The sequence below is a fragment of the Rhinolophus hipposideros genome (genome assembly GCF_964194185.1).
Source record: "Rhinolophus hipposideros genome assembly, chromosome: 20".
NCBI classification, from domain to species: Eukaryota; Metazoa; Chordata; class Mammalia; order Chiroptera; family Rhinolophidae; genus Rhinolophus; species Rhinolophus hipposideros.
This window is the reverse complement of record NC_138066.1, coordinates 27019318-27091217: the sequence shown is the minus strand read 5'-3', so window position 1 is coordinate 27091217 and position 71900 is coordinate 27019318. Positions and strand designations below refer to the sequence as shown.

General features: G+C 41.9%; 3 protein-coding genes and 1 long non-coding RNA gene across 4 annotated transcripts in view; 2 read left to right on the top strand and 2 right to left on the bottom strand.

Annotated features, from left to right (window-relative positions):
• DGKE (diacylglycerol kinase epsilon) overlaps nucleotides 1-17993 on the top strand; it is a 24560-nt gene extending 6567 nt beyond the window's left edge. Inside the window, exons 3-12 of the mRNA XM_081027657.1 lie at nucleotides 1730-1889; nucleotides 3524-3643; nucleotides 6122-6265; nucleotides 6540-6697; nucleotides 7075-7126; nucleotides 8235-8348; nucleotides 9391-9462; nucleotides 11887-12014; nucleotides 12257-12368; nucleotides 12740-17993. Of these exons, the coding sequence (XP_080883783.1) occupies nucleotides 1730-1889; nucleotides 3524-3643; nucleotides 6122-6265; nucleotides 6540-6697; nucleotides 7075-7126; nucleotides 8235-8348; nucleotides 9391-9462; nucleotides 11887-12014; nucleotides 12257-12368; nucleotides 12740-12919 (1240 nt within the window). The 3' untranslated portion in view covers nucleotides 12920-17993. The remainder of the gene's footprint in view (nucleotides 1-1729; nucleotides 1890-3523; nucleotides 3644-6121; nucleotides 6266-6539; nucleotides 6698-7074; nucleotides 7127-8234; nucleotides 8349-9390; nucleotides 9463-11886; nucleotides 12015-12256; nucleotides 12369-12739) is intronic.
• A 15102-nt stretch (nucleotides 17994-33095) lies between these two features.
• On the bottom strand, nucleotides 33096-56856 carry TRIM25 (tripartite motif containing 25). Its single transcript, XM_081027656.1, has 9 exons — nucleotides 56016-56856; nucleotides 51990-52085; nucleotides 48554-48787; nucleotides 46410-46581; nucleotides 43852-43917; nucleotides 41439-41465; nucleotides 41007-41090; nucleotides 40827-40925; nucleotides 33096-39830 (listed from the first exon to the last, which is right to left on the bottom strand). Exons 1-9 carry the CDS (start codon nucleotides 56607-56609, stop codon nucleotides 39298-39300), a joined length of 1905 nt encoding a protein of 634 aa, XP_080883782.1. The 5' UTR covers nucleotides 56610-56856; the 3' UTR covers nucleotides 33096-39297.
• Nucleotides 56857-59865: 3009 nt separating this feature from the next.
• LOC308488609 (large ribosomal subunit protein uL6-like) lies at nucleotides 59866-60494 on the top strand. Its single transcript, XM_081028511.1, has one exon. It carries the CDS (start codon nucleotides 59884-59886, stop codon nucleotides 60457-60459), a length of 576 nt encoding a protein of 191 aa, XP_080884637.1. The 5' UTR covers nucleotides 59866-59883; the 3' UTR covers nucleotides 60460-60494.
• Nucleotides 60495-65084: 4590 nt separating this feature from the next.
• On the bottom strand, nucleotides 65085-71700 carry LOC308488193. The gene is made up of 3 exons (XR_013991877.1): nucleotides 69673-71700; nucleotides 67839-68055; nucleotides 65085-66459 (listed from the first exon to the last, which is right to left on the bottom strand). It is a non-coding gene; the product is annotated as an uncharacterized lncRNA (long non-coding RNA).
• Between the last annotated feature and the right edge of the window lie 200 nt (nucleotides 71701-71900).

The window sequence follows — 71900 nt, the reverse complement described above, 5'->3', positions numbered from 1 at the left end:
GTGTGTGTGTGTGTGTGTGTGTGTGTGTGTATATATATATATATATATATATATATATATATATAATCCCTAACCTGAAAACTAAACATTTAGGTACTAGAAAACTGAGAATAAGTATATCAAAAAGTTAAGAGTAACTATACTTGGATGAGTTTTATGTCTGTCCGTATTTCCTAAATTCTCAAGCATAAGCAGATATTATCTAATTTAAACTACAATTTTAAAAGTTGTATATACAAGCAGTTCACGAATATATTCTGATTTTTAGAAACTCAAACAACTTATAAAAGAATGTAGAGTAAAAAGTGAATGTTCTCATCCCTCAGTCCCACTTCTCTTCCCAAAGAAAACCACTGTGAAATAATTCGGTGGGTATCCTGTCAGATTATTTTCAATAATAACATACTATTTTAAACATACTATTTTAAAATAATAACATACTATTTTAAAGAGCAGTGGGCGGAGGTACCAAACTTGAGCCACACAGGTAATCTACTACAGTTTGAAAACAAGTCTCAACAAAGGTTATGTGCAAGTTATTTTGCAGTTTTCTCTTTAACGGATCGTGCAGATAACTCCTTTCAGCAGTAAACAGCAGTAATTACTTGACAAATCTGAACATCCACCCAGAAAAAAACAACCTTAAAATAGAAGGCCAAGAGAGTCGATCTTGGAAAGAGTCCTTGTCCTCGTTTTTTAATTATTCATTTAATTATGACCATTATTTTGTGCCGGCCTGCTTTTGTCCGAACAGAGCTGCCTTATCTGTGAGAGGATGAAACACTAGCAGATTAGTAATAGGAACCAGGACCTTTACCAGCATAGTCCCTGCTGACTTCAAATGTAGAGGCAGATCGGAATGTACCTGTCTTCTGTCTGTATTTCACATGCAAGCCTATAGATTAGTTTTGTATTAACTGCCGATAAGAAATGGACTAGCTTACTATATTTACTAGTGTTCACAGATGGTTATATAGTGAAGATATTTTCAAACTGGATCCTGAGGAACGTTTCGAGGACGCAGGCCAGTGGAGCATTTAAGCAGTAAGGACTTTAGGCCTCACAGACCTAATTCAGCCAAAGCACAAATAAATAATACACAGAACTACTGTTCTAGATCAGCTCTTGTTTATGTGGATTATATCCATTGAGATTCACCACGTTATAAATTATTATTAAACTGAGAAGTTGTTTAAGTGTTTTTTAAGAGATTGGTAATGGTAACATAAATAATGTATTTTTATCAAAATAAAACAAATGAAAAGTTCATGAGAACAGTGACATTGTTTTACATTTTTGGTGTATTCCTTTGGCTTAGAAGTCAACTGGATTCTCCTGTCTGCTTCTGCATTCAGTTTATTGATGCAGCATATGTCATACAGCTTCTAGAAAACTCCGCTGTGCACTTTTGAGAGAATGAGGGTGAAATAGCATCTGACTGTTGTTACTAATATTAAAATGACCTTAACCTCACAGAAGCCCTGAAAGGATCTTGGGGACCCTGCACTACGCTTTAAGAACCACTGTTAAACCGCCCAGTATGTTCAAACTTCATTGCTCTGTTTTCTCCTACGCAAATACAGTTATAAATCTTTTATTTGCCAGATTTTATGTTCAATAGTGAGGAAATTACTGTTTTAATTTTTTTTTTGAGAAAAATTATAGGTCTCTAGATCAGTAAGATTATGGTTTTAAACTAATTATTGTCTTTGCTTCTTCCCTCCTTCAGATGCATTTGGTGTCAGACAACAGTACATGATGAGTGCATGAAAAATAGCATAAAGAATGAAAAGTGTGACTTTGGAGAATTCAAAAACCTCATCATTCCACCGAGTTATTTAACCTCTATCCATCAGATGCGTAAAGACAAAAGAACAGATTATGCAGTGGTAATCAGAGTTTATTTTTTCCTTATGTAATTGATTTCCAGAAAGTAGTTTAAGTCCATGTGTGACCCAGTTATGACTGTGTGTGTGTGAGCAGAATCATGGTAAACCATAAAACCCTACCCAGTTCCTAGAGATGTGCCACAAATTTTGGCTCTTAAATTCTTTCATGTCTAAAGGGAAATTGGAAGTGTTATATTAGTGGTTTCTAAATCACTGCCTGCATCTGAATCACTTGGGGAGCTTTTTGAAAATATAGATTCCTAAATCCATCCCCATCACCATGTGTGATTTAGTAGGTCTAGGGAAGGTCCCAGGAATCCATATTTTTTTAAGGTCCTCAGATGATTCTGATGAAGAGCCAGGTATGGCATTCATGATTATTGTCAGTGAAAAGAAAACATAGATTGTTCTGAAAGAACAACAAAAAAAACCAAATTGTTCTAAAAGAATTTTTCCATTTGGAGCTCTACATAGGGTGCCTACAGATAAGTTTACATTGCACATTAAATGCTGCCACAAATAATGTTGAACATTAAAGCTGTTAACACTTTACAGTATGTTTGTGTGAAAATCAATGTAAATATATCTCTCAGTCTTTATGTAGCTCTTAGGAATCACTATAAAAATTTGCATTAATTTCCTATTTGAGTATGCCAAAATAGTTGAACTATTTTATTTTAAAATCAAACTGTGTCTTTTCCAAGTTAGGATTTTATATCTTAAATGTCATCTTTGTCAATATTCCTGCAAAAGAAAGGCATTTTAAAATTTAAAAACATGTTTAATGTTGTTGTGATATATATTTTTAAATATACAACCCCTTATGAGTCTGAATTCAATCTGCAATCAAAAGGGATGAGAACCACTATGAAAAACCACAGAACACCTTCATTAGTGTCTATATCCACAAGTGAAGTGTAGAAGACAGACATTGTTAGGTTAGAAAAACAATTTCATTTGACTTTGGACTTTATACAAATCTGGATTCTTGAACCTATTTCTGAGGACTCCATTTAAAATTTAAAAAACAAAAAAGTTACAAACTAAAATACATTAGAATATATCCAGAAAAGGACAGTTAAGATAAAAGAGCAGAGAAATTCAATGTCCATTCTATGAAGGGTTGAAAGAACTTAAAATGCATTGCCTAGGAGACAAGACTAACGAAAGGCATAATGCTTCAGGTGTTTGAGCGTAACAGTTACAGGGAAGAACAAATGAAATTACTTCTATTTGCTTCAGGATGCAAAATTAGAACAATGAATAAAACTTATTGAAAGACATATTTTTAACTCAATTTAGTTGAATACTTTCTAATAATTTGATTTAGCAATGAAATGGGGCTGCCTGTTAGTGATTTCCTTCTTACATAAGTATCCATGCGTATACTAGAGGACTTAGCTAGAATAATATAAAAGAGGATTATATTATACATTAAGTGGAAGTTAAATTAGTTCATCTCTAAGGTCCCTTTTCATTCTTAGAATTCTTTGATTTTTATATTGTATTGAATGTTCTAGGATAGTTATTTTTCTCTCAGTAAATTACAGCACTGTTGTTATCAAGAAGTGAAAACTTTATTGCTCACCAGTTTTGAGATTCTTAACCATTTTCACTCATTTTAATTTTTTTAGCTAGCCTCTAAGCTTGGAAAGCAGTGGACTCCATTGATAATCCTGGCCAACTCTCGTAGTGGAACTAACATGGGAGAAGGGCTGTTGGGAGAATTCAGGATCCTTCTAAATCCAGTCCAGGTAACTAAAGAGAAAACCTTCCTTTCCATATTAATCTTTTCATTTTTAGCTTCTCATTTTTCCTAATTTGTAATAGTTGTTAATGCTTTAGACCAGCAATCAATGATTATAAAAAAGAATAATAATTATAAAAGTATCAAGCCATTTGAATATGTGGAGAAAGAGGTAAAGATTTAAAATGGTGCAGCCACATTAGAAAACAGTTTGACAATTTCCTAAAATGTTAAACATATATTTACCATACCACCTAACAATCCCATATTTAGGAATCTACCCAAGGGAAATGAAAAATATGTTCTATAAAGACTTTTATGCAAATGTTCATAGCAGCATTATTCATAATAGCCAAAAAGTGGAAACAACGGGACTGTCCATCAAAACAAAATGTTACGTACCCATACAATGAAATGTTATTCAGTGGTAAAAAGGAACTAACTACTGATAGATACATCGTAAAATGAATGAACCTCAAAAACATGCTAAGTGAAAGAAGCCAGATGCAGGAGGTCCCTATTGTATGATTCAGTTAATGTGCTGTGCCCACAAAGGGCAAATCTGTAGAAACAGTACATTCATGGTTGCCTGGAAATTGGAAGTCACGCACATGGACACTGAGGGATCTCAGTGGAGAGATGAAAGTTCTAAACTGGATTATGGTGGGGGTTGCACAACTCAGGAAACTTACTAAAAATCACTTAAATGTTTACTTGAAGTGGGTGGATTTCATTATATGTAAATTATATCTCAATTAAAAAATAAGAATAAAAGGTTCACAACATTAAGACTGAGGTTACATGCTAGCAGCTTCTACTTCAAAGAACTAAAGAACCTATTGTACAATGATCAGAAATGCAATAATTTTTTTCCTTCCAATTTGTATTTTTCCCTTTCAACATTATACACCTTAAGGAAATTATAAAAATAATAAAAAAGGAAAGAAAATCACCTGCATTTTCCCCACTTAAACACCTCAGTTGTGTTCACTTTTTTGTGTTCTTTCCATGAATTATCTACACATTTCCATGTTAACGTTACTGTAACAATAATCTAGGTACAAATTTGCATTCTGTTTACTTAAAAGTATAAATAGTTTTCCATGTTGTAAAAAAGTCCTCATAATTATATATGTAATAATTAATTATTCAAATAGATATAACATGTTTATCCAGTCTCCTGCTGTTGGAAGTTGAGTTTGTCTATGGTTATGCAATTATAAATAACACCACATTGAATACCTTTATTCATGGTACTTCTGTCTTTTGGAATATTTTCCTAGATCATTTACAGAATTATAAATATCAAGGATCCTTGCATATTTTGTCATTTTATTCATATTGCAAAATTGTTTTCCAGAAATGTGTACTGACTTAACACTAATACTGGATTTTTTAAATCCAGTATAAAGTATGAAGTACTAGTTAAAGGTGAACCTAGTACATTCTGGTTTCATGTGAACAGGAAGGAAGGAGTGTTGTATAATAGACTATAGGATTGAATCTGTATGTCAGCACTTAATTAGCAGGGGAATCTTAGGCACGCTGTTGAACTTTCCTGTGTCTTGATTTCCTGGTGAATAGAATGAGGCCTACTCGTGCTTTGTAGGGACAGTATTGGGATGAGCCACAATGACTATTAAGAGTCTGGCATAATTCCACTTCAGGTATTTATATGAAGAAATCCAAAACATTTAATTTGAAAAGACATGCACCCCTATGTTCATGGCAGCGCTATTTACAATAGCCAAGATATGGAAGCAACCTATGTGTCCATCGATAGAAAAATACATAAAGAAGAGGTGGTACATATACAATGGACTATACTCAGCCATTAAAAGAAAAACAATACAATGAAATCTTGCCATTTGCAGCAACATGGATGGACCTAGCGGGTATTATGCTAAGTGAAATAAGTCAGACTGAGACAGACAAATACTATATTATTTAACTTACATGTGGACTCTGGAACACAAAAGAAAGGAACAAACGAAACAGAAACAAATTCATAGATCAAGAGAATAAACTGATGGTTTCCAGATGGGAGTGTGGTTAGGGGAATGGATGAAAAGGTGAAAGGGATTAAGAAATACAAATTGCCTGTAATGAAAACAGTCATGGGGATATAATGTACAGGATAGGGAATCCAGTCAATATTGTAATAACTCTATAGAGTCAGATGGGTACTAGACTAGTCGGGGATCACTTGATAAGTTATATAAATGTCTAATCACTATGTTATACATCTGAAACTAATATTGTACATCAACTATAATTGGAAAATAAATTAATTTGTTTTTAAAGTTTTAAAAGATGCAAAAGAAAAAAGGAATCTGGCCCAGAGCCTGGCATATTGTTAAAGATGGATGCATTGTAGCCAGTCTTGTTACTTAACCACATCTGTATTCATCTAGAGGGAAATCTTCCTCACAAATGGAGGACAGTGCTGGATGAAAATAAGTGTTTTCTTTTCTTTCATGTCTAGGTTTTTGACGTAACTAAAACTCCCCCTCTCAAAGCCCTACAACTCTGTACTCTGCTTCCTCCCCACTCAGCTCGAGTACTTGTTTGTGGAGGGGATGGGACTGTGGGCTGGGTCCTGGATGCAGTCGATGGAATGAAGATTAAGGTACCTACCTTTACGACATGCTTGCCTTTCACAGAAGCACTTCCAAGATGACTGTACAGTATATGTTTTGGTTATATGTTTATTATGCAGATGAATCTGAGAAGGCATTACCAATTTTGAATATTATCATTAAGCAGTTAGCATTAGCAAAACAACATACAGTTGTTATATTTGTATCTGTTATTGCTTTGGTCTTTAAGTTTTATTGACCAAATGTTATTGACCTACAAACAGTCTGAAGAGAAAAATCTAAGCTATGTCTTGCATATTCTAGGGACAAGAAAAATACATTCCACAAGTTGCGGTCTTGCCTCTGGGAACAGGCAACGATCTATCCAATACGTTGGGTTGGGGTACAGGTTATGCAGGAGAAATCCCAGTCACACAGGTCTTAAGAAATGTGATGGAAGCAGATGGAATTAAACTGGACAGGTAAGTCACACTTCCCCAAAAAAGTAGACTTCTTGAGCTTTGAGAGTATTGTTTGGTTTGTAAATAAACTCTTGTGAAAATTAAATGGAATTTAAAAGTAAAAGACTACATTAGTTGTACTTACATGTAGTTGCTAGTGTTTTATTTTGTTGTTGTATATTTTGTTGTTATGTAAGGACTGAAGTCATAAGTTAGCCAATTAACTTATCTCAAATTTTGCATACTCACATACTCACTTAGATGTGCTTAGTTTTTCAAATGTTATTTTAATAGAAGGACCTCACTCCCACGCATCCAGAGTTGATTGATAATAATTTTAATTAACTGTCAATTAAGTTGGAAATAATCACAAGTTTTTTTTAACTTCCGTTTTTTAGATGGAAAGTTCAAGTAACAAATAAAGGATACTACAACTTGAGAAAACCCAAGGTATGTTTTTAGGGCTTCGGTTGCAGGTAGTGTCAGCGAACACGATGGAGTGCCTCCACTGTATAAGACGTGGCACTGTGGTGGGACCCAGGCCTGGTGCTTGTCTCTGATCAGACACAGGCCTGATCCTCTCACCTGCACAGCTCCTGAGTGGGATTGTAAAGAGTGCTGTGGGAGAGAGCCCGGGCAAGGGTGCTTGGTTCGGCCCTGGTAGACCAGGCTGAAAAGACTTCAGGGGAGGTCACATGTGACTTGGTCCTTAAGAGGTAGATAAATTTAGATCAACAGACAAAGGAACAAGACTTTCCCAGCAGAGGAAATAAAGACCAGACAGTACAGTTCTTGGTTAGCAAATAGCAAATAATACAAAGAGAGCAGATCTGTATGTTTAAAAAGATGCTCTGGAGATAGTGTGAAAAGAGCTTAGAAACCTGCACAAGAACAAAACAAGGGGGATCTTAGGATGAGGACAACTCAAAGACATTTTAGAGGTGGACTTGATCAAGAGTTGACAGCTGATTGGTATTAGAGGAAGAGAAAAAATAACCCATTACCACCAGAGTTCTAGTTTTTATGGCTGGATGTATGGAAAGGACATTAACTAAGATAAGAAAAATAGAGAGACTTTCAGGTTTGAGATGGAAGAAAATGAGTTAGATTTTGGGCCTGTCAACCTTGAGGCTGTGGAGCCTTGAACAAGAAGTTGGAGATTCAGGCGTATTGCTCAGGAACAAGACAGAGCTGAAGCTGTAGACTGAGGAATCCAGGCCAGGTTGGGTAGGACCAGTAGCCTGGATTGAGACTGATAGAAGCAAATGTAACGGGACCACAGGAGTGGAAAGCCTGGGTGCCAAGTAGAGCCATCCTAGATGATAAGATCTGAGGTGTAGCATATTAAACAGAAATGGAAGGGAAATTTATGTCTATACTGATCAGCCTTTGAACTGAAGTTTTATTACTAGATAGCATAAAATAGCTCTATGTGAAGGGTAAATGCAGGAAGTATTAAATTTTCACAAAGAACATAAAAACTAAGATTGACATACTTAATATCTGACAGGCTTGGGCTGAAGCATAATCTGGTGCTTCTTATTACCCTTTTCCATAGGAATTCACAATGAACAACTATTTTTCTATTGGACCTGATGCTCTAATGGCTCTCAATTTTCATGCTCATCGTGAAAAGTCACCATCTCTGTTTTCTAGCAGAATTCTTAATAAGGTGTGTTGGATAAAATAACATTTCCTGCTTATCACCGAAGGTACAGTAAAAATCAATGGTTCAATTCTATCTAGCACTTTCTCAAGTAGATTCAGATACAACTAACTTATGAGAACACTGACCTCTGCTTTGTGTAAGACTGTCAAATTAGATCCTTAAATGTATTTTATTAAAGTATTTTATCATTATAGCACACTTTTTTAAATTTAAAGTTGAAATGTTTTACAGCATATTTTGCTTAGAGGGCAACTAAGTGGAATATATGATAGCTTATCTTACTTAAATGGCAACTAAAATTGGAAAAAAATTTTAGGCAGGATAAATTTTTGGTGAAGTTGTTATAGGAAAAATAGATTCCATTGGCTTGAAAATACTCCAAAAGGTAAGAGAAGGAACAGTTTGTTTACCATGGCTTTTAACGGGGATCTTTGCTCTGGTTTCTAGTACAGTGGATTCCTTTGGTGGAAGTTTTGTCTTGGAATTTTTTTTAATGACTGTTGGTGATTGAGCAATAGGATGGGAAAAATAAATGCAAAAACAGTTTTGCTCCTGGTTCTATTTTACAAATATTTTGAATTTCCAAATAGTATCCTTTTATGGACATAGATCCTAAGGCAGTAAGTATCGCTGTTTATACAAGTGGTAATTAACATTCTCAGTGCTTCCATCAACCTTTGAATATTCAAAAGTGACTATAAAATGTTGGCTAGATTTATCTCTATTGCTTTCATTAAGTAATCTCAAGTGCTAGAAAAAGGTGGACTTTTTCTAATTTTAATACAGTATTTCTTTATAAAAATGTAGCTTTTTTGATAACGGGGAGAAAACACCATCTAGGAACAAACCATCCCTATCCGATATTCCCCTAAAAAATGGCTAATTGAACTCAAAAGTAATTGGGCCCCTTCTTCCCATCAGTATCTAATCCACTCTTAAGGTAACATGACTTAGCACTCATGTCTGGGAGCTTTGGTACAGTGTCTTTTTCTTGCAGGGTTTGTTAGATTGTTTTCATATGATAATTTCTGTTCATTTCTCATAGGCGGTTTACTTATTCTATGGAACCAAAGATTGTTTAGTGCAAGAATGTAAAGATTTGAATAAAAAAGTTGAGGTAAGCTTTTAAAGTTTAGGTGGTCTCTGTATTATGAACATTTTGAAATAAAAGTGCTGAATTATCTATTAACATATTTTGCTAACATATATGGAGTATTTATTGTGTGCCAGGCACTTTACTAAGTGCTGTATACACATTATCCCACTAAATTCTCACCACAGCCCTATAAGCAAGTACTGTTACAGTCCCACTTTGAAGAGAAGTGGGTTTGAAATTAAGAAGAGAAATGCAAAAGAGAAAACGGTTTGAAATTAAGTAAATTGCCCACATACACATGTAATCAGGATTTGAACGCAGGTTTATGTAATTCTAGAGTCTGTTTAACTCTTATGCTAAACAGCTTCCGTTAATATGCGATGACTAATGTGAGGTTATCTAACACAGTGCCTGACTCATCATGGACTCTCAGAGGGAAGTTTAAACCCAAAGTTTAATTCATATTATGGCGGTGATATATCTCTCTTACATACTAAAGCAAAATAAAAATGTATGAGCAGTAAAAATGGGATATTTAATTATTGTTTATTGCTACAGTATACCCTAAAATCATGATATGGCAAAGTCTTGTATATATTCCTCACTTGCTTCCAAGAAGAGTCTGTAATGGTTAATAGCAATGACAAAGACAATCATACGGGGAAACCTAGAACTAGTAAAATAAGTAAAAGGGGAAGAGCTAAACAATCAACAGCTTGGGAACAGAGTGACAAGAATGAGCAGGGAGTGACGAGCCTGATTATACATAAGCCAAGGAAAGCTGCTGCAGTTAGGCAAACACTTAGCTCACAGCCTTTGCAGCCATAGCACAGGGAAAATGGCAAGGTTTTCCATTTTAAAAGTTTCCTTCTGATTCATCATATTTCCTTTGTCTTAGCCTTTGACAACATTAGTAGAGTGAAGCATAGAAGGTAGCACTTTATTTTCTGTCTGATATTTTATTTGTAGAAAAAATACGTGTGAAGCCACCTACAAATGCCAGGCACTGTCCTAGGTACTGACGATACAGTGATCAAATCCCTTGCTCTGACTAAGTTGTAGTCTAAAGAGAAGAAACTATCACATTGCAATACAGTTTGAAAAGTGATGTGTTAAGGAAGGCAGGAAGGCATGCTGTCTTACACGAATAAATAAGAGTAATACATAACCTAGGGGTTGGAGAAACACTAGGGACAGCAACTGTAATAAGGAAGTCTTTCTGGAGGAAGTGACAGGCTGGAATATAAGCATTAAGAATTAGCGAAGTGCAGAAGGAAGTGAAAATTGTTCTTAGCCAAGAGCAGTATGTGCAAAGGCCCAGAGGCAAGAGAAAACATGGCATATTCAAGTGAGTTAAGGCTGCAGCATAGCTTGCAGGAGGGAAAGTGGCGAGAGCTGAGGCTGGAGAGAGGAATAGAGGCCAGATGGCAGAGGGGTTCAGGGGTTCCGAGTGGCCTGTTCAGGAACTTGGGTTTCATCCTGAGCACCGAGTCACGCCATTGAAGGGTTGTGATTGGGGGATGACAAATTTGCCTTTTATGAGTGTTGATTCAACTGCTCTGTGAGAGAGGCCTAAGAGGAGAGTAAAGCTAGAGGCAGACCAGTGAGGAACATCTTCGGGAAGAGTGACGCCATGCTGGACTAGGGTGCCATCAGGAAGGATGGAGACGGGTAGACACTTGAAAGTAACATCAGCTGTTTTTAGTGATTAATTGGCCATGGAGTCTAAAGGTGAAGAAATCAAAGAGAACTCCTGGGGTTCTGGCTTAGGCACCTGGGGGGTTGGGTTACTCCTCTTCCCTGGGAAGCAGATTGGTAGGGAGGAGTGCAGAGAAGATGCTGAACTCAGTTTTATACGGAGGAGTTTTAGGGGCCACCGTCAGTTGGACGTGTTTTGTGGGCAGTTGAATACACAGATCTGGCCCAGTTCAGTGTCATGGAACAGCAACATATAGCTGTCAGCACAGAGATGGCAATTAACAATATAGAAGAAATAGCTAAGATTTTCCTCCAGAGTCTAATGCCATCAGCGTGAGGCAGGAAACGGAGCTCTCCGTCATGACTGAGGAGGAATATCCAGATGAGTAGTCTGGTGCCCAGAAAGCAGAAGAAGAGAGTATTTCAGAAAAAGAGATAAGGGGTCAGCAGTGTCTGGTGCTGCTGAAACAGCAAGGCAGGTAAGGCCTGAAGAAAATAATGGAATTTAACAAAAAAGACATCACTGTTGACCTTGGTAAGAAAAAAATAATAATAGTTATAGTTGATTTATAATCAACATTGGACCAGTGGGAAAGCCAGATTACCTTGAGCACAGGGCAGGAAGTAGTCTTCTCTTATATGTGCACCTCTCATATCTCAAGTATATGAACATGGATGTCCATTCTAAGTGGATATGCCTGGAAATCATGTACCCTGTAATAATTAACTACTTGGATTTCTTTAAAGCTAGAACTGGATGGTGAGCGAGTAGAACTGCCGAATTTGGAAGGTATTATAGTTCTGAACATCGGTTACTGGGGCGGCGGCTGCAGGCTCTGGGAAGGGATGGGAGACGAGACTTACCCTCTAGCCAGGTATGTACGTTTGCAATCTGGTTGGTTGTTCGTCTATGTCACTGTTTTCATTAAAGCAGTCTGTTGTTGTTTATAGACTCAACTGCTAAAAATTGTTCCCTCAAATTTTCTTTTTTATATATCTCATTAATGTAAACGTTTAATAAACTGATGGTCCACCCACCTTAAAAACTAATTGTCCTGACATGGCTGATTTTATGTTATTTTATCATATAATCCATGTTTCCTTTTTCCAATTTTAGGCATGACGATGGTTTACTGGAAGTCGTTGGAGTATATGGGTCTTTCCACTGTGCTCAGATTCAAGTGAAACTGGCAAATCCTTATCGCATAGGACAAGCACATACAGTGCGGGTAGGTGAAGTATTACTTAACAGGCTAATTTGTCCCAGTCCATTTCTAAGCCATTGATATGTACAAGAAAGCAGACATCCTATAGCTTTCCTTAAACAGTGGTTTACAACCCACGCTGTTGATCGCCCTCCACCAGGAGCTGGAGTGGGATGGGGAGAAACAGGAAATAAGGCCCTCCATCCAGTTGAAGAAATAAAGCCTTCAGTGGAAAAGACTCCTAGAAACAATCAGTGAATAAAGATATATTCAGATTAATTTGCTAAGAAATGTCCCTAAGAAGGGTTAAAGGACTATGGATGGTGTAATTAAAAAAGACCTTTCAGAACTTTTTGGGGACTGACTTTTTTCTCATTATTGTTCCCGGACGCCAGCTGATTTTGAAGAGCTCCAGAATGCCAATGCAAGTGGACGGGGAGCCATGGGCCCAAGGGCCCTGTACTGTCACCATAACTCACAAGACACGTGCGCTGATGCTGTATTTCTCTGGAGAACAAACAGATGATGACATCTCTAGTACTTCAGATCAAGAGGACGTAAAAGAAACTGAGTAGCTGGACGAGGAAATGAAACTATAGAATCCTTACAAACAAGCAGATACACAGTCATCCAAAAGTAGAAATTCTCTTGTCAACCATTTAGTCTTAATTTCACCCGTAGTATAATGAGTATACATTTCTGTAAATAGCATCCCAAAAACAGCCAGACTTCCAGGTATTTACAAATGCCTGTTCTTTTCAACAAAACACTTTGATCACATAATACTCATTTTTTAAAAGTCACAGAAGGTTGCGTGAAGGTGAAGTGTTTTTTCATGGCTTTACGTTTGAGAGTGAGGTTTGCTCTGAAGGGTACACTCTCACCCCTTATTCGTTTGAGGGACGAAAACATCATTTCCATCTTACTTTTTATCGTGGTGCCACCATAACGGTTTAAAAATTAACTTACGTTTTTGAAAAGGGATGGTGGGTTTCAGATGCAGGACGCCCGCCTGCAGCATGCCTTTTTAGATGCCTACATACAGCCCCGCACCATGTGGGTCCACATGTGTTTATTTCCAGGAAACCCTGCATGGAGAAATGTAAAAGAAAGACAGTACTTAAAATCTGTATTATGATTTTTATTTTGGGAGCATTTCCAGACCCCCAAATGTTGTTTGGTTACCCCTGGAAATTACCATGTTGAATTGAAATTCAGTATCTTCTTTCTAACCCAATATAGCCCAAAGAGAACCACATAGGTGAATTGGTAAAAATTTTCAGAGAGCACTCTGGATTGAAAGTCATGGGTTCCGAGATGGACGGCACACCAATCTCTTTTGACTAAAAGACAATGTCACCCATTCAAAAAAAATGTACTAAAGAAAATTTACTAGTCATATTAATTGCTCAAAAACAGTTAAATAATGCTTGATAAGTTTTAAAACTTCAGTGATCTTATAGTAGTTTTAAATACGGTAGTTTTTTATAGCCAAAGTACTTAACAGAATTTCCCCTGGGGAAGTTCCGAATCCTCTGCTAAAATGTTTATATCATATTTATTTTAAAATGAGAGAGATATATTTTTTTTACTTATTTATTTTCTTCATTGTGGTAACATGTTTAGTGTTTACAATACATGGCTTTATTTAATAAGTTAAACTGATCACATAAATTCTAGTCACAATCAGAAAGGTAGCCTATTAACTAAGTAATTAAAACACGTAATTTAATTCTCCTGACAGATATTCTCATTCTTCAGAAATATTCCTTAATTTTTTTTTAATTTTTTTTTTTTAAGAAAAGGTCAGGGGTTTGAAAGCACTGTCAAACTGCTTTTGGATAACTGACAGTTTTGTTTCATTGTTTTATTTGACTCTCAACTGCCAAACACTGAAGGACTAGACTCATGGTTACCCATTAGAGGGTGCTCTTCTCTTGTGAACCAACTTACTCCTTCAGGTCCTGTAGTTAGACTCATTGGGCCTCCCATCTGTTGTTTTTCTAACAAATAGCCTGTTTGTGTGCTTGGTGGTTTTCATGACATTAATCTCTGAAAGATTAGAATGTATCCCCCAAAACACCATTAGCTCTCCTGAAGGATATATTATAAATCTGTCATCCATGAATTGCTGTAAACTTAAATTTCAGTCACCCTCAGGCCCAGGAACAACTTAGTGCTGTATACTGTAGTCTGTACATTATATAAGATACTTTTTATTTTGCTTCAATTAACCTCTTCCAGATTTCAATGGGAGATGCTAAATTCTAGTACTGAAAGATTTTGTGAGCAGGTCTGTTTCACCTTATTCATACACCTTTCCTGGTAGGTAACCTATTGTGGTGAGAGAGTTTTGTAGATTTTCTTTTATGGGCTGATCATGTTTTTAGTAGAACAAGTTTTATTCTTTAATTCATGGTCAAAATTGGTTGATATTACATTTTACAAAAATGCTGTTAAGTTCACTTTGCTTTAGACTATATTATTTATAATTCATAGTGCTAATTATAAAATCAGAATATATAGTTAATTTGGGATATCAGAATTAACATAAAACAATTGTAGTTTTTTAGTTGTTAAAACTACTCTAACCATAATGTTACATTGGATTTAGAACAGGTTTATATACAACACCGTCATTTATTTAAACAAATTGGTTTTTCAGTTTTCATAATCAATGGTTTTTTTCCCCACTGACCCTTCATGAAGTTTTTCTTTTGCCTTACTCACTCATTCAGACTTAATTTTTATTTAGGAAAGTTACTTCGGAATACTATATTATAAAACATTATCTTATTTCAGCAAAATTCACTTTTTTAGGCACATTTATTTAGCATTTCAAATAAATATATAGGCATGTGTCTTGTTTTAAATAATTACAATTTACAAGACTCGTGTTTGCAAGTTATATATTAAGGTACCGATTGTTTACATTACCAGGGATTCTACACTTTACAGAAGATAATTTGCCGTAAGATTTCCCTGTTCCATTTGAAATGGTCTTGATTTTTTTAAATCATAGCTTCTATATTCTCAGGAAGAAATATATGAAGTAAAGCATATCTCCATGTCTGTTTCAATTTCTCTCATCTTTTACTGTCCTCATACATTCCTAACTCCTGGTAAACTTAGTGGCTTAAACACTGAATACCTGGCAGCTCTTATGGATTCCCTCATAGAAGTAGACGGTGATAATTTTCAGTACTTTGTTACGTTTAATAGAAATCAAACTGACTTGTGTTTTAAAATATAGGTTGTCTAATGGGAAGATTACATAATCTTAAGTGTGTTTTAGGTTTTTCTGCAACAATTAGCTGTGAACCCTTAATTATAAGCTAATGTTTATAAAAATTTTATAGTCAAAATTATTTTATTTTTCAAGGTGTGTCAAAAACATGTAGTATTTGCTTTTTGAAATACGTTTGCCTACTTAGAGTTGTAAGTATACTGTGACTCCGAAATTGTAAAGTGCTTTTTTGTGCTATAAAAAGGAATACTACCAACATGTCAAAAAAAGATAGTGTGCATTTGTAATATAAAGTTATATTTAACATTTGTTAATTTTAAATTTGCACCAACTAAAAAACTTTAAAGGTTATAATTTATAGATTCCTGTGGATCCGAATACATAATTTGTACTTGTACAGCTGAAAAGGTTATACTTTCCTTAGAATGGATAATAGTTTTATGTTGTTTTTCCTTGAAATGATAATATTGAAGCAAGACCCAGCACTTTATATATTAGGATTTTTTTTTAATTCTACCTAACTTAGAACAATGAAATGTAGGTAGATTTATTTTTAAAAAGGAAAAATCTAGACATTTAAAAAAGAAAAAATAGTGTTGTTACTCTACCCCATTCTGAATGAAGGTGTGTTTTCAGCCACAAGACAGAAAAGGCTATTTTGGTTTTGCTTTTTAAAAGTATGTCCCTGCCTTCTTCAAATTTTCCCTTTAAGGCCTAGCTCCTGTTTCTCCAAGTATGAGCTGCAGGCCATCTGCACCCTCCAAGCCACCTGGGAGTTGGGTAGCAGTGTGGATATGCCTTTGTGAATCAGTGTCTCTGGATATGGGACACAGGCATCTCTGGTTTTATTAACAAGCACCTCAGGTACTTCTGGTGTACACTGAAATGTTCAAGCTACTGGTCTCTGCCTTGTGTTCCCCGGGGGCTTTTGCCAGATGGCTGCCACGCAGGAAAACTGAATTAACTGGATGTTCTTAAAATTTTTTTTTCTTCACTACACTAACTGCCCTCTTCTCCCCAAATCTTTCTTTTAAAATTAGAAACTCGGTGAAAAACTTGCTCATATCCTATCCAAGCTGACATACGTATACTAAACTCTAGTACCTAAAAATTGTGCCGCAGATTCTGACGGGGAGCCATAGGTTTTGGACTGCGATCCATGCAGCGCAGAGAAGCAGTGCTACAGGAGCCCGCGTGGACGCCACAGAGGCTCCTCTTTCTCACGTCAGGCAGTGCCGCCCCAGGCGGGGGTGCTGCTCAAGACGAGGTTTCAGTCGATAAAATATTTCCTCCTCTCAAAAAAAGATTCCACTGTGGTGTGTTTCTTTTTTAAGAGTTTGGAGGCCACTACTCTAATGACTCTGACACCTGGTTAATTTTCTACTGATTTTTACATATTCAGAAACCCCCTTTTTTTGGTGAAAAGAATATTTTGGAAGTCTCAGTTAGTTACTGCTTGGAATATGGCCACTTGGCTATTTCACACATTTTAAAGGCATTTTGTTGAATAGTAAAGCACTGGCTTAGCCTGCTTCTCATATTTCTAATTTTAGTAGAGAAGTGGTCTGTGTATTTAATTTTAGTTATGTAAATACACACACACATTTTCCTTCATGGCCCTGACTGTAGTCAGTTCATGAGGCTTGCAGTTCTCAAAAGGGTATGTTCCAAGGTTCTAGAGAAATAATCAAAAAATGTCATCCTCTAATACAGAAGTTGAATTGTATTGCTGATCTTAGACCTAGAACACTTCCTGGTCTTTGCAAGGATGCCCTGGGCTACCTCACCATGGAAGGACGGTGTCAAAGCAGAATGCACATCTCATGACTGACATGAAAAGAGCTGGAAAGTTAGGTGGCTTTCCTTGTTCCTCTAATCGTGCCCAGGCAAGAGGGCATCCCGATTACATGAGATTGGGCTACCTGTGAGAAAATTCCTGGAGTGAGGAGGGGCCTTTGTGAAGTCTGGATGACAGTGGTTCGTAAGAACATTTGTTATTCCAGTTCTAGGCTCTGCCAGCAGTCTTTCTCTTGAATTTGATCTGCTTAAATGAGCCCTGCAGGTAAATTGGCATTCTGATTTGTAATTCTGTTTTATACACGTTTAAAGCCCCCTGGGTCCTTGGCCCTGATCCAAGGCAGTGAACTGACTGAATCAGATCTCTGAATCCAGTGTTGAAGATACTTGTGGGGCTTCACTAGGCAGCCAAAGGGCCTCTTGCTCTTTCTCCCCCTCTGGCCACAGAACTGTGTACCTACCACTTAATTACCCTGTGTTAATTGTTTTTGTTGTGTTGGGTCTGTATAGTTGGGGTTATTGCCTACAGACAAAGGTAAAATTAAAGCATTTGATATGTTGAAGGTGTTTGCTTGTTTTTTAATAAAATTAAAAGTGCAGCCCTTAACAAGTATGATCCTGTGTTGTTCTTGGACACAACAAGAAAATAAGTGGCTTTGAGTTAGTTTCACAGAAGATGGTTCTTGGTCTACCACAGGACAAACATGCAACATGTAGCAAGCTCTGGTTCAGGTACTTCTGGACAGAAAGAATATAAAATTTACTTTGTATGGCTTTTGTAGCCATGAGGCACAGAGTGTACACACTTGAATGACACTTAGGAGAAACATCCACTCCCATGCTTATAGACTGGCTCAGGCCAAAGCAGAGCAGTAAGTGGAATGAGATAAATGAGGTCAATTTGTCTCATTTCGGTCAGTCCAGTGGAAAGAGTATAGAATTTATTTGAAATACCTAGGTGGAAAACCCAGCCTCTGCCACTGTTTAACACTGGGCAAGCCACATATTCTGCCTGAGCCTCAATTTTCTTTGTAAAAGTGACAGTTGATACCCACCTGAAGGTTGCAAACTCAACTGACTAGAGGAACGAGACAGGTGACCAAGGTAGGAGTGGGGGAACTGTGGGAAACTAGAAAGTACCTGATTATAGGCAAGCAGGTACAGTGTGAACAGAACTTCTCTTTCTAGAGGATAAAAAACTTAAGACTTGATAATAAATCTAATTTTGAAATATTGGTTGGCAACTACCGTGTTTCCACGGAAATAAGATTTAGCCGGACCATCAGCTCTAATGCGTCTTTCGGAGCAAATATTAATATAAGACCCGGTCTTCTATATTAATTATTGCTCCAAAAGACGCATTAGAGCTGATGGTCCGGCTAGGTCTTAAACTTTCAGAGAAACATCTCCCACAGGGTTACATGATTATAGGGGAAGATGAAGACATCTTAATATACCTGGCAGAAATACGCATTTCCTTGCATGTCAGATCTGGATTTCACGTAACCTTTTGTGGCACAGAACATTTTTAATTCATTTCATTAGGTATTAGAGGAAGGAGATTCTGTGGTCCAGCTTCATTCCGTCACCTTTACCCAGAAGTCCATTCTTACAAATTTTTTGAAATAACTTAAAATTCATTGCTCACTTGCCTACCTTTTTTTTTTAATGACATCAGGCATAACACACCTTTTTCTGATCAATAGTTTTAAACATGATTTAGCATGCTTGCCTCTGATACCCACTGACGTTCACAAGGAAGTCTCTCATTAACTAAGTAACTCCTGACAATTCCATGGTTTGACTTCCTAAACAGCTTTAACACACGTTTATTGGGCACTTGAGTGTTGTGCTAGATGCTTTCATTTACTTTTAGCTCTTAAAATCAACAGTTCTGTGAGGTAGACATACGATATTAATTTCATTTCACAGATTGGTAACTCAAAGCTAGACACTGATCCCAAGTGCTCATCCCTGCTGCTTTTTCATCATCAACACAAACCACCACCAACAGTGTTTTTAAAATGTTGAATATATGTGCTCGCTTCGGCAGCACATATACTAAAATGTTGAATATAGGCCAACGGTTACCGAGCTGGGCATGAAGAATGATGGGTTTATGATACAGCCCTCGAAGGGACCCTCCACACAAGGAAATGGATGGTATATATACAAAGATAAATTACTCATGGAGGGAACTCAGATTTTGATGAGCTGAAAGTGTTACGCATTGCCTATAAACACGAATTTTTTTTTTTTTTTTTTGGTTTGAACACTGGGAAATGGAAAGCGTTTTTTCTCATGTGTGACTAGATAGAAAAGTAAATTAGTCTGTGACAAAGCTGTGTACACTGTGAGCTCTTGAGGGTAGAGACCTGACCTTGTTCATCTTTGCGTTCAAATGAGCATTTCACATATTTTGTGAAGATTCTTTTCTGTGTGTTATGGAACACGTACTCTGCAGGCTATGACTCTAAGCCTCCAATTTCCAGCATATGGGGGTTGCTCAGGAGTCTGAACAAATGAAGTTGCTGAGGCGCTGCATTCATAGGGCAGCCAGGCAAAGAGCAAAGATGTATTACGCCTGCGTGTATCTCACGCCCCATTCTCTGGAAAGCACCCCCAACCAAAGACCAGCCAAAAGGGCGTGTTCGTACCACGTGATCATTGCTCCTGGGCGGCGAAGTGGTCCCATCAATTGACCAGCAACCAGACCGATTCGCCGCTGCGCTTCATTTTTGTGTATCCCCTAAATCTGCGCTACTCCAAGTATGGCCCACAAACTGCTTGCTTTCAATCCACCAGAAAGTAAGTACAGACACGAGTAAAAGTTTAGAAATTTTTATAGCTGTTTCAACAGTTGACTATTGAATCTAATCATTGTAAAATGTGGGTTTTATTTTGCATGTCTTTTCCATGTCATTTTCCTCTATTATATTTTATTAGAATACCAATACATGATGCATTGGAATATTTTTTTGTTTGCAGGTCTTTTTCATGCAATTTTCTTCTATTATATTTTATTAAAATATGAATACATGATGTATTGGATTTTTTTTCAATGAAACAAAACACTTGATCCTTCACCACAGATGGTTTGAGAAGCTGTGTTATGACATGACCACTGCCAAACCCGAGAGCTGGACCCGAGCCAGAACAGTTTGCTTACTGCAAGGTCCCATTAGAGATTGTCTGATCACAATCCATGTTCATTCTGACATAAATCAGCACCCCTCTCCGGCCTCCCACTACCAGTTCCTGGTAAAGGCCATTGCTTTGACCTGGTCAAGCATGTAAAGTAACTTTCTCTACCTGGTAGCATTAATGTACTAGTTAGTACCTGTGACTATTCCCTCCTCTTACCCTATTTATAATTCTTTGGCACCTGCCAAGAAGCCTGGGGATCCATTTCCTCTTCTAGCTGCCCAAGACACACTTTGTATGTAAGTTTCCCTTGGTGAACTCTATTAATTTCCACCAGGGTGGCCAGTCTGTTTCTTCCTTCTTCCCTGTGCTTTGCTTACAGAGGTATATTTTGAATCCCAGGAACTTTCCCTGGGTCTACATGTACTAACACTGAGAGAAAAGGGGGATGGAACGAGTTACGGGGAGAAACAGCTGTCCTAAACAGAGCAACAGGAGATAATGACCAATGACCTGGGAAGGCAGACCCTGGGGCCACACCAGACTTAGCAAGTTGGTAGAGTTTATCATTAAATATTGTTTCTTTGTTAAGGAATATAGGGGCATAATTGGCAATACAGGGGAAAGGAGCTACCTAAGAGAAAGGCAAAGACCAAAAAATACTGGAGAGGAGACAACTGTGGAATAGAATTCCAGCATCTAATTTTCGCCTTCTGTGAGTCTCTACCTTGCCATAAGGTTGGGCATAATCACTTCTAGGACTCTCTCCTTCTCTCCACTGCTGTTTCCTAGTACTGCTATACTTCATTTCTGGTTACTGGCTACCTTCCAGAGAGGTGACAAATGGAAGGTCACTGTGATTCATTATTAGAATGAGCTAAAGAAATCTGACTTGAGGCGATTAGAGATAATGAGTAGTGTCTCATTATGAATCATTAAGAAATAGAAAAGCAAAACAGAAACCACTCCCACCCAACAGGTAGAATTTCTCTTAAGAAAGCAGAGGGCTGCTCATAAAACAGCACAAAATTGTGCAGAAACACAACAGGGAAATAAATGCAGAAGCTTTGTTTACATGTCATAGAATGTTTTTAAGATTACATTGCTTGCATCTATTTCTAACCATTAAATTTAGATTTATATTCTAAAACAATAATTTTCCAAAAAGGAACACAGCACAGATTGCATGCAGCCTTTTCTTTAGCTGGTGTATAAAGAGGTGTCGCTTTTTACAGATAAGCAACGAGTGCTTTATAAAGTGAGAATAAGTTTCTAAGGTTTTTTTAAAAAAAGAAGTAACTTGTTAAGGAAGCATTGATTTGGTTTAGCATTTTAAGAATTTAGTTTCTATGCTCTAAACAAGGGACACACTTTGTATCACCTCAAGGGTTATTGTATCTAGTAGTTCCAATAGCATCAGGTGATTAATAATCCAATATTATTAATGGATATTGATATTAAAAGTCAATGCTATTTTTTGTGTTCATGGAAACTTCACATAGAGAAAAATGAATGTCAAATTGCAAACTGAGCAGCTTTTTTTCATATGAACGTTCCCCTATCGTCAAGAATAGAACAGCTGTAATTTCACAAAACAAGAGTAAATTAGCATAGATGCTGGCCAACCTGAAACTAGTATATAAGTATTCAAGGAGAAAAAAACCAACTGAGAGAATGATGGAAGATTTTTTTTCAAATATTACCACAGTACTACTTACTATTCTACATTCTTAGTTATGTGGGGGAGGAAGAATTTTCCCTCTAACCTTCTAGCTTCTTTCAGCTGGTCTAATAATCAAATTGACATGAGACAACTTAACAAGAGAAAATAACCAAATTTAAATACATACATACGTTTTGGAACCCCACATATGTGAGAATCAGAAACCCCCATATACATGCCACGTTCAGAGATAGAAAGTTAAAATGAGGTATATACAGCATTCTAAGCTAAGGATGAATTAAGCCACCTTGGGGCTCCCGAAAAGAGGAAGGTCATCGCAGGATAATAAGAACAGATGTTCAGTAATTAGATGTTTGCCCTGCCCTGTCATAAAAAGTTATCTCTAGTAATAACACTCATTATGGGCAAGGCCCCCAATTTAAATTATTTTATTTTTTTATTTTTCCAATTTAAATTCTTAAAGGGAGAGGTAAGAGTTTCTCATGATGTCGTGCAGGGCGGCCTGCAGGGTCTCTAGTCCCGCTCCCCACATAAGAACACAGGATATGGCTAGGCCAAAAAGGAACACCCACGGAGCCATAGGTAGGGGAGTCAAACCAATATATTCTCGCTGGCGGCTGGGCTGGAGGAACAGGAAGCAGGAGCCACACTGTTCGCAACCTGCTGTCCATTTCTCTGCAATCTGCAACCCGCACTCCTCCGTGCTAACTGCAATCCGTGCTTGCCAGCCCAGCCACCATCTTCTTGCTAGCCCCCATTTTTTCTGCTAGCGTAGCCATGGCAGTTATATTAGTGGCCAATGGCTCACTGGTTACAGATGACGGCCACCTAGCCACAGTTGATGGCCATTTACTACCTGAGCCAGCATCTTTCTATGTGAGGCCGAGAGCCTGGAAACTGCTTTCTGGGGTTCTGTCCCCACACATGAGCCTGTAGGGTCTTGATTGCCTTCAGCTCAAAATAATCCACATGCCAAAGTAGCACATCCTGGGGAGACCTGCACTGACCCCCTTCAGTTCAAGTAAATGTAAATGGTATAAACACAATAATTTAAAAAAGAGATGATCAGATTGCATAAAAAAGTAAGACCCAAATATACGTTGCTATAAGAAATGCATTTTAAATGTAATGGCAGGTTAAAGCCAAAGGATGGAACAAGAGATATGTCATGATAACATTAATCAAAAGAAAGCTAGTATGTCTATATTAATATCAGACAAAGTAGTTTTCAGAGCAAACCAGAGAGAAAAAGGGTCACTTCATAATGATAAAGAAGTCAGTTCACCAAGAGGACATAAATATCCTAAACATTTACACACTTAAAAAGAGGGCTGCAAATTACATAAAACAAAGACTGACAAAACTTCAAAGAGAAATACGAGCAGATATATCTCAACAGTTTTTGTCAGTGATTTAAACACCCTTCTCACAAGAACTGATCCAAGTAGGTATAAATCAGTAACCAGATAAAAGCCTTGAACAACACTATTAACCAACTTGGCCGATTGATATTTATAGGACATTCCACCCAATACCGGCAGTATACCCACTCTTTTCAAGTGCACATGTAACATTTTCCAAGGTAGATCACATTCTGAGTCATAAAACAAAACTTAATAAATGTAAAACAATTCAAACCACGCAAAGTATATTCTCAGCCCACAATGGAATTCCGTTAAAAACCAATAACAGAACGGTATCTGGAAAACCTCCCAAATATGTGAAAACTACACAACACTTCTAAATAACCGATGGGTCAAAGAAGAAATAAGGGAAACGAAAAGTATTTTGAACGGAATGAAAATGAAATCATGGATATCCAGTTTCCAGTTCCAGATATAAGAAGCTTGGAATCTGCCACTCCATCCTAACAAGTACAAAGCTGAACCGACTGAAAAATCAACAACTCTTCTTGAATTTGTAAGAGAAAAGAGGACAAAGGGCAAACCACTGCTCCCAAGATTGGAGAAACGGTCAGGCAAGTACAGGGAGTCATGGCTCCCCAGAGCAGACTCACCAGACTAGAACTAAAACCACCCCTGGAACCAGGAACACCTGAAGTAATGGGCGAATTGCTGAGGCTCAATGCAGACAACGCTGAGAGTTAAAAATTCCAGGGGGACCCCGTGAGGGAGGGTCCCCACCATATTGTGAGATTTACCTCTAAGAGGTCAACCACGTTACCACAGTACATATCAGAGGGGGAAAAATCCTCTCAAGCTTCCGGCAGGAGGGGAACAGGAACCAGAGCACTCTGTTTGTCCTAACAAGCTCTGCCCTCAAGAGAAACTAATTAGCCAGAGCCTAGCCTGCTGGGGTTTTATCAGAGCCTAACTAATTTGTCCCACTTGGGGGAGGGGAGGAAAAACTAAGAAACAGCTGTGAAGGTCACAGTCCAGAAGGGTAGTTTCACTAAAAGACAGAGACCTAATCATAGGCCATTCCCCCTCCCCCCACACCTCACCACTACATTACCAAAGGCCTATTTACAGCAGTTCCTCTTACCCAGTACAGCATATCTGACCATCAAGAAAAATTACAAGGCATGCCAAAAGGCAAAAAATGCAATTCGAAGAGAAAGAGCAAGCATCAGAACCAGACATGCAGAAATGTTGGCATTATCAAATTGGGGATTCAAAACAACTATAATTAATATGCTAAGGGCTCTAATGGATAAAGTAGACAGCACGCAGAAGCACATGGGCAGTGTAGCCTAGAGATGGAAATCCTAAGAAAGAACCAAAAAGAAATGCTAGAGCCCAAACACACTGTAACAGAAATGAAGACTGCTTTTGATGGGCTTATTAGTAGACTGGACGTGACTGAGGAAAAAAATCTCTAAGGTAAAATATATATCAACAGAAACCTCAAAAACTGAAAAGCAAAGCAAAGAGAACAAAGACTGAAAAAAACAGAGCAGAATACCCAACTACAAAAGGTGTAACATACGCAGTATAATGGAAATAGCAGAAGGAGAATAAAGAGAGAAAAGAACAGAAGAACTATCTGAAAGAATAATGATTGAGAATTTTCCCTATATTAGTATCAGACACCGAACTACAGATCCAGGAAGCTCAGGGAACATCCAGCAGGATACATTTCCAAAAAACTGCATCTAAGCCTATCTTCAAACTACTGAAAACAAAAGATAAATTAAAAATCCAGAAAGAAGCCAGAGTAAAATAACACCTTCCCTATAGAGGAACAAAGATAAGAATTACATCCAATTTCTCCTTGGAAACCACACAAGGAAGAAGAGGGAGAGTAAAATATTTAAAGTGTTGAGAGAAAGACACCCACCACCCTAGAGTTCTGTACCCTGTGAAATTATCCTTCAAAAGTGAAGGAAATGGTTCTCAAGTGAGTTACTGGTATTTTGTATCAGGAAAAACAAACAAACAACAAAAAACCCTCAGTTGTACAGATTGCAAACAAAAATAAAAGCTGTTTCTCTTTCTAAAAAAAAAAAGTGAAGGAAAAATAGAGACTTTCTCAGACCAAAAAATCATTGAGGGAATTTGTTGCTAGTAGACCTGCCTTGCAAGAAAAAATTTTAAAGTTCTTTAGAGAAGGAAAATAACATAGGTCAGAAACTCAAATCTACATAAAATAAGGAATAACACTGAATAAAGAATAAATGAAAGTAAAAAAAAACTTTAATGTTTCTTATTCTTGATTGATATAACAGATAAGTTTGTTTGAAATAAAACCAACAATGTATTGTATTTGATAATGTATTCATATATATATACACATATATACATATACATATATATATGTATGCTTATATATAAGTGAAATAAATGACAGAAATGTTACAAATGACAGGAGGGAAAAATTAGGATTATTTTGTTATTATGAGGTACACTGTGAAGTGGTGCAGTGGTATTTGAAAAGCGGACTTGGATTAGCTGTAAACATATATTGCAAACTCTAGGGCAACAACTAATAAAGATTTTTTTGCTTTTAAGTATACCCAATATACTAAGGACAGAAAATGGAATCATATAAAAGCTTAATTAAAGCCACAAAAAGCAGAAAAAGAGTGGAAGACAGAAAAAAAACAGAAACAAAGAACAAGGGCAACAAATGCCATAGATATTAATCAAAATATATCTATAATCACTTTGAACATCAATAGTCTAAATGAACCAATTAGAACACAGAGATTGTCAAAGTAAATCAAGAAACAAGACCCGACTATATATTCTTTACAAGGAACCCACTTTGTTTATTTTTTAGTTTTTTGAAACCCACTTTAAATATAAAGACACAAATAGATTAAAAGTAAATGGATGGAGAAAAATATACCATGCTGCCATTAATCACAGAAAACAGGAGCAGCTATATTAATTTCAGACAGAACAGGCTTCAAAGAAAGGAAGGGCATTGCATAATGATCAAGGGGTTAATTCTCCAAGAAGATATAACAGTTCTTGATGTGTATGCTTCTAATAACAGAGTGTCAAATCTGAGGAAAAAATTATTAGAACTATGAAAACAGATGAGCCCACTCTCAGAGTTGGGGACTTCAATACCTCTCTATTAGTTAGGACATATTTGAACTCTACAACACCATCAATGGATTGGGTCTAATTGACACCTACAGACTATTTCATCGAGCAACAGCATAATATACATTCTTCCTAAACTCACAGGAAACATTCAAGATAGCCCACATTCTGGGCCATAAAGCACGGCTTAACAAATTTAAAGAAATAGAAAATCATACAATGTCTGCTCTCAGACCACAGTGGAATTAAACTAGAAATCAGTAACAGAAAGATAACTGGAAAATCCCCCTCAAAATGTGATTAGGTAGAAGGATCCAAGATAGTCGAGTAGATAAACACTGTGCATGCTTCCTTCTGTGAACACATAAAAATCACTACTAAATTATGGAACAATCAACCTGGAGAACCATCTGAAGTCTAGCCAAACATAAGTCCTATAACTGAAAATATGAAAAAGAAGCCACGCCTAGGCTGGTAGGAGGGGCAGAGACACAGAACAGGCCCCAAACCTCCTTGTGGCGGTTGAGAAACAGGAGGGATATCTCAGCCTCGGAGGTTCCCCCTGTAGGAGCGAGGGGGGATCCACACACCAGGGTCCTCAGCCCAGAGTACTGGTGCCAGAAAGAGAAGCCCCCACAATATCTGACTGAAAAACAGTGGGGATTCCAACAGTTCAGATGGAATGGAAGGCTGTGGGAACCCAGATGTCCTCTTAAAAGGCCCAGGCACAGACCCACTCAGTCACAGGCACTCACCTTGGACTCCAACAAAGGGACAGTGATTCAGGGGGGCCTCGGAGACATACGGGGGGCAGACTGAGGAGTGTGGCTTCAGGGGAAGGACTGGAGGACAGTCGGCATACTCCCAGTGAGGGGTCCGGCAGGCGGGCACCATCTGTTCTATGTTGAGCCCGCCCCCACAGGCCAAACCTCAATTTGACTGGCCTCGTGAGCTCTACTGCTCTGCCCTGCTGACTCAGCTGGGACCAACTGACCCCACCCAACTCCTGCACCCCTGGGGGCACTTTCTCAGTGAGCAGCCAGGCCCTCCCTCATTGCACTCTTTCTTAGAAAACTATCAAGCTCCAAGGGCCCCAGGCAGGCAGCGACTGGCCTCAGTGTGCTTGGAGACTTTTGCTGAGTCACTCCAGGCTCAGCACTGGCACCAAACCAGACTCTACATTAACCTGATAACCACAACTCTTCCCATTCTAGTGACTCCCTGAGACCCTACCTCACCCAGCTCAAGTACTGCACGAGGCTTATCAATGCTGAACTTTAAGGGAATCGGCAGGTGGCAGCAGGCCTCGGAGTGTACTGGCTTTTTGCAGAGTTCCCCTGAGCCCAGTACTGGTGGCAGACGTCCTCAGTTCGCAGCATGGACTCTCCCACACACCTCCAGGTTTAGCACAGGCAGCGAACAACTGGGGATTGCTTTGTACCTCCTACTAGGTAGCGCCCAGCCAGTCACAGGCAGTGGCTGACCTGGATCTGCACCAAAACTGCTCCCAAGAGGCTCCAGAACCAACATATTTGGAGGTTGGCTTCAGGCCACAGAAGAGCACTGCCCAATTAGCCCCACAAGTGGCACACCCAGAGGGTGGTCTCAACAGGCACCAGAGCACACTGGAGTGAATCCTACTCAGTGGGGTAAGTCCCCTACACAGCAGCTTGTAAGCTGTGGATGTAACCAAATCCCACAGCCAATCAGCCTGAGGGCCAACGACACCCACTGATGTGCCAAAAGCAATCAAGGCTCAACTATAGGGGGGTACACACAACCCATATAAGGGACACTCCTGGAGCACTCAGAGCAGGTGACCAGGGAGACTGTGCCAGGGCCCCACAGCACACCTGCTACATAAGACAACTGGGCCAAGACTGGGAGACATAGGAGATCTACCTAATATATAGAAACAAACACAGAGAAGCAGCCAAAATGAGGAAGCAAAGAAATATGTCCCAAATGAAAGAACAGGAGAACACTCCAGAAAAAGAACTAGACAAAATAGAGGCAAGCAACCTACCAAAGACAGAGTTCAAAACAATAATTATAAGGATGCTTAAGGAACTTAGAACTTCAACAGAGATAGCAAACATAAAAAGAGACACAGAAACCATAAAAATGAACCAGTCAGAAGTGAAAAATATAATAACTGAAATGAAGAATGCCCTATAAGGAATCATCAGCAGACTAGATGAAGGAGAGGATTGAATCAATGATTTGGAAGACAAGGTAGCACAAAACACCAAATTGGAACAGAAAAAAGAATCCAAAAAAATGAGGAAAGTTTAAGAGACCTCTGGGACAACATCAAGCATACCAACATCTACATCCCAGGCGTACCAGGAGAAGAGAGAAGGCAAAGGATTGAGAACTTATTCGAAAAAATAATCACTGAAAACTTTCCTAACTTGGCAAAGGAAATAGACATACAAGTCCAGGAAATACAGAGAGGCCCAAACACAATGAACCCAAACAGGCCCACACCAAGACACATTATAATTAAAATGGCAAAGTTTAAAGACAAAGAGAGAATCCTAAAAGCAGCAAGAGAAAGGTAACTAGTAATTTAAAAGGGAGCCCCCATAAGATTGTCAGCTGATTTCTCAACAGAAACTTTGCAGGCCCGAAGGGATTGGCACAAAATATTCCACGTGACAAAAACCAAGGACCTACAACCAAGGGTACTCTATCCAGCAAGGCGATCATCTAAAACTGAAGAACAGATAAAAGAGCTTCCCAGACAAGAAAAAGCTAAAGGAGTCCATCACCACCAAACCAGTATTACAAGGAATGTTAGAGGGACTTCTTTAAGGTGGAAAAAATGATTAAAAATATGAATTAAAAATGGCAATAACTACATATCTATCAACAATTACTTTCAATGTAAATGGGTTAAATGCTCCAATCAAAAGACATAAGAAGGCTGAATGAATAAGAAAACAAAACCCTTACCTATGCTGCCTACAAGAGACTCACTTCAGATTGAAAGACACACACCGACAGAAAGTAAAGGGATAGGAAACATTATTTCATGAAAATGAAAACAAAAAAAAGGTAGAGTAGTAATACTTATACCAGACAAAACAGACTTTAAAACAAAGGCTATAACAAGAGACAAAGAACAACACAGTAATCCCACTTCAGGGTATTTATCTGAAGAAACACAAAATGCTACTTCGAGGAGACATGTGCATGTATGTTTATTGCAGCATTGTTTACAATGGCCAAGATGTGGAGGCAGCCTGGGTGTCTGTTGATGGAAGAATGGATAGAGTAGGTGGTACATACATATAATGGAATATTGCTCAGCCATAGAAGGAAATGGGTTCTTGCCATCTGCGGCTTTATGGATGGACCTGCAGGGTATTGTGCTGAGTGGAGTGTCAAAGACAGATGCAGTGTGAATTTGCTCATATGTGGAATCTAAACAACCAAAAAAAATTAAACAAAAAAAACAGAAACAAACTCATAGATACAGGAAATATTTTGATGGTTGCCAAATGGGAGGGGGTTGAGGATGAGGGTGAGAAAAGGGGAAGGGATTAAGAAGTACAAATTGGTTGTTACAAATTAGTTATGGAGATGTAGGGTATTGTATAAGGAATATAGTCAATAATATTGTAATAACTATGTATGGTTTCAGATGGGTACTTGTTGGGGTGATAGATGGTAGAGGGTTGGAGACGGCGAAAAAGGTGAAGGGATTAAGAAGTACAAATAAATTGGTAGTTACAATAGTCATGGGGATATAAATCACAGGGAATATAGTCAATGATATGGTCATAACTATGTATAGTGCCAGGTGGGTACTAGACTAGTCAGGGGATCACATCCTAAATTATCTAAGTGTCTGACCACTATGCTGTACACCTGAAATTAATATAAAATAATATTGAATGTCCACTGTAATTGAAAAATTTTAAAGTGGGGGAAAAGGTGAAGGGGAATAAGAGGTCCAAATTTCCAAGTATAAAACAAATAAGTCACGGAGATGTAACATATAGCATAGGGAATACAGTCAATAATATTGTGATAGCATAATACAGTGTCAGATGGTTGCTGGACTAATCATGGTGATCACTTCTTTAGGTCTGTGATAGGTCTATAAATGTTGAATAATTATGGTGTACCCCTAAAACTGATATATTGTATGTTAGCTATATTTTTAAGAAAAATCTTTTTTAAATGTATAGATAAAATAACACACTTCTAAATAATACATGGGTCAACGAAATCTGAAGATAAATTTTTAAATTTTTAAATTTTTAAATATTTGGAGCTAAATAAAAACCCAACATCAAAATTTGTGGCATGCACTGAAAACAGTGTTTAGAGGGAAATTTATAGCATTCAATGCATATATTGGAAAAGAAATACCTAAAATCAATCATCTAAGTTCCCATTTTAGGAAATTAGTAAAAGGAGACAAATTAAATCCAAAAGAAGCAGAAGAAAAGAAACAAGAAGAATTAGAGCAGAACTCAGTGAAATTTTAAAAAGGAAACTGTCGCAACAAGGGCAGTGAGGGTGCGGAGAAGGGGCGGTTTGGGTTAAGTTTTTAAGAAAGAAAGAAACAGAGACTTAATGTGGTTAAATCTCTCCGAAGGCCAGGGGTCTCTCAGTCTCAGAGGACCGGAGCCCAGAATAAGGCCGACTGAAGGTTTTTATTGATAGGTATACAAATACAAGAAAGTAACATTGTTTCTTACACGGTCTGTGAGACTCATACATCATAGCAGAAAAATGTTCATTCTAATCACCCTTTGTCTGTAAACAGCCGGAGCACAAGGTCCCATGATGTCTTACCTAAGGTCTGTACCTTCTCAGGGTCAAGTCTCTCATATTGTAACAGCTCCGTTGAGGTAAGTGGAGAGGACTGATCTTTGTTGTCCTCATGACTTCTCTCACAAACAGGTGCAAGGGAAAAGCCAGAGCCGGCAACAGACTTTCCCAGGCAGGAGAAAGGGGAGGCAATTCCCCTTCCCATATTTTTCTAAGGCAGCTCATTGGGGGTCTCCACTCGGTTCCGCCTGGCTTAGGTTGTATCTCCCATGAGATATCTTACCCGTCTTTGGCTGCAAACCATCTTTCGGGGACCAGACAGAGAGACAGACATAAGGTGTAAACACCAGAATGGAACAGTCCCAGAAAGGCACAATCTCACAGACTCTTCTTTCCTTAAGAAAGAAGGGGAGACAGTTGGCTAGGCCATTGTGTGACCACAGGAAACCAATAAAGAAAATCAATAACCAAAAGCTGATACTTTGAAAAAAATCAAAAGATCTATAAGCCTCTAGCTGAGCTAACAACAACAAAAAAAGAGGACACAAATGACTAATATCAGAAATGAAAGGAGGGACATCCTCACTGATCCTATAGACATTAGAACATAAATAAAAGAATACTATGAAAAACTCCATGCCCACACATTTGATAACCACTTAGCATCCTAGTCTGAAGTGTTGACATTTGAATGATTTCATCTAGGATCAGAGTTCACCCAGGTTCTCTGGCCCAAGACAAGGAAAGTATCTGTCCAAAGAAAAATTCTGTGATTGTAATCTTAGCTGCCTTACATGTATTTCAGGTGATTTTAGAATAAGCCTTTGTCCCTGTGTCCAGCCATCAAGCATTCTGAAACACTGAGGTCCAGCCCCCAAGGGGGCCAATCCAGCCAGCAAGGACTGGCGCTGAGCACTCAGCAGTCAGACAGAAGAGCATTCTGAATCCTGGTCATCTGTTCACTGGGCTCCTGACCCCACAAGAGGGACTGGCCTCCGTTAAGACCTACCTGGAAGAACTGGTTGTTGAGGCTGAGTGAGACGTTACAACTTCTAATATAGATTAGCTTTTGTTTAATGGGGTCGGCTTCATTGGTATAAGGGAGCTGCAAACCTTGTATGCACTTTTCTGAAATAAACTGTCCTCACAAGGCAAAGACCTGCTTTTTTAAACCCTGGAGACTTGACACTAGCGAGAAGAAATTTGGGAAGCTCCTTTTAAGAACAACAGTGTGTTTTATTCTGACAGGTTGGTCAAGAAGGGCTTATTTAAAGTTGGTAATTCCCACCACCTCTATTCTGACACCTCTGGTATATATTTTTTTTGGCACTTTATTTACATCTATTAGTTTATTTTAAAGAATACAAATCAATAACCAGAAGAAGAGGTACATAGGGAGAGGTCAGGAATGGTCCTCAGCACAGGAATTTCTATCTCCACGAAGCTGGGGTGCACCACCCTCCCAGCACGTGGATGTAGTCACTGGCTGCAAAGCTCTCTCCACACCTCTGGTATATTGTAATGATGAGGGGGGAGAAAGCAGGGGGAAGGCACGCTAGAGAGGGGCTAATTGATTTAGTAATATCTAATCACTTTATTTAGCAATATGCAATAGAAAAAGACAAAGGCAATTAATAGAATGTGCTAATGACAGAAGGTAAAGGTGGTTAAGACTAAACTATATACATTGATACGATGTCACATCCAAGGAGTATACATACATATAATTTAAGAGATCCCAACATGTTTGCTATTGATCAAAAAACCCTTGGCTAAATACACAAATAACATCAGTAAGGAGTATCCAAAAGCAGCAATAACCTTTATAGGATAGTAACTATTACAGTAGATGCCAAAAGCTCACCAAACCGGGGGAGAACAGCACGGAAACGTCATAAATCAAAACTTTGCCAGGTCTGTAGCTGAGAGAACCTCAGGCGTCTCCCACACCGCTGCTTGCTAGTTCCCAAGAATGCTGCTGCTGTTGGCATTGCTGTTACTAGAAGTCAAGGCGTCTTCTGATGCTGGAAGCTGCAAGCTGCACCTAAGTTTTCAAGACGGTAACATGTTCTCAAGAACGTTGCTACTGTTGCAGTCAGTTGCTGTTGTGGTTGTTGCTGGAAGTTAGGGTGTCTTCGAATGCTGCAAGCTGCAAGCTGCATACAAGCTTCTAACATGCTAACAAGGTCTCAAGAAGGCTAAGCGTGGGGAACAACACTGGCGAGGGCGGGAACCAGCCAGACCTCACCAGGTCCGCGGCTGGAAGCCAGGACACCTGGTGTTGTCCGCTGCATGTGGCTGGAAGTCTTCAAATGTTAGAATGATGAAAAATTACCAATGGCATGACCAAATGACGAAAACTACACTGCCAACAGAGATCTGTCTTACATATTTTCTCAGATGTACCTTAGAGCCAAGCTCCTTGTTCCTGCCTCCCCCTGCAGGGATGGCCAGTTCCAGGAGGGTCCGGCAGTTACTGATATGAATGCTGTCCATCCGGCCGAAGGGCCAATTCATCCGGATAAGCAACAAGGCCGGGCACGTCATCCTGATATAACTTGGCTACTTCTTCATCTGCTGATGCGGGCGCAACGGACAGAAAGCAACATCACCCTATCTCCCTCCTGCTGCCAACGAGATGAGGGAGAAATTCTCTCAACCCCCAATCACAGCACAGACAGAAAAGACAGAAAAGCAACCTCACCTCACATCTCCCCTGCTCAGAAGCATGAGACCAAAGGGGGACAGAAAAGGGAGAGGGTGGAGCGGGGAAGAAGTGGAGGGGGGAGAGGGAGAGCGGAGGGGAAAAAAAAGAATTCTTTTAACCCTAAGCTAACCACCACCTCACATATGGTATCAGACAAAAGCCGACAGACAAAAGTTAGTATCAGCCAATGAAGGCAAATTTTCCCCAGCATCTTCCCTACATATACTGGGATGCAATTCTGGAGCTAACCACCTGGGGTCTGCCAGGCTCCACAGACTGGAGGACACAAGCCCAACAAGACTGCCCTCACCAGACACCAGCCACACCTCAGTGGTCCCCAGGTCACCCCCACTTCTGACTGAGTGGCTACAAATCCAGCAGTTTCCCATGATGTCTTAGTCTGGGCTGCTATAACAAAAACACCATCAACTGGGTAGCTTAAACAACAAATATTTATTTTTTCACAGTGTGGAAGGCTGGAAGTCCAAAATCCAGGGGCTGGGAGATTCAGTGTCTGCTAAGAACTGCTTGCTGGTTCACAGACAGCTGTCTTCCTGCTGTCATGGCAGAAAGTGTGAGAGCACTCTGTGGGGTCTTTTGTAAGAACAGTAATCTCATTCATGAGGGTTCCATCCTCATGATCTAATCACCTCCAGTACCATCACATTGAGGGGTAGGTTTCAACATAGGAATTTTGGGGCTACACACACATCCAATCTATAGCATATGACCTTCTTCAAGGTCAAAAATTCACTAGGAACTCAGAGCTCAGAAAAGCACTATACTTTGAATAGTTTTCTTGTAAAGGATACAAATCAAGACCAGCCAAATGAAGAGACACACAGAGTGAAGTCTATGAAGGACCCAAGTGCAGAGCTTCTGTACCCCCTCCCTGTGGAATCAGGGTACATCCCGCTCGGGCACATTACTGCGTTCAGCATGGGATTTAATTACAAAGGCCTAACTGACTGAATCATTGGCCATGTTTCCACTCCGTCTCCAGCCCCTCTCCCCGTGGGGGTCAGGCTGGCTCCAAGTCCCAACCCTCGAATCTTATGGTTGGTCTTTCTGGTGACCAGCCCCCATCCTGGGTGGTCTCAACTTCTAGCATAAACTCAGGTGTGATCCAAAGGGCCCATGAATAACAAAGACACTCCTCTTAAGGGGAAATTCCAAGGATTTACAATCTCCCCACCAGGAACCAGGGTCAAGGGCCAAATTCTTTATGACAGTAGTCTCCCCTTATCCATGGTTTCACTTTCTGCAGTTTCACTTACCCCTGGTCAACCACGGTCCGAAAATATTGTGAAAAATTCCTGAGATAAACAATTCATAAGTTTTAAATTGCACGTGGTTCACAATAATGAGGAAATCTCGCATTGTCCCACTCGATCCCACCTGGGAAGGTGAATCAGCCCTTTGTCCAGCATATCCATGCTGTACGAGTATATGCTACCCACCTGTTAGCCACTCGGTAGCCCTCAGTCATCAGATCAATTAGACATGTTGAGAGAGACCACATTCACATAACTCTTACTATAGTAAATTGTATAGCTTCTATTTTATTAATAGTTATTGTTAATCTCTTACTGTGCCTGATTTTATAAATTAAACTTTATCATTAGTATGTATGTATAGGAAAACACATAGTGCCCATAGGGTTTGGTACTATCCTTGGTTTCAGGCATCCTCTAGGGGTCTTGGAAAATATCCCCCCACAGATAACGGGGGACAACCTTACACAACAACCTCAAACCCACACCTCCACCAACTTCTGCCCCTCTGCAAACAAAGATAAAATCTACCGAACAGAGCCCATCACTGGCCTGGGCTGTGTATTGTTTTATTTTTTGAACTTTTATTATGGAAAATTTCAAAATATGCAACAGTAATAAAGAATATTAGAATAAACCCTCATATCGCATTACTGTTTCGCTCATTTTCTGCTTGTGGCTCATCCTTTCACTCTTACCCCCACTGCTTCTTCCTATATCCATCCTCGGATTATCCTGAAGTAAAGTCCAGAAGAACACCCTATCAGAGAATTCTTGATAAAGAATTCTTACCCTCAGCCGACCTCCAATAGGCTATAGGTCTGCTGAAATCTCAAGCCCTGGGGGCAGGTGGGTGGGGCCTGGACAACCAGAGGCCCGTGGACACTTCATTTGATGACCCCAGCATGACAGGTAACATTGTCTACACACCCTGTGATGCAAGAAAGAATACCAAAAACTGCTTTACTACATTCCAAGCTTCTAAGGCATGTTGACCAACTTTGGTCCTTGCATTTCTCATAGGTTTCAAAAGATCCATGTCTACAGCTGATTATCTCCTAAAGAATCAACTCTAAAGAAGAAGCTAAGAAATAACAGCTCAAATACTCCTAATTAATTAAAAATCAATGGGCGGGGGCAGGATAAGAGATAACATACCAGTATTAGTTATAAATCGCAGATCCATTCTGAGTCATTAAAACAGGGGAAACCAGCCAACCAGTCTTGAATACAAAAACTTGACCCTGACCTTTGGTTTATCATGCCTGAGTGACTGAGACAGTCCCTGATCCCTGAGACAGTATTTTTGTTTGTGCTGCTGGGAATTTCTGACACTTGCCCAGGGTACCAGGGGGCATGTAGGAGGCATCCAAGAGGCATCTCCTCCACCATAGGTTGCCAAGAGCAGTGAGCAGTCATCCGTATCTCCCCATTTGACTTACTCCGCAAAATGAGAAGTCAGATGAATGCAAAGATTCCTCCAACTCTAGAACTCTAGGGTTAGGGAGCGGCCCTACAAGGTGAGGGAATGTAAGGTCGGAGACAGCAAGGGTATGCTCCTCAATTTACATCTCCAAAGCACCTTGCACAGAGCTTGGGTTACCTACCAGCCTTTCTTAGAAAACAGAGGGACTCATGCTTCCCTATGCTGAGCTGTTGGATCTCCAGGGAAGAGCCCTCTCTGTTGCCCTCATTTCTGCAGAAGAGAGCCCCAGTACGACCCCTGGGTTCATCTTTGGCATTCTCCTCTAAGCCCCGCTGTTTCCCAAGTATGACTGGGCTTCAGACGAGGCTTGTTTCAGAAGGTCAATGAAGATGCTTTTGGCCATCTCCAAAGGCAGGAAAGAATCACCAAAGAACTATTCTTTCCCGTAGCAAAGGAAGAAAACATTTAAAAACCACATTTCAACTCTTGCAGGGACGGCTTCCCTTTAAAGACGATCTCTCTTCCAAGGAAGTGAAAGTCCTTGTCGGGAGATGACACAGATCAACACTTCGGTCAGGAGTACCAAGTGCTCTGGGCCTGACTAAGAGTGTCCTGGAACTTTAGCACAAGGCCAGAGATGCGTTAAATTCTCAAATATCCACATGAAAAGGTCTGGGGTCCTCATTTCTCCAATTGTGACCTTTTCCATACCACAAGGAGCCTGGCCTGAGTTTCGGTTTTGAGCAATCCCAGAGCAGGACTCATTTTACCACAAGAGGTGAAATTTCTTCCCCTTTTAGAAATTTCTTCTACTCTTCCACTTACGTCCTGACAACATCAGGATATAAGGAGCTCAGGAAATTCCAACAGTCCACTCACTCCTGCCCGAGTGGACTGAGGTTATTTTCACTGCACAGCAACACTGCAGTAAAAATAGCCCCTTGTGCCAGAACCCGGGAGCTTGTTCCCTCGCTGGTCCTGAAGTCTGTCTGACCCCTGGCCTGGTCAATTCCCACATCTGGAATTGGCTCAAACAAGGAAGATAGCAGAAGAGGCCAGAGCCAGCGACAGGCTTCTGACGTAGTGGAGGGCCAGCACTGAGTCTGCAGCCTATGGCTGGGATGAACAGGGAGGCTGCTGTTTCCCATGGGATCTGCGAAGGGCCCCTTTGGCAGTAGGTAGTCACCCCCGAGGGTGACGTAGTATGGCCCCTAAGGCAGCCGCACACGGCCTGTCCCATGACACCGTAGCAGGCTTCGGATACGGAGCTTAGCTATCTGCTAGACTGTGCTGGCCACAATGGTATCTACACCAGCCAGGACGGTATCCCACAATCCTGGGGAGGGGCAGCTATCACTGAGGAGAGTCACCGAGAAGAAGGCAAGACACTCTGACAAGAGCAAACCCACCACACCTCTTCAGTTCAGGTCGGGGTCCCTCTTGCCCAGTGGAGTTCCTTGTCCCAAAGCCTAGGATATGGGAAGAAGGCCTCCAGCAAGGCGCCGTGGCTGCAGCCAAAGCATCTCTGCTGAGATGCCTTTTATAATGGGAGTCAGACAGGTTTCCATCCACATGGGACCTGGGGCACCTTGACCTTGAATCACAAACTCACCATACGTTGATTCGTACCATGGTTTGACACCTTAGACGGAAAAGGTTCCTGTTGGATTAAACATTTTAAAATTCTCGACTGGGTAATGAGGTGTGTAGGACAGGAAGGGAGGCAGGGCTATTTTCCAGTGGGGGAAGAGGACACACTACTTCGGGACGTTTTGGTCTTGGTGGCGACCTGCTGTGGGTGGTTTCCCTCAAGCACAGAAAAGAACCAGGAACTGAGCATTCACCCCAACCCCCACATGTGGGTACTGTGGGGGAGGGAGAATAATTCGACAACTTAAAAGACTTTTTTTTTTTTAATCTATAGAGTTGTCTAACCCTATAGAGAGTAATCAAAACACCAACATCTGAAGATTATTCCGGAGAGCAAGGGGGCATACCCCAAGTGGCCTAAGAAAAAACCTGCACTGTTCGAGATTTTCTCCAAGAGGAAAGAGGCATTAATGACTTTACTCCCAAAGCCGTGTCCAGCCACCCAGCTGCCTGGGCATCTACCAGAACTAGGGGAGGGGATGATTCTGCCCTGATGGGCAACAGGAGGCAAAAACAGTTCATTGCCCACAACGCAATCACCCTCCCACCCCTTGCCCTGGCCAAATCCCTCCCTTATCCCGTTTCCCCACCCTCTCACCTTCCACCAACTCTCCTCCCATCCTGTCAGCCCTGCGGATTCTCAGGGGAGCTGTCTGAGAGAGGTCCCCCGGCATGTTCACTAGCGTCTTGGGCATTGCACAGGCAGCCAGCCCGGGGCCTGCCTACTTGGCGGAGCAGAGAGAGAGCGTGGCACCTGCGGAGAACACCCAGAAGGCTGGGTACAGAGCTTCCGTAAAGTCCTCCTTGAACTTATACATCAGGTGGACCTTGTCGCCGGTGACAGCTACGAAGATGACAAAGCCGTGGTCGCAATTGAGAAGCACCCCAACCCGCGTGGCCTTGGTGGAGGGCAGGGTTTTCTCCACGTTGTCGTGCCAGGCGGAGATCTTGTTGTTGAACCATTCCACACACCAGGAGGCGCTGTTGCGGCCCAGCCGGCTCTCGGGACCCTGGCGATCCATGCTGCCGTAGCACACGCCCATCCCACAGAAGTTGTTCTTCTGCAGCTCCACCTCCCAGTAGTGGATCCCTTTCTTGTAGCAGTGCAGGCCTAGCACCTGAGAACAGTATGTGAACCTCTGGGGATGCGGCCGGTAATTCTGGGGCGTCTCCGCCACGGAAGCCACGGTGTAGTTCTCCGACAGCGCCACCTTGTGGTAGGCAGTGTTGTAATCCAGGATGACTTTAACGGCGTCTGAAAGAACATTACCCCACGCAATCAATTACAGGGAGCCCACGGTGCTCTCACGTTTAAACCTTTCCTCAACTGGTAGTATTGAGTTTTATCCATCCATCCATCCAATCCATCCAATCCATCCATCCATCCAATCCATCCAATCCATCCATCCATCCATCCATCCATCTACACATCCATCCATCCATCCACCCATCTACACATCCATCCACCCATCTACACATCCATTCATCCAATCCATCCATCCATCGAATCCATCCAATCCATCCATCCATCCATCCATCCATCCACCCATCTACACATCCATCCACCCATCTACACATCCATCCATCCATCCAATCCATCCATCCATCCATCCATCCATCTACACATCCATTCATTCAATCCATCCATCCATCGAATCCATCCAATCAATCCATCCATCCATCCATCCATCCATCCATCCATCCACCCATCTACACATCCATCCACACATCCACACATCTACACATCCATCCATCCAATCCATCCATCCATCCAATCCATCCAATCCATCCATCCATCCATCTATCCATCCACCCATCTACACATCCATCCACCCATCTACACATCCATCCATCCAATCCATCCATCCATCCATCCATCCATCCATCCATCCATCCATATATCCACCCATCTATTCATCCATCCATAATTAAAGGCTAACCGAGAATGCAAAATCCCAGAGAGCACGAGGTGTGGGATCCAGAGTCTGGCCGAGGAAGTGGCCTTGGGGAAGAAGACAGAGAAAAGCAAGGGTCTAGATTAAAGTGAGAAGACTGAGAGGATGAGGGAGTCCCCTTCTGGAGCACCTCTCTTCTCTGTAAAGCAGTGGAGGCTGGGTGGGACAGGGAAAAGACTGAAGTTATGGCAAGTGGGAAGGTTGTAGAATGGCAGGGGAGTTGACAGAAAAACGAGAGCGGGCATGCTGGCAGTGGGATGTCTTGGGCACAGCCACCGGCTGCAGGCGCTACTCACACTCCAGGAGTTCGGGCCTGGACTTGGCTAAGAAGGCCTCCAGCATCTTGGCCTTGAGAGACGCCGAGTTCGGCTGCAATGTGGTGGCTTTGGCTGACACTGGGAGAGGAAACAGAGAGCCATTTCACAACAAACTCAGACTGGACACCCCACTGCCCTTTGCCCACCACCATAACTCACTCTCCAAGACAGCTTGTTTTAAATCCACCATCTGTTCCAGGGCTCCAAAGGTGGGAGTCTTGCTGGGTGAGGCAGCAACAGTGGCTGGGAATGAGGGAGGAGCAACATGAGTTGGGGACATGACACAGGGTGACCTGATGCCTCTAGTCCCTTCAAAGTTGATTTTCAACAGCCACTTCTACAAACACACACCGGGACAGCCAGGGCAACACAGATGAGTCCAGACAGGGCTACGCTCATCTTATTCACCTTTTCATATACACCTGTCCTCACCTCCCACCTCAGGCCTGCCTGCTGTTACAGAACGTAATCCTAGCTAGAACTGAGGCTCCATCACAGAACCTGACAAGACAGGTCCGCTTTCATGGCCAGCATTTAGTTAAGCACTCAGGCAGTCTCAAGAAACAAGCAGAGCAGAAATGTATAACTTACGAGATTTCTTGGGTTTCTTGTCTTCTTCTGAAAAAGAAAATTTTCAGTATTAAGATATGTTAAAGCACAAGAGAATGACTTCCAAAAGACCATTAATAACATTTATTTGCATGCATGTGACCCCTCTAACGCTAGAATGTTTTAACTTAAAAAAAAGGTCAACAGGCAAATGATTCTATGGTGACAGAAATCTGCATCAGGGAGGGTCTGACTAAAAAGGAGCATGATGGAATTTTCTGGGGTAATGAAAATTCTTTTTAATCTGATTTGGGTAATGGTAACACAAATGCATGCATTTGTCAAATTTTATCTAACTGTACATGTAAGATCTGTGCATTTTACTGGAGGTAAACTGTATCTCCATTAAAAAACAAAAAAAAAAAGGCAAAAAAAAATAGAGCCAGCAAGGAAAAAACAAAAACTGTGCTGGCCAAGTATCCCAATAGTCTAAGAACTATTTGGAGTGTGTGCCTATGGGAACTGAGTTAGCTAAAACAGTGGTTCTCAAAGCAGCAGCATTACCTGGAACTAGGTAGGAAATGCATAAGAAATGCAAATTCTTGGGCCCCACGCCAGGCCTCCTTCAGGTCCACATGGCCCCATAGTTCCCTCTTCCTCCCACTTCAGAGTTATGTTCGAGTTGTTTTCACTCTCCACCCCATTCCCTCACTTTCCACTCCTTTACCGCCCCATCCAATTGGTTGAGCATCTTGGGAGGAACCCATGCTGTGATGCCGACTTAGGTCCGCGGGCCCCTTCCCAGTCAGAATTCTTAGGAGCTGCATCTACACTGTGACTAACCCACCCCTCCTTGCCTATTTCCCCATCCCAGTCTCATGGCCGGCATCCACATCTTGCTAAGAGTGGAGCTTGTGATCTGGGGCAGCGATAAGGCAACCCACAGGAGAATGACTTGAGAGGGATACAGGTTTATAGTACTTTTTTACCTACTCCTTTACTTGCCTTTTCACACAAAGTGCCCTTCCACATTTTCCGGCGTAGTGGAGGGCTCCCTCCTCTACTTAGACCGGGCATCCCAACCCCTGACTACTCCATTCAGGGACTGATACCAAACATTTGTCTGCCAAAAACAACCTAAACACTAAAATGAACAAACAAGCAACCAAGAAACCCAGAGTTCACTTACCCCTGACAACCCAGTGGTGTGGCTAGCACTCTACAGTTAATACTGACTTCGGGGAGGCAGTATAGTCAACAGTTCAGGGGCATATTTATAGCCTTTAAAAAGCTTTGCCAGGCTGACCCAGTGGCTCAGGTGGTTGGAGCGCCACGCTCCTAATGCCAAGGTCGCTGGTTCGATTCCCACATGGGCCAGTGAGCTGTAGGTGCTGCCGCGGGCTGCTGAGTGCTGCTGAGTGCTGCTGTGGGCTACCGTGTGCTGCCATGAGTGGCCAGCAGCCAGCGTGAGTGGCCGGCAGCCGGCGATAGAGCTGCCGTGAGCTGCTGTGAGTGGCTGACCGATGACTGGCGACTGACTGCCTCAGCCAGGGGGAGCACAAGGCTCATAATACCAGCATGGGCCAGGGAGCTGTGTCCTACATAACTAGACTGAGAAACAACGGCTTGAACCGGAGTCGGGGGGTGGGGGGGTGGGCAGGAGAAGGGGGAGGAAGCTTTGCCAATCCGTGTCCCATGTGAACCTCACTCATAATAATCCTGTGAACTTGATATCATCATGGTCCAAATTTGACAGACGAGAAAACCGAGGACCATTTTTCTCCCCAGCACTCAATGGCATGTGCCATCTCAATGAGAGTAGCCCTAAGGGACCAAAAACTGATTCTTGGGGGAAGGGGGAACAGTGAAAAAAAATCTTACTCTTTTTATGTCCGAAAGCACAGTATATAAACATATATACCAGATACGTGTAGTATTAAAATTTCATAGGCAGCGACGATTAGAAAAACAAAATTTCTTAAATGGCTGAGGCAAAGGGAGAGGAAGGCAATAATGAGAAGAAAAAAAAAAGGTTGACAATCACTATGATAGTAGAAGCACACGACAACTCAGACCGAAGAACTCTGAGCTACCAGCGAGGTTTAGCCTCTGCTCCTCTGAGACTTCTGCAAGTCTCCTCCAGGGTGTTCTGGCCAAGTGCCAGAATGTGGCGGTCGTAAATATTGCTCAAGACAAGCCAGCTTTGGTAGCCTTGCTGTTCTAGGCAGCTTGAATATCTACTGCTGATGGGCCAGTCCTCCCAGGCACCCCAGCGGAGCTCCTGCCACAGCTCCCTCAACTTCTACTCTACGAAGCCACACTTGACTCCAGATGCGCTCAGGGTCCCGAGGTAACTTGGGATGGGCTGTGCCCATCTGGAAGGAGCAATGACACCTGTAAGAGCCCTGGCCAGTGACAACCATGCTGCTGCCACAGTGACAGTGGGGATACTTACTCGTGACCTTCTTCACAGGGCGTGACGGTTTGTTTGTGGGTGCCGTGTCATGCTCTGTAGAGCCCCCTGTGCCAAAGAAGAAGGGGTTAGTTTATGTGGCTCCTCCAAACAAACCCCAGGAGCCAGCTTTGCCATAGGCAGGCGGGTCGTGGGTTTACAAAGACAGTCATTTCATGGACCTTCCCCATCCCATCATTTGCAAGAGCTAGAAACCAGGTAACAAAAGGACCAGTTTGGGATGTCCTCCCGTTTCTCTGGCTTCAAATGTGGCTGGGGTTGAGTCTTTTCTCCATCGGCACTCAGCACCAGGACCACTAAACCCTCGCTGAGCTTCAGGCTCTTCGTGCACAAACACATGAGGCCCTTTCTCATAATGATGAGATAAAGATGTCTCGTATGTAGTGGTAGTTCCTTCCCTGTGGATTTTCCCTCCTGCCTCCTCCCCCAGACCAGAGATCACCGAGGTAGCAGGAAAACAAGTCTGCATGTCTAATTCATCAGCGGCTTTACCCTCTACCATGAGGTCAAGCCACGCCTATTGCAGAGGGCCTTCTGCAAGGACTCCTGGCTTGCCAAGCTGAAACTCAAGACCAGTCCCCTGGATTACAAAGTTCGCTATGAGCTAGGCTCTGTGCTGGGCACTGGGGAGAGTGGTGGGTGGAAACCTGACCTAGCCCTGCCTTCCTCGGAGGGCAAATCACAATCTGGTGGGGAGACAGGTGGGAACAGCAAGGCAGACAGATGTGCAAAGGGCCCCAAGGGATGATAAGGATCCCGGGATCTAGTCAAAGGAGGGGGAGTGTAGTCACACAACAGCCTAGCCAACTGTCCCTCCATGTCTTTCCTTAAGGAAAGAAGAGTCTGTGAGATTGTGCCTTTCTGGGACTCTGTTCCATCCTTGTGTTTACACCTTATGTCTCTCTGTCTGATCCCCAAAAGATGATTTGCAGCCAAAGACGGGTACGATATCTCACGGGAGATACAACCTAAGCCAGGCGGAGCCAAGTGGGGACCCCCAATGAGCTGCCTTAGAAAAATAAGGGAAGGGGCCTCGCCTCCCCTTCCCCCTGCCTGGGAAAGTCTGTTGCTGGCCCTGGCTTTTCCCTTGCAGCTGTTTGTGAGAGAAGTCATGAGGACAACAAAGATCAGTTCTCTCACTTATCTCAACAGAGCTGTTACAATATGAGAGACTTGACCCTGAGAAGGTACAGACCTTAGGTAAGACATCATGGGAACTTGTGCTTCAGCTGTTTGAAGGTTAAAATAATTGGCTTGGGATGTTTCTATAACATGATATGTGAGTCTCACAAACCGTGCCAAAAACACTGCTACTCCCTTGTATACTTATCAATAAAAGCCTCCAGTCGGCTTTATTCAGGGCTCCAGTCCTCTGAGACTGAGAGACCCCTGGCCTTCTGAGAGATTTAACAGCATTAAGTCTCTGTTTGTTTCTTTCTTAAAAACTTAACCCAAACCGCCCCTTCTCGCCTCCTCACTGCCCTTGTTGCGCGGGACGCGACAGGGGAGTGGTGACTGAGAGGTATGCTGAGAAATGTAATGTCTCGACTGCTCTGCAAAGGGTGAGAGGAGTTAACTGTTGAAGATGGTGGCATGTGATCCAGGCAGTGGGAAGAGCATGTACAAAGGCCCAGGAGCAAGGAGCTTAGTGTATCTGAACACAGCGAGAGGAACACGTGAGGGGGTGCTTTGGGGCTGGAGAGACAGGGCCTGACCAGGCCGGGGCTTGGAGGCCAGAGTCAAGAGTCTAGTCTATCTATGGTGATGGAAGAAGAACTGACTCTGGGTGGTGAACACACAATGGGATTTATAGATGATGTAAGACAGAATTGTACACCTGAAATCTATGTAATTTTACTAACAAACGTCACCCCAATAAATTAAAAAAAAAAAAAAAAGAGTCTAGTCTATAATCCGAAAGCAATGGAAATTCCCTGAAGGGGATGAGGAGGAAAAGGTTCCAGCAGATGGATGTGTATCCTGAAAAGCTGACTGCAGCAGCAGTGGACGCAGAGGGACTATTTAGGAATCTGCCACAGCTGAGGGCAACAGCGATGAGGCGGGTGGTGGCTGGTGTCAGTCCTGACAAGTGGACTGAGTCAGGAGACATTCAACAAGCAAAGTCTGGTGATGGACTGGATATGGGGGGAAGGCAAAGGGAGTAGGAAGAAGGAATTCCAGGTTTCTCTGCCCCAAAACTTGCCGTTCCTCCACCAATACACTGACAACCCAGAGTCTATTGAAAACCCATCTGAGCCAGTCTGAAGCTCACAGACAAAAAGGGCCCGTCCAGAAACTCCCATCATAACATCAAGCCCCCAAAAATGTTTTAGGAAGGACAGCTACCATCTCAGGAGGAAGTAGACACACCCCACGCCACCCCCCGTACCTCCTCAAAAGGGGACAGATGTCTCAGGACCCCTGAAATTCAAGCCCCAACACTCCAGATCAAGGCCCTGTCTTACACCCTAAACTGCTGAGGGGACCCACCCTGATTCAGGGATCGCGGTGGGGGAGCGTGGGGAGTTGCTAATGGTTACCTGAGACAGTAGAATCTTCCAGCTTCTTATCCTGGAGCTGCCTGAGGCACCGCTTCAGCTCATTTTTGAGGTCTGTGGTGCTCTGGCAGACACCCTTTATCAGCTCGTGATTCAGCTCCACCTTGGGGACATAGACTGACTTTGTTGAGATTCCTTGCAGTTTTGCCGCTTTCTGGAACAAGCCAGGAGGTTAGTGCAGGCAGCTCCAGGAAGCCAAGGTCTGAGCTCAGGCCTCAAGACCCCTGGGAGGACCTTCCCTGTAAAATTCAACCAGCCTTCTCAAATTACAAGCCACAGGTCCCCAGGGGTTAAGCTGCCACTTTAAGACCGTGACCTGGAGCTGAAAGGGCCCGCAGAGGTTGCTCACCTGACAGATGGAGAAACTGCAGTCTAAAAATGACAGTGTCCTGCCTGGAACTCTGCCAATTAGTGGCAGGGATAAAGTTGGGACCCAGGTCTCGCGATCCCCATGGATGGAGAAGTACAGGAAACTCAGGACCATCTCCAACCCTCGAGAACCAGCCCTGAACACATGTTCTGAATATAGACAGGGATGTGTCCAGGGTGCAGGATTCAGCCAGAGTACAGCCGACAAAAAGTAAGCGTCTTAGAGAAGGTCCCAAACTTTGAGACAAAATCAGGTCACACAGTATCAAGAGGCTCAGACGTGGACTCAGAATCCTTCTCAGAGAGCTCGAGGCAGTTACTCCAACACACAGGAAAGAGCACGTGAGATGAAACTTAATGCCACCCAGCCTAGGATGGACAGAAGTCCATGCAGGGACAGAAGGTTCCCAGCCACTCCTGTACCCTCCCCAGGACCTGACCAAGAAATCGGGGCTTTGAGGGGTCGTACGTAGCATGTCACCTGATCAGTGGGGCTCACCGGCACACACACTGCATGCCAGGCACTCTGCTAGGCGCTGGACGTGCCCAGAGGAAGACGGTAATAAAGGATGAGAGACACCCGAAAGGAGCTAACAGCCCAAAAAGACATGAAAACAAGCACACTGAAAACTACGTCATTGAGTGTCATAGCAGGGGCGGTACAACATGCTCTGGACCATCAGTAATAGCAGAATAACGCGACCCAGGGAAGACGGGGAAACTGGAGTGACCCTGGAGAAAGGACAGGATTCAACAGGCAGAGAAGGTCAGCCACGGCATTCCCATCCAATGCCTGGTATGCCTGGGGAATGGTGAGAGCACAGAGCTTGGGCTAGGAGAGGGTGGCAAGAGATGAGGCTGCTGGCAAAGGCAGGGCCCGGTCATCAAGGGCCTTGTAGGTCATGCTAAGGAACGTGAAGTCAGAAAGGGTAGGGGGGGTCTGTACTTTTGAAAGACACTCCCAGGGGTTGTGTGGAGGAGGGATGGGGGGAAGAGGGTGGAGGCATATGCAGTAGGCAACATTCTAAGATGACTCCCAAGTTCCCCCCCGCCCCCCGGGGTACGCATCCTATATAATCCCCTCCCCTTGAGAATAAGCAGGACGGTGAATGTGATAAGATGTTACTCCGGTGATTAGGTTATGTGACATAGCAAAACCGAAGAAATTTTGCAGATTAAGATCCCAAATCTGTTGACTTTTGAGTTCATCAAGAAGATGAGTCTCCTGGATGGGCCAGACTCAATTAGATAAAAGCCCTTAAAAGAGGGGCTGGGCCTTCCTGGAGGGAGAAATTCCCCTGCTGCTTGAAGAAATAAGCTGCCAAGCTGGGAGAAGGCCACGGAGCGAGGCCTTGCGGCCGCCTCTAGAAACTGCAAGGGCACAGCCACCAAGAAAGCGGAGAGCTTAGGCCTGCACCATAAGGCACTGGATTTTGCCCACAACCAGGCGAACTTGGAAAACCACCCTAAGCTCCAAAAGGAATGCAGCCCCCCCAACACTCAAGACTGCCGCCTGTGAGACCCTCAGGAGACAAGCCCCCAAGCCATGCCCAGAAAGTGTGAGACAGGAAATGTATGTGCTAAGCCATTGCGTTTGTGGTCAGTTGTCACACAGCAGAGAAAACTAACACAGTGTGTCTCAGGGGTGCTTCCAACGACCTCTCACAGCCCCCACTCCTTGAGGCCCAATGGACCCTAAACCAACAGCCTAATGCTCGACGGGAAAAGTGTTCAACAATGTCCTCACCACGACCCACCTCCAGAAACTCGAACTCATCGGCTTTAGTCAGGGCAAGTTCAATGTCCTCCTTCACAGTCTGGATCTCACTCTTCTTCTTTAGGAGAATCTGGTAAATGTTGTCAAACTTGCTGCTGACCCTCTTCTCCTCTTCCTTTATCTTCCGTGTGCAGCTGGCCTCAGAAGCTTCAATGAGAGCCTTCATTTCCAAGTATTCTTGTCTGAGGTGTTCCAGCTTCCTTTGTGCAGCCTCCTAGGAAGGTCGAGACAAGAGGGCGTCCATCAGACTGGCCAAAGGCTAAGCCTGCGGTACCAACCGCTGGTGAGAGGTGGAACACCAGGAATGCTTCCCGGCACTTCGTGGGAGTACAAAGGGGCACCATCGCTTTGGAGAGCAATTTGGCAATACCTAGTGAATTTAAAGGTGCTCATACTCTATGACACGACAACGCAATCCAAGGAATATACTCGAGAAGAATTCTCAGACACCTGCCCCAGAGACACACACAAGAACGTTTATACACGGCATTGTTTGAAGTAGCAAAACCCTGGAAACAGGAGACTGACTACATAGGCTGCGTATTATTCATAGGAGGGAATATTAAACAGTAATGGAAAATAATGAAATGGGGCAATGTATGGATAAATCTCCATGAGGGAAAAACAACGTATAGAAGACACACAGTACTGATGCTCTTTATGTAAAGCTTAGAAAGAAACAGAACGGTAGTATTTATTGCTAAAGGGACGCATACATACGTAACAGAAGTATAAAGAAATCCAAAGAAGTGAATGAATAAATTCAGGATAGCAGTTACTTCTGGAAGAGAGGAAGGGGGATATAAAAAGGGAGAAGCAGAGTCGGAGCTTCAGTGCATTGGTGATATTTTCTTTAAGCTGGGAAGCAGTTCACAGATAATTTTTCTTTTAAAAGAAAGGATATAAAGCTGCTCTAGAAAATTTCTAGAGAATGTCATACTGCACTGTTCAATACGATAGCCACTTGCCGTAGCTGTGGCTACAGAGCACTTGAAATGTGGCTAGTCCAAATTAAGATGTGCTCTAAGTGTGGGGCGGCCAGATGGCTCAATTGGTTAGAGCGTGAGCTCTGAACAACAGGATTGCTGGTTGGTTCGATTCCCATATGGGCCAGTGAGCTGCGCCCCCCACAACTGGACGGAAGACAACGAGCAGCTGCTGAGCTGTCGGAGGGGCGGCTGGATGGCTCAGTTGGTTAGAGCGCAAGACCTCAACAAGGTTGCTGGTTCAATTTCCACAGGGGATGGTGGGCTGTGGCCCCTGCAACTAAAGATTGAAAAAATGGTGACTGGACTTGGAGCTGAGCTGCGCCCTCCACAACTAGACTGAAGGACAACGACTTGGAGCTGATGGGCCCTGTAGATGGGCCCACACTACTACCCAATATTCCCCAATAAATTGAAAAAATTTTTTTTCTAAAGGCTCTAAAAAAACGATGTGTTCTAAGTATAAAATACACATTGGCTTTCAAAAACTTAGTACAAAAAAGGCACTATAAAGTATCTCATTAATACTTTTTTTTATTATGTGGAAATGATAATTTTTGGATGTACTAACTTAAAATGTGTTACTAAAATTAATTTTATCTGTTATTCAGATTAATTTAAAGTTACAGATAAGGCTCATGTTATACAGTACTACTGGACAGCACTACTCTAGATCAGAATCAAACATGACAAACGAAAACAAACATGAGAGGGGCAGTATACAGGGAGACTGAAATTCAGCTCTTTCTTTACCCAACCCTTTACTCTGCTGCCTCCAATGTGCCTACCAAAGTCCCCCAGTGTTCATTCTCCTCCTTTTCCTCTAAGTAAGAGAATACCCCTAAAGTCTCAGATGGTCACATGGCTACCCAGCCACAGACTACATTTCCCAGCCTCCCCTGCGGGTAGGCTTGAGCAAGTGACTAAGCTGTTCCTAATGCAGCATGAGCAAAACTAATACATGCAATCCTCTTCTTCTTTGTCTCATTTCTTTGTTGCAGGCTGCAACAAAGATGTAATGGTGATGTAGCTTCAACCAAAGAGATGAGGAAACACCCTATAGAATAGTGAGGCAATAAGAAGAAAAGGTTGCTGATTCCCTGAATGATCACGTGGAGCAGAGCCATCCCACTACTCTGGGTTGTTCACGTCCGGCCTTGAACTATCACAGTGAACAAAATAAACTTCTATCTTATTTAAGCCTCTGAATTGGGGGCATATCTTGGTTTCAGCAGTGTAGCCTGCTCCCCAACCAACATAGGTATTTTCATGGGCACCCTGTCATTTAAGCTTCAGTCACCTTCAAAAAGAAGTTGTGATTCCATTGTGCAGATGGGAAGAGATCTACCAACATGACCAACGTATCACAGGCTCGTATGTAACAGAGCTGGTATTCTAACCCAGATCTCTTCTTTTTAAGCCACAGCTGCCACAACAAAACTGGATGCTGCGGCTCCAGAACAGGGTATTAAAAATCAAATCCTCTTTCAATATAAAAGCAATGCAGCCTTATAAAAATTATAAACACTAGAGGAAAAAACTATCCCTAATTCTACCACTCCAACATGCACTACTCTCTTTTTAGCATACTTCCTTCCAGTCTTTTTTTTAACCTAGAATTCCTGTAATGGGTTGAATAGGTGCCTCCACAAAGATATGTCCACATAGCTCTGTAAATGTGACCTTACTTAGAAAAAGTTTTTACAGATGTAATTAATGTAAGATTCTTGAGATGAGATCATCCTGGATTACTCAGGTGGGCCCTAAATCCAATGACAAGTCCCTGTCAGAGACAGAAGAGAAGACACAGAGGGAGGAGGAGGCTATGTAAAGACAGAGGCAAAGATTGGACTGATGGAGCCACAAGCCTGGAATGCCCAAGCCACGAGAAATTGGAAGAGGCAAGGAAGGCTTCTTCCCTAGAGCTTTTGGAAGGAGTATGGCCCTGTTAACACATTGATTTGGGACTTCCAGCCTCCAGAGCTGTGAGAGAACACATTTATACTGTTGTAAGCCAAGTTTGTAGCAATTTGTTTGTGTAGCCCTCAAAAACAGATACACTTCCTTTTTATGAACAGACGCAATTCAGTACTTCCTGGTTTTTTTTCCTGTTTTTCTCCTACTTCAATTGTAACCACTGTCTATATTACTTCTTTTCAATCCTAGTTTTTAATGATTCCCCCGAGGTTGGCCTTGTAGGTGGTCTTTGGTTTGGGTTTGTGAATGATCTTTCCTAGACACATAGCTTCTTGCATGTTTGACAAGGTTGATGCTGAATACTGACACTGTGAATGCACAGGAGCCTTGTGGTGGTCAGAGCCGAGCCCGTTGGTTGTTTGCAGCGGGAGGGTTGGTTTGAGATGAGATCGATTCCTGAAGGCCAAGGAAGGCCCCTGGGCCAGGGCTGGTGGTGGAAAGTCTGTCACTCACCCGTACATCCTGCTGCCTGGCTCTCACCTCCTCTAGCGCTCTCGATGAACCATTGATCTGACTGTACACGGTGGTCAGTTTATGCTTTAGCTTGGCCTGTGGAGAAAACAAACCAGGGTTAGAGAACACCTCGGCCCATCCTCCCACCGGCACCCAACACCAGGGACCGCCCCCTGAATCTATCCCACAGGTGTTTCCACCACCCCAAGTCTTGACTGCTTGGAGCTTTTTAAAGCATTCTCATATTTACTGCCTCCCCCCATCCTCTTAGGGGGATGATACTGTAAAGAAGTTATGAGTATAGGATTTGGAGCCGGACAGACCACGGTTTCAGTCCCAATTCCCAGCTGTCCAAGTATCTCTCACCTGTCTCCTTGACCACCAAATAGATACAACTGTTCCCACCTCACAGGGCTAGTGGGAGGATTAACTGAAACAATGGAAGTCTTCCGCACAGTGCCTGGATCTTAGTAAGGACAAACTAAATGTCAGCTTGTATTATTATGAGATTTTGCACCAGGACCCATTTTACAGGTGATGAAACTGAGGCAAGGAGGACAGCAAGGTGGCCAAGCTCACACACAGACAGAACAAGCTGGGACAGCTGCTTCAGTAATGGCAGACGAGGTCACTCAAACCAATCCTCCCGCTGCAAACAACTAAAAAAGCAGACAAAACATGAGGAGGTAGGGTGAGGGGAGAATCTGCTAAAAGATGATAGAGAACTACCAAAGCAGGAAAGGATTACAGAGGCAAGATCCAGAAGAAAACCCAGAGAGATAAGCCCGACATCTGGGCTTGTTCTCCCAGAGCCATCTGCCAATTCCGGAAGACAGCTGTCAGAGAGCCTCTGTCAACCTCAGCGAGGCAGGGGGACAAAAATCAGAGTCCAAGGCTCACTTGGTGACCCCACAGGTAGGGACCTGCAAGGGCCACACCCTAGGAATTAAGGATGAAAAGGAGCAGACCAGCCCACTGTCAGCTCAATACCTTAAACGGAAGTAAGGTGATTCAGAATTGCTAGGCCCCTAGCCACCTCCAGAAACAAAGGTCAATTACTCATGAAGGAAGATAGTATCATCTGAGGCCTCTTAGTATTTGTATACATTTTCATAATATCTGATTCCCCTACCTCCCTGCTCAGACGAAATGTTGGGACATAGAAACAAGAAGGAAAATAAGCAATTTTTGTGACCACCACCAGTCACAAAAGCAGCCAGTATTTATTCTGTGCTTGCTACAAGCCAGGTGTTGTTCTAGTGCATTAAGTGTATTAACTTATTTAAAGCTGAAAACAAAACTATGAGGTAGGAGTTACCTGCCCTCTATAGATGAGGACATTGAAGCACCGAGTAATGAACTGGTTTGACCCAGGTCACGCAGCTATTAACTGGCGTTACAAGATCCTGGTGTTTAAAATTATAGACATGTATCGAAACTGACCACACTGGAAATTTCTAGAAAAAAGCATTTACTTCCCCTAACGAGCTGGCTCAACATACGCTGGCCCTCCCTTCCCATTTCCTGCCTCTCCCACTCCCCTGGAGATAGTCAGGGCTGAACTTGACCTTGAACCTAGATTTGAACAATCCAGTTTGACAATCGCATGTAAGGGCAGAAGCAGAGTCCAAGGCCACACTAAATCGACCCTGAAAGCCCAAGTCACTAATGATGTTTCAGATTTGACCTCTATGACAATGCCCTTTGACGTGGCCTCTAACAGTGGCCAAGATAAATTGGACCAAAGGCTGAAGGTCAGGCCCAGGCAGGTCTGGCCTCGCAGATCTCAGAGCTGGAAGAAACCTCAGAACACCAGGGGGCTGCCAAATGTTTCACCTCCGAGAGCCACTCTTAACCATGAACTCCTAAATTCTGTATTTTAAAAGATTTTATTTACCATTAATCAAACATATATGACAGTCCCGATGGTAGAAGGGGGTCCACACCACTCCAGACAAAAGGAAAGTGGCCCAAGGGCTTCGATAGCCACAACAATCCCCTAATCAAGGTTAGAGAACTTTCTGAAGTTCTGAGGATCCCTTCACAGACTGGGGACTTGGGTCCTCCACACGGGAGGCACTAGTGATGGAGACCAGCCAGCCTCCCAAGGCTGGGGCAATGCCCAGCTGGGGCTGGCTCTGCCACCAGGAGTAAGCAGCAGCGGGGCTAGAAAAGGAAACTGGTGAAAGGACTCAGCCAGGACAGTGGAGAAAGAGGGGAGATGGAGGGGAAAGGCCTGTTACAAGTATTAAAAAGCCAAGTGTGTTCAGCACACAATCTGGGCGTAGAAGCCAGCTCCCGGCCCTGGAGGCTGAGAGAACTGTGGCTCTGAGACAGGCTGACAAGGGGCCTCCTGCCTCTACTTGCCTTCTGCCTCCATCGGTAAGAACTTCTTAGAAAGGACTTTCAGCAGGAGCCAGGCTGCCCTAGTCTTCATGGGCAGGCCCAGGCACCCTGAGGCAAAAAAGATCCGGGCCGCCTGACACTGCCCAGTGAGTTAAGGTCTCCCTCTCCCCTGGGAGGAGTAACAGCAATGAGCCTTCACGATAAAACACAGTTTATAGATTGCTCATTTAATCCTCCCAATCACCTTCGGAGATAGGTACTATTATTGTCCGCCTTTTCAGGATTTACCCAGCTAGGAAGCAGAGCCAGAATTCAAACCCAGGTCTCAACATCCAGCTCTGGCTGGAGCCTGTGTCAGCCAGCCCCTCCGCCTGACACTGGGCCTGCCTACAAAGCACGTCCCACATAGCTCCTCTCTCCGGAACCTCCCTAAATGGGAGCTGTACTAATCCCATTTTACAGATGACGAAGCTGAGGCTCAGAACTGCAGTGACTGGCCCTAAACCACAGCTGGTATGGGGCAGAGAAGGCCTCCTGGCTCCAAAGGCTAGGCAGGTTCTTTCCTACGACAGTCGGAGACCCAGATGGCTGGGCCTCAGATGGTCGATTCTCAGGCAGTGCCTGGAAGTCGGGCTTCTGAGACTCAGGGAAGAAGTCCAGAGGAGCCCAGCTCAGACTGGGAGAAGCAGGCCCGGCCAGAAAGGGGCTGTGGCAGGATAGAAGCAAGGCCTGCAACCCAGTCCTGCATGCCACTGCAAACTTCCCCCAGGTCTCAGGTCTGCTTTGACAATATGAGGACAGGTGACAGTGCTGTAAGAATCAAAAGAAATCAGGGCGCGCTTTGGAGCTTAAACTGATAAAATAAAAGGTGATATGATTACAGCTTTTCAGCCTCTGCCGTAAGTCCACAGGGAGAAGTTATGATTCTCCAAAATCACTAAAATCACCACAGACCTGTAAGGCCCCTTAGGAATCCGCCAGGTCCCACCTCCTCACATTACTGATGAGAACTCAGGCCCAGGGGCCAAATCCTGTGCTCAAAGTCACACAGCCAGGGTGGAGGGCACTATGGTGCAAGAGCACTGTCTCTTCCTGTGGGTCATATCCAAGAATTCCTGAGACTCAACCCAGCCGTAGGGATCCTCCCTAGTCACTAGAAGTCTCTGGCTCACCAATTGCTCTTGCTCACATGACCTCAATCCTCCAGGAATGTCTTATGCTCTGGACTCTGTAGACTTGGATATGAAGCTGGTTCCTGGGGAGAAACGGCAAACTGTGGAGTCAAACCAGCCGGGTCCCCATGCCTACTTGGCCACTTACTGGGTTCCTCTGGCTAAATAACTCTCTCTGGAACTCCTTTCCCTAACTGACAAATGGAACTAATGATACCCACCTCCTGGTGCTGCCAGGATTTAATGAGGGAACAGAGGTAACCTCCAGGGCTCATATGTGGCATTCTAAACCCTTTGTGAACACCATCAGGCCAAGTACTAGACTTAAAGTAAGCCCCCTCACCTGTGTCTTCTGTCCCGGATCTCAGGCCCAGCAAGGCCCAGCCCCACCCCCACCCCCACCCCCACCCAGGTGATGCAGGGGAGGCGGAGGTGCGCACGGTGGCGTCCTCTGCACAACCCGGCAGGCCCAAGCTGCCCCTCTGCGCCCTCCGCCGCCACCCCCTACCTCCAGGTCAGCGCTGGCCTGACTCAGGGGGACCGGCGAGCAGGTCTTGTGCTCCACCAGGCAGACATGGCAAATGCACTCGCTGTGCTCAGGGCAGAAGAAGTCCCGGAGCCGGTTGTGCTGAGGACACTTGCGGTGTAACAGGTCGTGAACCGGCGGCTGCAGCAGGTGGTCCCGGAAGGCGGGGCTGTCGAGGTGTGGCCGCAGGTGCTCCTGGCAGAAAGAGGCCATGCACACGAGGCACGTCTTGACCGCGGCCTCCTTCAGGCAGTGGTCACAGGCCACCTGGACGGTGGGGCTGGGGGCCGCGGCGCGAGAGGGTGGCGTCCAGCCGTCGGCGATCGCGTGGCGGGCCAGTTCGGCCTGCAGGAACTGATCCACCACGGTGCACAGCACGGTGTTCTTGCGGAGCTGCGGCCGCACCTGGTACGCGGCGCGGCACTGAGGACACCTGTACGGCGCGCCATGGGCGGCCCACGTCTGGTCCAGGCACGACCCGCAGAAGTTGTGGCCGCAAGGAGTGGTGACCGGCTCCCTGAAGGCCTCCAAGCAGATGGAGCACGTCAGCTCGTCGGCCAGGGACAGCTCCGCCATTGCGCTCCTGGGAGGACCGACGGGACGCACTGGCGCGACGGCCGCCACTGCAGCACGAGAGCCCAAAGCCACCAAGAAAACGAAACTGAACGGGGGGAGGGCGGTCCCTCGGCCTTGCAGGAAATCACGTGGGGGCGCGGGAAGGCGGGGCAGGGGGCGGGGCAGGGGGCGGGGCAGGGGGCGGGGCCGGCGCGCGGGGCTCGTCCCCTGGCGACCCGGTGGTCTCACCGCCACGCGGGGTTCTTGGGGCCACCTGCGGAGGAGAAAACCGACGTGTCGGGTGGGGAACCCCAGATCCCCGGAATCCGAGCCGAAATGCAGTCGGGCTTCTGCACCGACGCGCCTGCCCCCAATTCCTTCCCTGGGAGAACTCATCCAGACCCGAGGCGTCCCCTCCGCCCCGCGAGCAAGGCTGTCTTATCGGGACTTGACTAGTACGCTTTGGAGACAAACCAGTGTCACAAAGGTGTTTCTCTCACACACATACGCAGCCAATGAAGTAATGTTGGAACCTAAACATTTTTCTCAAAATTGTTTAGTTAGATTTACTTCCTTCCGTTCTTTTAGCGCTGTTTCTCCCGCTCTGGTCAGAGCGCAGGAAAAGTCAGTGTACCGGAGGTGAGAAGTGTTCTAGAGACGGGGTGGGGGGCAAAGAGAAAGATAGCGTTTGGGGAGGAGTTAGCTGGAGTTGCCCTGGGGAGAGGATGAGCAGCAAAAAATGAGAAAAAGGTAAATGACTTAGACTACTGCTAAAAGCGATAACTACCACTTATGAGGCACCAAATGTGTGTTAGACAAGTCAGATACGTTATCTCTTATAATCTTTATAATCTCTTCTAGTCCTTATAATTCCCACAAGACAGAAATCATACCCATTTTACAGATGAGGGTCATGTATTTTACACAATTTAGGACTGGGATTCTGGCTGGGGATTACAATTCCTGGTTCCCCTATTTCTATTCCTCCAGGCCCCTTGACCCCATTTGTTCTCTTTTATATTGCATTGTTGTTTGCATGAGGAGGAAGGCAGAAGATGAAGTGGGTAAGAAATTAAGATGTAGGTATAGTATCTCATTTAATTCTCACAAATCTTTATGGTGGGTATAATTATCTCATGTCACAGATGAGAAAACTGAAGCTTAGAGAAACTAAATAACTTGCCTAATACAATGGATATTGGCATCCAGGCTATCTGATTCCAGAAGGCAAATATTTTCTACTATAAAATGCTGCCTCTCAAGAGGAGGGATAGAGCAGCTTTCAGTAAGTAAACACCGTAAAATCCCCTATGACCTACCTCTTGTGGATGAAGTGGCCTGGTGACTCATGACAGAATGTTTGTGGAATTCTCTTTCCTGGAGGAGAAGTTTAGATGGGTTGGTTAGACAGAAAAAATGACCAGGAGGGACATATTTTATGTTTTTCAAATTCTATGCAGTAGATAATGTCGTAAGACGTACTACGCTAAATTCATTCCATTGTGATTAAAGCATACTTTGTGTTATTTCAATCTTTTAAAATTTATGGAAACTTGTTTTATTACCTGAATGTGGTCTATCTTATTATTGGTTACTATTTGCCTGGCATCTCTTTTTTCCATCCTTTTACTTTCAACCTTTTTGTGTCTTTGAATCTAAAGTGTGGCGCTTATAGAGAGGATAGAGTTGGATCATGTTTTCTATGCCTTCTACCAATCTCTGCCTTTTAATTGGAACATTTAATCCATTTACATTACATTACTGATAAGGTAGGATTTACATCTGCCTTTTGCTTATATTTTTATGTCTTACATCTTTTCTGTTCTTCTCTCTCTCCGTTCCTGCCTTCTTACTGTTGTATTCCTTTGTTCTTTCTTCAAATATGCTTTCTGCCTTCCCTCTCTCTCCTCTTCTTTAGGAACTCCCATTGTTGGCATGTTTGTTGATGTCCCACAGGTCTCTGAGGCTCTGTTCCTTTTTCTTTTTCCCTTTCTTTATTCTTTTCCCTTTCTGCTTCATACGCTGCATCATCTCAGGAGGTCCATAGCCAGGTCCACCAATTCCGGACTGCCCAAATCTGCGGCTGAGCCCCTCCAGTGAATGTTTTCTTTCAGTTATGATACATTTCAACTCCAGAATTTTCATTTGTTTTTTTTAAAAAATAATAATACATTATCTCCTTACTGATATTCTCTATTTAGAGAGACAGCATTCTCATCCTTACCTTTACTTCTTCAGACATGGTTTCCTAAGGTTCTTTGAACATATGTAAATAGCCGATTAAAGTTTTTGTAAGTCCAACATCTGTACTTCCTCAAGGATCAATTCTGTTTATTTATTTTTCTCATATGGGCCATTCTTTCTTCTTTCTTTGTATAGTTCATAAATTTTTGTTCAGAACTCGATATTTAAAATTATACAATGTGGCACTGAGGACCCCAGATTCCCCCTCCCCACTGTTTTGTTGTCGGGCTGTTCATTGTTGTTATTTGTTTAGTGACTTTTCTGACTTAATTCCCTGAAGTCTGTGTTTATTGTCATATGTTGCTACTAAAGCCTCTGCTCCATTAGCCTAGCGATCAGCTAACAACTGAATAGAGATTTCCTTGAATGCATAGAACCAATGTTTCCCAGTATTTTCTAAGGTCTCAGAGTTCTTTGCAGACTATTGGTTTTCAAGACTACCGGGAGCTGGAAGTGGAGTAATGGGAACAGGACAAGTTAAAACACCACAGAGTTTGCTGTTCCTACCAAGATTCAGCCCCTCTCTCTTTCTTTTCCTTCCTTCCTTCCTTCCTTCCTTCCTTCCTTCCTTCCTTCCTTCCTTCCTTCCTTCCTTCCTTCCTTCCTTCCTTCCTTCCATTCTTCCTTCTTTCTTTTCTTTCTTTTTTATGCTTTATGCTTTATAGCTTTGGGGGGGAGGTGCTCAGAAAAATATGGAATGCTTCACGAATTTGTGTGTCGTCCTCGCACAAGGGCCATGCTAATCTTCTCTGTATCATTCCAATTTTAGTATCTGTGCTGCAGAAGCGAGCACACAGCCACTTTTCTTGAATAAGCATTCCCAGAATTGTTGTAAGGTCTTCGCTAATTTCCACAGGTCTGAAAAAGTTGATCCTGACAATTTTTGTTAGTTTTCTTTTCAGGCAAAATTTTCAGAGGCCCTTACTCTACCATAATATTACTCTTTCCCCTGCCCCTCCCCCCAGGATAACCTTTTATCGTATCATATTATTATATCTGTAAAAATAACAACTAAAAAAGATATTATCTCTTTGCTGAATCTACTGCGAGGATGAAGACCATGCTCAACAATCAGACTGTGGACATTCCAGAAAATGTGGACATCACTCTGAAGGGACGCACAGTTATTGTGAAGGGCCCCAGAGGCACCCTGCGGAGGGACTTCAGTCACATCAGTGTAGAACTCAGTCTCCTTGGAAAGAAGAAGAGGCTTCGGGTTGACAAATGGTGGGGAAATAGAAAGGAACTGGCTCCTGTTCGCACTATCTGTAGTCATGGACAGAACATGATCAAGGGTGTTACACTGGGCTTCCGTTACAAGATGAGGTCTGTGTGTGCTCACTTCCCCATCAATGTCGTTCTTCAGGAGAATGGTTCTCTTGTGGAAATCCGAAATTTCTTGGGTGAAAAATACATCCGCAGGGTTCGGATGAGGTCAAGTGTTCCTTGTTCAGTATCTCAAGCCCAGAAAGATGAGTTAATTCCTGAAGGAAATGACATTGAACTTGTATCAAATTCAGCTGCTTTGATTCAACAAGCCACAACAGTTAAAAACAAGGACATCAGAAAATTTTTGGATGGTATCTATGTTTCTGAAAAAGGAACAGTTCAGCAGGCTGATGAATAAGGTGTAAGTTGTCCAGCTACAGAAGCACCAAGATGTCAAGACACCGAGCGAATCTGAACTTTGTGATATTTTGAAGGCGCAATAAAAGACATGTATTGAAAAAAAAAGACATTATCAATAAATTTCCTGGTGAAAACCGAAAATTCATCAACATGAGGTCTTTTTTTCTTCCTGTAATCATTTTTTAATAATTTTTAATTACAGTTTACATACAATATTATATTAGTTTCAAGTGTACAACATAGTGATTAGATATTTATATACCTTACAGAGTGATAACCACGCTAACACTAGTAACCATCTGTCACCATACATATTTATTACAATATTGTTAACTATAGTCCCTTCTGTACGTTATTACATCCCTGTGACTAATTTTATAACTGGCAGTTTGTACTTCTTAATCTCTATCTTTTTCACCTATCTCCCATACCCCTCCCATCTGGCAACCATAAGTTTGTTTGTTCTATCTATGAGTCTGTTTCTGTTTTGTTTTGTTAGCTCATTTTATTGGTTTTTAGATTCCACATATAAGTGAAATCACATACCATGGTGTTCTTTTAATGTTAGTAGAATCTATAGTAACGCCTTTTTCATTCCTGATGTAAGTAATTTGTGTTTTCTTTCTTTTTTTCTTGATTAATCCATCTAATAGATTATTAAGCTTATTAATTTTTTTCAAAGAACCAACTTTTGGCTTGAATTTTCTCTGTCATTTGTCTGCTCTTTTTCTTCATTAATTTCTTCTCTTATCTACTATTTCCTTCCATTTACTTTTGGTTTAATTTGCTCACCTTTTCAAGATTATTAAGTTGGATTATTAGATCATTATTGTTAAACTTCCTCCTTTTCTAATATGGGAGCTTAAAACTATAAATTTCCCTTTAAACACTGCTTGAGTTATATTCTACAAGTGTTAATTTGTGTGTTTCGATTACCATTTCACTCAAAATATTTTATAATTTCTTCTTTGATACATTAGCTACTCGTAAGGATTTGGCTTCATTTCCAAATATCTGGAGCTTTCCTGGGTATCTTATTGTTATTGATTTCAAATTCACCTCCATTTTAGTCAGCACTATTACCTAAGATATTTCTCTTTTGATATATGTTGAGACTTATTTTATGACTTAGCATTTGGTCCATCTTAGTGAACATTCCTAGTATACTTGAAAAAAATGTGTGTTAAATTTTGAATGTATAAATGTCAATTATATCAAGGTTCAGAACTTCTGTATCCCTCCCAATTGTTTTGTCTAGTTGTTCTACCAATTTCTGATAGAAGATGTTAATAACTTCAATATACTAATTGTCTATTTCTCACTTTGTATTTGTCCATTTTTTTCTTCATGTATTGTGAAGCTTTGTTCTTAGGTAGTATATGGATTGAATTGTATCCCCCCCAAAATATATGTTGATGTCCTAACCCCTGGTATCTGTGAATATGATCTTACTTGGAAATAGAGTCTTTGCAGATGTAATCAATTAAGATGGGCTCATTAAGGTGGTACCTAATTCACTATGAATTAAGAAAATACCATGTGAAGACAAACACACATGTGATGATGGAGTCAGAGATTGAAGTGCTGGCGCTGTGAGCCAAGAAACACCAAAGGTGGATGGCAAAGCATCATAAGCTAGGAAGAGGCAAGAAAGGAGTCCCTCCTACAGGTTCCAGAGGGAGCTGACACTTGACTTCACTTGACTTCAGACTTCTACGCTCTGGAACTCTGAGAGAATAAATTTTTCTTGTTTTATGTCACCTGGTTTGTGGTACTTTGTTATGGCCGCCCTAGGAAACTAATACAGGTACATAGTACACATTAAGGATTTTATATATATATATTTTTTATTATTCAACCCCTTAATGAAAAAAATCCCCCTTTATCTCTCATAATAATTTTTCTCTTGAAATCTACTTAGTCTGATAGCAATACAGTCACACTTATCTTACTGTTTGTGTGATATATCTTGCTATCCTGTTACTTTCAACTTCTTGTATCTTTATGAAAAAGTGTGTCTCTTGTAGACTAAATATAGTTGGCTCTTGCTTTTTTTATTCAGTCTGACAATCACAGCCTTTCAATTAGTGTTTAGTCCATTTGTATTAATCTACTTAGGGATTTGAAGTCTACCAAATTGCTACTTGCTTTTTAGTTGTTTCATTGCTTTTTGTTCCTATGTCCCTCTTTCCCATCTTCTTTCGGATTAATCAAGTAAATTATACATTTCATTTTTATTTCCTTTTATTGGCCTTTATCTATACTTCTTTTATTATATTTCTAGTAGTTGTTCTAGGGATTATAATATGTATCCTTCATTTATCACAGTCTAGAGTTAATATTACGTTAATAATTCATATAAAATATGAGAATCTTATTACATAAAATAAATAAAATTTTATTTACCACCTCTTTTGCTATTGTTGTTTATTATATATATATACATATACATATATATGTATGTATATATATATATATATAATAAACCCCACACTATTGTGAGAGTCATTAAATAGGGAAGTCAGTAGACTGAGGGTGCTCTAATGCTTTGGGAGCCAACATAAGAAAGCCAAAATCTCAGCCAGAGTCAATTCTTGTAAATGCCTTGAGGTTAGGAAAGCAAAACTTAAGAACAACCAATCATAAATGGCAAACTAGGCTTTCCAAATAAGGCAACTGCTTAAGCTATAGCCAATTAAATAATAAAAGACTTTCCCCTAGCTCCTGGGCCATTAGAGCACCCCTAACCACTTATAGTTTGGCACTGGCTGATTCGAATCAATGTCTGCTTAAATAAACTATTCAAAAATGTAATGTGCCTCCATTTATCTTTTAACAGTATTATTGTATATTAATACATTTACTTTGAACAGTTACCTCTCAAAGAAAATAAAAGAAAAGAACAGGGGTGGCTGTATGGCTCAATTGGTTAGAGCGCAAGCACTTAACAACAAGGTTGCTGGTTCAATTCCCACATGGGATGGTGGGCTGCGCCCCCTGCAACTAAAGATTGAAAGCAACAACTGGATTTGGAGTTGAGCTGTGCCCTCCACAAATAGGTTGAAGGACAACACTTGACTTGGAGCCAATGGGTCCTGGAAAAAACGCAGTTACCCAACAAAATTTTTAAAAAGAAAATAAAAACATTGAAAAAGAACAATTGAAAAAAAACATAGTTATGTATAAAAAAATAGATATATTCACCACATATATTACCATTCCCAGTACTCTTCATTCCTTCCTATAGATACAAGTTTACTTCAGCATATCCTGTAGTGCAGGCCTTCTGGCAATGAATTCTTTCAACTTTTGTTTATCTGAAAATGTCTTTATTTCATCTTCATTTTTAATGGGTAATTTCACAGGATGTACAATTCTAGGTTGACTTCCTTTCAACACTTTAAAGATGTCATTCTATTGTCATCTGGCCTCCCTTATTTCTGATTGTCATTTGTATTGGTGTTCCCCTATAGGTAATGTACACTAGTTCCCTTTATCCACAGCTTTGGTTTCTGAAGTTTCAGTTACCTGCAGTCAACTGAGGTCTGAAAATGTTAAATGAAAAATTCCAGAAATAAACAATTCATAGGTTTTAAATTATGCACCATTCCGAGTAGCATGATGAAATCATGTTCCATCCCGTCTGGGATATGAATCACACTTTTGTCCACCATATCCACACTGTATATGCTACCTGCCTATTAGTCATCTCAGTTATCAGATATTTTGAGAGAGAGAGAGAGAGAGAGAGAGAGAGAGAGAGAGAAAGAGAGAGAGAATCGTATTCACATAACTTAGGGTATATTGTTATAATTGTTCTATTTTATTATTAGCTATTGTTGTTAATCTCTCACTGTGCCTACTTTATAAACCAAACTTTATCATAGGTATGTATGTATGTATGTATGTATGTATGTATGTATGTATGTATAGGAAAAAACATTGTCTGTATAGAGTTTGGCACTATTTAAAGTTTCAGGCATCTACTGATGGGTCTTGGAATGAATTTCCCAGTGATAAGGGGGGACTACTGTACTTTATTCCTCTGGTGGGTTTTGAGATTATCTCTCTAACTATGGTTTTCAGCATTTAACTGTGATGTTCCTAGGTGTTTTTTGTTGGTTTTGTTATCCTACTTGGGGCTTGCTAGGTTTTTCTTGGAAAAACTTGATGTTTTTCTCCAAATTTGGGCAAATTTTTGATCTCTGTTTCTTTAATATTTTTGCCCCATTCTCTCTCCAATTAAATATATGTTAGCTTGTTTGATATTGTCCCATAGGTCACTGAGGGGGTGGGGGAAAAGTCTTTTTTCTTTCACTTTAGATAGGATCATTTCTATTGATCTGATTTCAACCTTATTCATGCTTTCTTTTCAATTTGCTGTGAATATCCTCCAGTCACATTTTAATTTCAGATATTTTACTTTTCCATTCTAGGATTTCCACTGGATTCTTTTTAATGGCTTTCATTGCTTTGTTGAAATTTCCCATCCACCCACTCAATATGACTATATTTTCTTTTGAGTCCTTAAAATATTGATGATAGCTACTTTAACATCCTGGTCTGTTAGTTCCAACATTTGGGTCTGCTCTATTGATTATTTTTTTGTTTTTTGTTTTTCTTGATTAAGGGTCAAATATCCCTGCTTTTTCTCGTTAATAATTTCTTTACTTATGCTTGACATTGTGGATGATATGTTTTAAGAAGTCTATATTATATTGTCCTTCTTTACAGGGTATTGATTTCTGTTCTGGTAGGCAGTTAAATTACAGGCATATTATTTTGGCCCTGTCAGCCTTCGCTTTATTCTTCATTATAGTGGGTATATTTTAGTTTTTACTTTATTCTTAGGTCTTGCCCCTTAAGCTAAGACATATTCCTGACTCCTAAATCATGTCTTTCCTAGAGCCTCACCTGAAAATCCAAAGTGCTCACGGAAATCTCTCCAGTCAGGCTAGGCCAGAAAAACAACATCTTCCAGAAATGCACAACCTTATTAATCACCATTCAGCTCTCAGCTCCACGACAGATCATCCCTGCTGGGCCTCAGAGCCTCACCCTGCACCTGCGCAGTCTAGCCCTCAGTGCGGGACCCGTAACGAATCCCCGTACAGACTCCTGGACTCCTCCTCCCTCCCCACCACAGCTTTTGCTTCTTCAGTTATCTGCCCCCCCCCATGTATAACTGCTTCAGTGGTCCAATGATACGATCTCTGCCCCTTCAGCTCAACAAGACACCTTTCCACCTGGGATCTACATGCCTGTTCCATACCAGGAATCTAGGGTAATTGTGAGGCTTACCTCATGTGTTTGTCTTCACTCCAGAATCATAATCCTATCTCACCTTTTGCCCAATGCCTGAAAACAGTTGCATTATATATTTTGTTCCATTTTGTAGTTGTTCAGTGGGAGGGCAAGTCTTGTACCAATTACTCTGTTACAGCCAAAGGTAGACATATTGTGTCTTTTTTCACATCAGATTCTTTCAAAACTCTCTGTCTCATGTTTTTGATGCTCCTTTCTACAGGTGCCCTGAGCTTAGGCCTAGACCACCATTTGGATAAACCAGCACCACCCTATCTTCTAGTCCATTCTTTTCTTTTTCTTTTTCTTTTTTTTTTACTGTCTCTTAATTTTAAAAATGGATTAGGATCAAGGGAATAAGAAGACAAGCTAGAGAATGGGAGTAAATATTTGCAAAAGGCATATCTAACAAAAGACTGCTATTCAAAATACATAAAGAACACTTAAAATTCAAAATAAGAACATGAACAACCTACATAAGAGAATGGGCAGAAGATCTGAACAGACACCTCACCAAAGAAGATCTATAGAGGGCAGATAAGCATATGAAAAAATGCTCCACATCAGATGTCATCAGGGAAATGCAAATTAAAACAAAGATGAGATGCACTACGTACCAATTAGAGTGGCCGAAACCTGGCACACTGACGACATCCGTGCTGAGAGTATGTGCAGCAACAGGAACTCTCATTCACTGTCGGGGGGAATGCAAGATGGTCCGTTGGAAGACAGTTTGGTGGTTTTTTACAAAATGAAACATACTCTTACCATGTGATTCAGCAACCATGCTCCTTGGTTTTTCACCCAAATAAGTTGAAAAAACAAAAACCTGGCAGCTTTACTCGCAATTACCAAAACTTGGAGACCACCAAGATGCCCTTTAGTAGGCGAATGGATAAATAAACTGTGGTACCTTAAGACAACACAATATTATTCAGTGCTAAAAGGAAACGTGCTGTCAAGCCATGAAAAAGATATGGAGGAAACTTAAGTTCATATTATTAATGAAAGAAGCCACTCTGAAAAGGCTACGTATGGTATGATTCCAACTATATGACATGCTGGCTAAGACAAAATATATGAAAACAGATCAGTGGTTTCCAGGAGCTAGAAGATAGGGAGAGATTAACAGGCAGAGCACAGAGGATTTTGAGGGCAGTGAAACTTCTGTATAATATTACAATGATGGACGCATCATTTTACATTTAGCAAAAGCAATAGAATGTACAACATCAAGAGTGAACCCTAAGGTAAACTATGGACTTTGGGTGATGACGTGTCAGTGTAGGTTCATCTATTGTTACCATGGCACCACTCTAGTGTGGATTGTTGCTACAACGGTGGAGAATGGGGGGAGAGGGGCATCAAGGATATATGGGAAGTCTCTGTACTTTCTGCTCTATTTTGCTGTGAAAACTGCTCTAGACATAAAGCCTATTTTTTTAATGGATTAGAAGTCACCAAACTTGGCTGTCTCCAGAAATTAAATCTATGCTTAAACGGTGAGAATTCAAAATAGTCAGTTAGCTCTATGTGGATTACTGTTATTAATTACTATGATAATTTGACAAGGGTTCTCAACATGGTCCCTCAAAAGGAGGCCCAAAGAAGGGTGCCACGGTAGTAAAATTAACAGAATAAGTGTTTGGCATTCCAAGATTTGGTAAGACTGCATTTGTTTTTTTAAAAATGGGAGGGAGGATGAGGTTGTACATGTAGGTGTTAAACATCTTAATGTGATCAGGCATGAAACAATGTACATTTGAATTGATAATGAAGGGGGGGAAACTTTTAAAATATTACACTGGTCATTATCAAAAAGTTTTTTAAAAATCCACCAAAACATATTCATGTTGCACAGACAGCCAGAGCAGCTGGTTCTAATTATCTGTCAATGAGCCAAAGCATATTCTTATAATCAGTGTGTTTGGCTTTTTTCGCTTAATGACTTTACAAGAATACATTCTTAAGGAATTCAGCTCCATACCTTTTGCCCAGTTCCTAATGATGCAATTTTGTGTTTGTTTCCTCTCGCTCCGTTACTAACCAGGTGAAGAGAAGGCAGGAACCTACCTGCATGTGTGGCCACACCCCATCAGCCATGGGAGCAGATGAAATCTCAGTTGACAGGCAGGTTGGATGTTTGTGGAGGCCCATGACTGAGGCAGCTGCTGGCCCTAGGCTGCAACTCCCGGAGGCTCTTTACCCTCTTCATCTCCACAGAAGACATACGCTTTGGGAACACTAGTGGGTCTCTTATTCTTCCCCCGTCCTCTTGAATAACTGGTGCCTCAGGAAGAGAGAAACATCAATGATGGCCAAGATCTGCTGTGTATTTCTTATTTCTTGCTGGAATTCCATCAGGTCCTATATCACTAGCTGTTTCTGCCTCCTCTTCTCACCCCACACCCCATGATCCTATAGCTTCTCCACTTCCTGTTGCCCAATGGTCCTAATTCCTGATATCTTCCTAAGTAACGTTCCTACTGATACCATACCCCTTCTAAAACATACTACAAATTATAAAAGTGTACCATGCGTGTGGTAAAATTTACAGAGAAGCATGACGTAAAAAAAGTGAAAAGATCCCTCTCCATCAGTCCTTCTGCAGAGGTGGCCACTGTTAAGTTTCACAGATGTCCTTCCACAACATTTTTATACATAACCTATTCAAGAGCCTTTTTTCAGATGCAAATGGGAAATATACTGTATAAATATGTAGTGTCCTACCATTTGCTTTTTCTTGTCTTCCCTAGAATCTTCTACTGCATGTTGGTTAAGAATATTGAATGTCAATATATATATATATATATATATATATATATATATATATATATTCACGGGGATGTGAAGTACAGCATAGGGAACACAGTCAATGGTATTGTAAGAGCTATGTACCATGTCAGAGGAGTAGTAGACTTGGGGGTGTTAATCACTTTGTCAGGCGTGTAAATGTCTAATCATTATGTTGTTTTGTACACCCAAAACAAACATAATAAAAAAATATAAAATTTAAAAAAAAGGAATACAGACTCTTAAGCAGACAACCTGGATTTGGACCCAGGCTGCCTTCATCCACTAGCTGAGTCATCACAGGTAAGGAACTTCACCTCTGTACCTCAGCTCCCCCTTCTGTAAAAGGGAGATAGTGACAGTACATTATCTCGTAAGGTTATTATGTAAATGAATTAATAAATGTAAAGTGCTTAGAAAAACAGGGGGCACATGACTATTGTTATCATTTCTATTCTCCAAAGCTTCCTTGTGATAAACTTGTCTCCAGCTGTGGGTCTCAGTCTGGAACCAGGATGGCAGTGATGGCTTCTCCTAGGCTATGAAGGTGACCAGACCAGCACGGTGGTAGGGCTGCTCAGGGCGTGCTGAGCCCATTCCTGCTCCTAAACTAACTGCTGTGTCATGAAACTCTGATGTGGTCAAATGGCTCACACGACCTGTGTCCTAAGACTTTGATCTCCACAGCTGTGGAGCAGCCAGAACCCACGGTGGATTTGTGTTTTTTTTTGTTTGTTTGTTTTTTATCACACATTACTTTATAGCTGCGTTTCATATAGTAAAACCCTGCCAAAACCCTGTAAATGGGGTCCCCAAATCGAGTCACTTAACATGTAGGGTTGCATTACTGCAAAATCAACAAAATGTCTGGGAAAGAGTCCTGCAGAGGACAAGAGCCAATCACCAATCTCGTTATATCCCAAATGTGTTTTTTTCTGGGGTTTCATTGTATTTATTTTCCTATAATCCCTCACTAGTTCATTTCTGAATGACTTTTCTCTCCTGTTAACTGGAGAACATAAAAAAAAAAAGAACCTGAGTTATTGTCTTAATATAACTTTTGTGAAAGTGGGGATCATGGCTAGAGCCCTGGGGTAAAAGCTATACTACTTACTCATTAGAATAAGAGTTTGCAGATTGCGGATGGATGCAGTCATTAGCAGAAAGCTCCAAGCCTTCTAGAATAACAGCATCACTGATGAGAATTAGGTGATTGATATCCTCCCACCTAAAGATGTAATTAAAGAAAGTCTAAACATGACAGCTCTAATATGAAATATGGTTCAAGTCATTTCTAGCAGATGAAAATAAGAGAATTCAAGTTCTGCCAAAAATTTGGAGCGGGACATTAGGCAAGCATTATTTTGACTTTTCATTGTAAGTCTGAGGATGGGTTAGGCGCATTCTACAAAAACACACTCACCCTGTATCTCCCAGCTCAGATAGGGACCCACCTCTGATTTCAAAATCTGTTTTCTTTCCACTATGTCAGCAGTTCTCTAAGTGTACTCTGTGGACTCCTGCAGGTTGTCAAGACACTTTCAGGGGGTCTGTGAGGTCAAAGCTACTAAGATGTTGTCTTTTCACTGTGTTGATGCTTGCAACGACGGTGCAAAAGCAATTAACTGCTGCACTCCAGCATGAATCTAGCCAGTGGTACTGCTGGACTTTGCAATCACAGTAGGAAAAAACACACAGATGCACTTAATATCCATGATGGAACAGTGACAAATACTATTAAATTGTGATGTGACCTATTAAAAGCACATGTGCATAGCAGCATACAATGCTTGTCTCAAGGAAGACCACTTGTGCAGTTGGTTGCATGGTGAGCAGAACTGCCTGTGTTTTTCATGGAACCCCATTGTTCCTTGAAATCATTACTGACCGAAAACCTGTGGTCAGTCAGACATGGGCATTTGCAGACATTTTCTTGACAACGAACAAAGTGAGCCTCTCGCTGCAAGAACAACTGACAGTGTTGGTTGGTTGGTGAAAATGTTGGAGCTTTCAAGCAATCATTAGAATTTTGCAACGCTCGTATCTGCTGACAGCTTCCCAATACTTTTCTGATAAAATCAGAATAGAAAACGTTATTTTACTTGGCAATAGTAAACGTTATTTTAAAATATCACATAATTAAATGGACAGCACTTGAAAGATGGCGATAGTAAACGTTATTTTAAAATATCACATAATCAAATGGACAGCATTTGAAAGATGGCGGTTTCCAGCAAGTCCTGCCAGTGCATCATCACACTGACTTCTCTGCTCTTCGGTGAGGTATGGCCATGACCTCCCAACAAGGTCTGAGCACAAGGGAGCTCTCTGTCAGCCCCAAGGGTAGTGGCTGCTCCTCCTACCCGCGACTCCTATATTTTTGAAGACTTCTTTTCATTTCTTCCTAGCCAGTCCCTCAGTACTCCAATCCCTGTTAGACTTAGTAATTCTGTAAACTTTTCCTGTTTGAATTACTGTGTGGTTTCTAATTGGATCTAGATTGATACATTAGGCCTTGCAAGCACCAGCTGAGAACTGAAAAACCAACCAGCCCACTCATTATTGTGCAGGGAAGGGTGTCCCTACCAGACCTCCCTCCTCCTCTTTGTGAACAATAAGCGCTGTCTACTCGATGTGGAGGAGGAGGGTATGGGCTGAAGGAGAAATTCTGGAACAGTTCCTTTTGGAATAAAGAAGTTGAAAATTAGAACCAAATAGTATCCATATTTTGAGTGGGCTAGTTCTTTCACCTGTGACAAGTTTTCGTGACATCCCCTTAGACCAGTTGAAGGGGTAGGGAGTGAATGATCCAACCAACCCAGCTTTGGAAGGAGCTGAACAGAAGTTACCGTCAGTGTCCAAGATGAAAACAGCAAAAGGAACGGCAGTCCTCTCAGTGATGCGAAGGGAGGTGGGGAGCTTCAGGGTTTCACAAGGGAAAAAAGATCCAGTGGGATACTGATTAAGTCAGGGTCAGAGTCTTTTTATAGAATTGAATGTCTTGAGAGCTAAAGCAGTTTAGAACTTAATGTTAGCCATGGGCATTGCAGTATTACTTACAATACCCAAGACGTAGAGACAGCTTAAAAATATCCATCCACTGATGAATGGAATGGATACCAAAAAAAATGTACATACATACAATGGAATGTTATTCAGCCATAAAAGAGAAAAAAATCCTGCCACATTCAACATGGATGAACTAAAGGGCATTATGCTAAGGGAAATAAGCCAGTCAGAGGAACAAATACTGCATGATTCCACTTACAGAAGGTATCTAGAATAATCCAACTCATAGAAATAGAGAATGGTGGTTTCCAGAGACGAAGAGGGGGAAATGGG

Bases quoted from the DNA above. Each gene is read 5' to 3' on its own strand.
- LOC308488609 (XM_081028511.1), top strand. From the start codon at position 59,884: ATGAAGACCATGCTCAACAATCAGACTGTGGACATTCCAGAAAATGTG.
- TRIM25 (XM_081027656.1), bottom strand. From the start codon at position 56,609: ATGGCGGAGCTGTCCCTGGCCGACGAGCTGACGTGCTCCATCTGCTTG. The intron at 48,788-51,989 runs GTGAGTGACAGA...CGACCTTCCTAG, and splicing joins CCAGGCAGCAGGATGTACGG to GAGGCTGCACAAAGGAAGCT. The intron at 41,091-41,438 runs GTAAGTTATACA...CCTCATTCCCAG, and splicing joins CAAGAAACCCAAGAAATCTC to CCACTGTTGCTGCCTCACCC.